We start from the raw sequence: 64,199 nt of genomic DNA, 5'->3' as shown, positions 1-64,199 counted from the left end.
AGTTCTTCTAGGTACACTTGCACAGTTTTCAAAGAAAGTCAGCATGGTGGCTGTACAGCTTGAAGAACATCTTGAATAACTTAGCATGGATTTTCTGTGGATATAGGCTTGCTCATATCCTTTTGTCTCTTCATGTAATCCAACACTTGATGAGGGTGAGATCTTTGGAGGTTATATCATCACTTCTAAGACTCCTTCTCCAAAGGGTGAATGACCAATCCACCATATAGGTCATCAGTATCAGAAACGTGGGGGTTCGATAACTGGACCCTGCATAGATCATCTATTTCGGCAGCCACTGGGTGTGCAGTGGATAGGGACCTGAAGCAGACTGCTACTATTCATATAATAGGAGCAGAGAGGCAATTAACGGGACCACTGCTGTATAGTGGACAGGGATACTGCTCTGTTCCTATTACTTGTATAAGAGCAGACTGTTCTGTGCATGGTCTGGGTTTGCAACTTCCACAGATCAGATACTGATGGATAGATGATCTGCATGTAAAATCCATTTGGGGCCAGAAAACCCCTTTAAGACTAAGGCTCCACAAGCTAAACACAGTTTTAAAAAAAACACTGCGGAAATGCACCTTTTTTTTTTCCAGCAGCATCTTTCATGTAATTTTTGCACAATTTTTCTCTGCAGATTTGTCTGCAATGTGTGAATGGGATTAGCCAGAATCCCATTCATTTTGCAAGTACTGTAAAACAGAGTTTTTTGCCATGGCATCTCCGCAGCAGCAAAAATACAGCGTTTTTGCAACATGGGGCTTTAGCTTCACACTACTATTTTTGAAAGCGTTCTTACTTTGCATAATGTTTTCCACATCTGTCTGCATACAATACTGTGAGTAATTTCAAGCTGTAGACCATTCATTAGAAATAATATAATACAATAACCATTGCTTGACAAGTTATCCATTTCTAAAAATAAGTTTTTTACATATTGGAGGACATTGATTTTGTTTTCAAAGAGAATTCTGAAAACTGATTTGTTTCTGTCATAAATTGCTCTTGTTTTCATTACTGTATTATCCATGTGGCTGTAACACACTGAATTTCCCCATGGTGGGACTACTAAAGGATTATCTAATCTTATCTTATTTTATAATACCCCTAGTGTCTTGTTTGAAGTATAAGGAAAACAGTGGTGGATGTTGACCAATCTGGGTTTGGTCAATATCGACCATTGTTTTCCTTATACTTCAAACAAGAGACTAGGGGTATTATAAAATAAGATAAGATAATCCTTTAGTAGTTCCATCATGGGGAAATTCAGTGTGTTACAGCCGCATGGATAATACAGTAATAAAATTCAAGAAAGAACACACACAGGCTTATAGCAGATAGAAAAGATACTAGGTATCATAGCAACTAAAAAGAAAAGAAAGACTTTAGGATCATTTACTTCTCTATGTGGAGAGATCTTCGCTTAGCCTAATGTTAATTATATAGCCTGACTGCAGTTGGGAGGAAGGATCTTCGATAACACTCCTTCTCACACTTAGGAACATGGGAAGAATATGCAAATCTGTCTCCCAAGATGTAAACAGGGAGACAGTGCCTCTGTTATGCTGCCCTCTATAGCAAGCACCCTGAACAACATGCCCGACTTCCCAGAAGCCTTTGCTGCATGATGCGAGGTTATAACCAAATCAATTTCTCAGCTACGGACGGCACCATTTCTGTCTCTTTGGACATCATCAGCGCAGCCTAGAGAGAATTGATTTGGTTTAAGTGAGAGGCTGAAAGACCAGATTGTGGGGATAACGTCTATCCTTAGGGAGAGACCACCTTCTCAGGTGTGTGGAGACTTATACAGCCATAGTTGCTCCACTGCAAAGGAACATGGGAAGAATATGCAAATCTGTCTCCCAAGATGTAAACAGGGAGACAGTGCCTCTGTCATGCTGCCCTCTATAGCTAGCACCCTGAACTCACACTTAGGGTGAAGCAGTCGGTCACTGACAGTGCTGCCCAGTGCTGTCACGGTCTCATACATGGGATGGGTTGTTCTCCAGCATGGAGCTCACTACAGACAGTGTCCTTCTATCACCAACCATCTGTACTGGGTCCACTCTGAAGAAGATGGCTGACTGTTGGGGACATTAAATTGTCCTCGTAAGAGTATGTTGCAGGGTTCCAAATTAAATAATTAATTAACAGGCCTAGATGGGCTACCACCCATTGGGCCTGGAGAACCACACACATACACACGCAGCTGATAGTGTATCAAGTGAGTTCTGATTTATTGTTACAGAGAGTCAATATTTATACAGACAAAAGCAGGTTGGACTTATGACATAACATAACATACCAGGATTGGATGTGGAATGGTAGCCTCTATCCATTGGCTAAAGCATTACATTCCACCAGGAAGCTAACCCCCTACAGTCACTGTATACAGTATGTGTATCTCAAGGCTCAGAAGACAATTACACATCAAAGACTTTTGTGTCACTTCTTGGATCTAACTTCCAGTGTTTCTATAGGCATCCTGTGTTACACACCCTATATTGACAAGACAGAGGTGCAGCCCTAAAGCTGATCAGATTCATGAGGATTCATTAGCATTCCATTTCCTTATTACCTAGAGAAGAAAAGGGTTTTCCTTCTTTGATCCCCATAGCATCTCCATGTTAATTAGTCTAACCACTTCCTTTTGAGACAAGACTTATCTTTGCTAGAGAAAGAGTTATGACAAAATACAAGATAGAAGATATGATCCTAACACTGACGATACCACATGAACAGATGGTTGGGTTCCCCAGGACAGAGCTGGCCCTTCTAACCAGCCTGTCAAGTCTATTTCTATCTAACCCCAGCAGGCCACTCTGAAGAATATGGCTGATGCTACTACAGAGTTGAAAAAGGCCCTAAGAAGTGCCCCCTGGACTCCAAAGGCCATCCGCCTCCTGAGCAGGTAAAGTCTGCTGTGACCCTTTATGTGCAGCACATTCAGGTGATCAGCCCAAGTCCACCACCATCTTCTTGGTCTTCCCAGCATTAATCCTGAGGTGGTTCCACTGACACCATTCCACAAAGCCCTGGTTTAATTTTCTGTACGTCCTGTCGTTTCTGTCTGTGACGAGATCTACTATAGCAGAGTCATCGGAGTACTTCTGTAAGTAACAGCTGGATGAGTTGTGCCTAAAGTCAGCAGTATACATTGTGAAGAGGAAAGGGGCAAGAACTGTACATTGTGGTGCCCCTGTACTACAGATCACGCCTCAGGCTCTCACATACTGAGGTTGGTTTGTGAGGTAGTCTAGGATACAGTTGGACAGGTGTTGGTCCACTCCAACAAGGTCCAGCTTGTCTCAAAGTAGCCCTGACTGAATGGTGTTAAAAACACAGTGTTCCCTGGTTTCTCCAGGTGAAAAAGAGCTCTGTGAGGAAGGAGAATGATGGCATCATGCACCGCAAGGCCCAGCCGATAGGCAAACTGGAGGGGGTCGATAGCACAGCTCAAAAGTGGTCAGAGATGTGTCAGGACCAATCTCTCTAGGACCTTCATAATGGTATATATATGTAATTTTGTCAAGGAACCTGTGGCAGAAATCTAAGGCAAAACCTCAGGCTTGTGCCATGGTTTGTAGGCTTGACTGGCATGGGTCTACAGAATCATTAGCCCCTTAATGTGGCTAATGTATGTGTGTGTCCACCTGCCCAGACCTCAGTGCTAATTTATTACAGAAGCTATGGCAAGATAGGTTATAAACAATCTGAAGAAGGATACTTTATTAAACCATTTCTGGCCAATCATAATCTTACGTGTAGCCAACTTAAAGTCTCTAGGGTGCAAAAGATTTCTGTTGCTTATGTAGCAAATTCCTCCTGCAAAGCATATTTGTATCTTTGTCAGATAATACTTAAACTTAAAGCATACCTGCTGTTTCTTTTGACTTTCCAAGATAAGTTGCCATGTGTGTACTTAAGGAGTAACATTTTTTCGGGTCAGCCAATAACTTATATTATGCATTATTTAACCATTAGCCCTCTGCAGGCTATATCTGTTAGGAAACTCAATGTGCTAAACTGCTATCTTCTGTTGCCTTAATGTTCCCATGCCAACATATGAAGCTTCTGCAATTTTTAGTGCTCTGCTATTCTGATCCAGTCAGCAGCTGAGGAAGGTTATTTAAACTCCATTCCTGCCCATGCAAGTGCCTGCTATTAATTTGTACTTTATTCAGGCTCTGGACTCAGATTGTTTGCGCTGGATTGCTGTATTACTGATCATTGGCCTGGCAATTCGCTTGTCTTCTGATTTTGTCTATGGGAATACCTCTTGGATTGACCTTTTGGCTTGGACACATTCACTCTTCTGATTCATCCCTTTGATTTAGATCTGACTTGTGAGTTTGTTGCAGGTTATGGTAAGACTTTAGTTTGTAGAGCGTTTATTTCTAAATTTGGTGCAAGTCCATTTGGTTTCATGGCTGGCACTGGTGAAGATATTTAGATGTCCAAGATCTATCGCTCAGCACTGTGTGAGATTTAGATAGCTTATTTACTACTTTTGTTCTCAGCCAGATCCTGCAATTTCAGGATGATATCTGTAGTTTTCATTATTCTCTGAGCTTGTGGGTGCAGACTAGCTGCGCACAGTATGGATGGAAAATCTGCCATATAACTCAGTCTCAGTTTCACTAAGAAATAGCCCCAGGGCCATGCAGGATACATATAGAAGTACTAACCTGTACTGATGTGAGTTCATTGCTTTAATACTAAAAGGGAGTTTCTATTGCACTCCAAAATCTGCATAAATCTGAGTTTATTCTCTTTATCGCCTGCATTTCTGCTCATTCCTCCACCTTGCCCTCTCCATAGATTTCTATACAGATAAATCAGCAATTGTCTCAACATGGACATAGCAGTGCTTTTCAGAGAGAAATAAAGCTTATCTGAGGAAGGGGAAGTGTGAAAACGGCCTGATAAGAGCAGAAAGAGGCATAACAAAGGTATATTACAAAGTTTCTTAGAATATAAATGGGATTTTAGGTTTCATCATGTTGAATATATCCTGAGTATAGGTCATCATTATCAAAAAAAGACCCCAGCGACTCTATGGTGCTGTGCGGAGACTCTTCTCTAATGATGACCCTATGAGCCCAATCTCAGGCAACCCAGACTTCCCTGCTGCTCTTCAACCCTCTTTCATCTTCCATTCCATGGGTCACCCATCCTTAGATTCCATCGGGTTCTGTTGACCTCCTCCTACACTCTTAGCTGCTCGCCCTGACCCCAAACTCTGACTCAATTGCCTCTCATTGTTGCTCTTAAAATGTCTAACAACCTCCATAGGATTCTATTACCTTTTGAACTCTTGTGCCTCTCATCTAGTGCTCCAACTCATACTGTCTCCCTCATTTACGGTATGCTCATGGAGGATTCCGCCAACAGTCTTCCAGAATTCACAAGTAGTTGGGAGAGGTAATCGGGGGTCTCGTTCCCGTCAGATGCATGGTCCTCAGCTTTCCAGGCGTGCCACAATTTCTCCTTATCCCGCAAAGCACAAAACTACAAGATCCTCTCTAGATGGTACAGAGTACCCTCTGCCCTTCATAAGAATTACTTCTCCATTTTGGACAGATGCTGGAGATGTAATATTGATATGACGACAGCACCAACCAGCGAAACACCGTGTGCCCCATACCACACAATCATGCTGTTGGTTGTGTGTGTATGCTGAAATACAAGCAATGTTTAAACACCTTCTAGACATTTGATGCACATGTATGTCATAATGTCGAACATGGAGAGATCTCAGAATTTGGCAGGTGTAGGATGAATTATACACCAGCTCCAATTGTACCTGTTAATCATTATGATTGCATGGTCAATTGTGATAGCCTTATCTAAGCCATTCTGACAAATGGTAACCATGATGGAAAGTATCCCCCATCCCATCATACTTACTTGCAGAATAAAGGTAATATGTCATTTTTACCAAAAATGGACACCATAAATATGAAACCTATAAGAAAATGGTGCAAAATCCCAATCCCACCCCTTTCCTAATTATATTGTAATGTCTATTATTGTAACTATTGTAATGTCTTAGCTGGTCCAAGTAAGGCCTGGTTCATATCTGCTTTGGGTATTCCGTTCGGGGAGTCTGCAAGGGGACTCCCCGAATGGAATAACGAACACATAGACAAGCAGTGAGCAGTGAAAGCACACGAACCCCTTAGACTATAATGGAGTCTGTGTGCTTTCTGCGCAGAGTCCGCACAGGTCATGTGGACAGGAAAGTAGTTTATGAAGTACTTTTCTGTCCACATGTTCCATGCAGACACCGCGCGGAAAGCACATGGACCCCATTATAGTGTATGGGGTCCATGTGCTTTCATAAGCTCACCGCTTTCCAATGCGTTTGGTAATTCCATTCGGGGGGTCCCTATGTCGATTCCCCGAATGGAATACCAAACGCAGATGTGAACCAGGCCTAAAATTATCTTTGTTTATTAAACTGGAAACAGTGGACACTAGCAATATTGAATCAGAAGATACTGGCTGACAAGGAGAGCATGCTTACTGGGATGCTAGCGGGGTATCATTTTATTTGCAGCTTATTAATAAAGTAAATTTTTATATAAATGTGACATTTTCTGTTTCCCTGTCTGTCTTTTTGACATACACTGCACTACCTCATGTTGCTTTATAACTACTCTTTGCCTTGACCACAGGCATCTGTCTAACCAAGATTGTTTATTTGTCCTGTAAACCACCACTGAGATATTTCCATTGGACTGCAAAAGATCACTTTTTACTGTTTTTCCTTTGTGTGCCCAGTTTTGTGTTTGAAGTCGTTTCATGGTGTAAGTGTATAAATTGAAACCAAGCTAAATTCTGTATGTAAAAAAAGAGGAAAGCTGGGTTGCCATTACTAAATTAGTCAACTGTGGAAAGTTTCCTTTTTACAATAACATTACCTCAACATGGAGCAAGAAATTCCTTATGTTACGCTACAACCAGCTGTTTATGCCTTAGCATAACAATGAATGGGCATGGCTGAAGAAAATATTGAAGCTCAAGGGATATCTGTTCTAGTATACAACCGAATAGAATGATAAAAGGGGAAGAAAGATAGGGACCTCCTCTTCCCATCCTCTGTTCTTTCCTTTTCCACATCCAGTATCCTTTTATACATTGAGAGAGACATACTGGGCGACAGATAGTATTTCACATTTTCATATCTAAGAAAAGCTTGGAGAATCCAATTGAGTGTAACAGCCCTATCTCAAACATCTTCTGACATTGAGTCAAAGGGACTATTGACTACAGTCCAAACCAAAAGACTTGATCAGTTATCGTACACTGTTATACCATGATTATCTGTATAAGGATAGATCAATTTCTGTATATTTCAAAGAAAGCTCCTTTAACCAGTTCCTACCTATTTACTATATATACAGTCCTATGAAAAAGTTTGGGCACCCCTATTAATCTTAATCATTTTTTGTTCTAAATATTTTGGTGTTTGCAACAGCCATTTCAGTTTGATATATCTAATAACTGATGGACACAGTAATATTTCAGGATTGAAATGAGGTTTATTGTACTAACAGAAAATGTGCAATATGCATTAAACCAAAATTTGACCGGTGCAAAAGTATGGGCACCCTTATCATTTTATTGATTTGAATTCCCCTAACTACTTTTTACTGACTTACTGAAGCACAAAATTGGTTTTGTAACCTCAGTGAGCTTTGAACTTCATAGCCAGATGTATCCAATCATAAGAAAAGGTATTTAAGGTGGCCAATTGCAAGTTGATCTCCTATTTGAATCTCCTCTGAAGAGTGGCATCATGGGCTACTCAAAACAACTCTCAAATGATCTGAAAACAAAGATTGTTCAACATAGTTGTTCAGGGGAAGGATACAAAAAGTTGTCTCAGAGATTTAACCTGTCAGTTTCCACTGTGAGGAACATAGTAAGGAAATGGAAGACCACAGGGACAGTTCTTGTTAAGCCCAGAAGTGGCAGGCCAAGAAAAATATCAGAAAGGCAGAGAAGAAGAATGGTGAGAACAGTCAAGGACAATCCACAGACCACCTCCAAAGAGCTGCAGCATCATCTTGCTGCAGATGGTGTCACTGTGCATCGGTCAACTATACAGCGCACTTTGCACAAATAGAAGCTGTATGGGAGAGTGATGAGAAAGAAGCCGTTTCTGCACGTACGCCACAAATAGAGTTGCCTGAGGTATGAAAAAGCACATTTGGACAAGGCAGCTTCATTTTGGATACAAAAATTGAGTTGTTTGGTTATAAAAAAAAGGCGTTATGCATGGAGTCCAAAAAGAAACAGCATTCCAAGAAAAACACATGCTACCCACTGTAAAATTTGGTGGAGGTTCCATCATGCTTTGGGGCTGTGTGGCCAATGCCGGCATCGGGAATCTTGTTAAAGTTGAGAGTCGCATGGATTCCACTCAGTATCAGCAGATTCTTGAGAATAATGTTCAAGAATCAGTGACGAAGTTGAAGTTACGCCGGGGATGGATATTTCAGCAAGACAATGATCCAAAACACCGCTCCAAATCCTCAGGCATTCATGCAGAGGAACAATTACAATGTTCTGGAATGGCCATCCCAGTCCCCAGACCTGAATATCATTGAACATCTGTGGGATGATTTGAAGCGGGCTGTCCATGCTCGGCGACCATCTAACTTAACTGAACTTGAATTGTTTGTCCAAAATACCTTTATCCAGGATCCAGGAACTGATTAAAAGCTACAGGAAGTGACTAGAGGCTGTTATCTTTGCAAAAGGAGGATCTACTAAATATTAATGTCACTTTTCTGTTGAGGTGCCCATACTTTTGCACCGGTCAAATTTTGGTTTAATGCATATTGCACATTTTCTGTTAGTACAATAAACCTCATTTCAATCCTGAAATATTACTGTGTCCATCAGTTATTAGATATATCAAACTGAAATGGCTGTTATAAACACCAAAATATTTAGAACTAAAAATGATTAAGATTAATAGGGGTGCCCAAACTTTTTCATAGGACTGTATGTGTAGGTGGTCCACTCTTAAGCAGCTCAATTAAATCGTGCAACAGAAGAACCCAGAAGCCGGCTCTAACTACAACCAGAGGTCCCCTAGAAAAGGCAGGGATAGTGTTATGGCTGTGATGCAAGGGCAAATAACAGCAAAAACAGAAACTGGATAATAACATCAAGCAGAGGAACAAGCTATTTAAACCAGTACATACACTGCAAGCAAGAGACAGATCCACAAACATCTTCACCAGAGCTAGCTGCAAGGCCAGTTGGATTTGCAGAATTTTACAGTCTGAATTGTCACCATCAGGAATTCTACAGATAAAAAATGCTTAACTAACTGACACCAAACCAGAACCCACAATTGACCTACAGGGCTGGTCAGGAACAGAAGAATGATTGTTCATGCAAAAGGGTCCAAAACCAGGAGTCAGAGGCAGAATCAGGAAATCCAATAGAAGGCCAAAGGTCAGCTCTGAACAGGGGACATCAAAGGCAGAATCAGCAGGCAAATGAATAACCAGAGAACATGTTGAGGGTCAGAATGAAGCAATCCAATACACACACAAACAGGTTTAGTGCCAGGTTATAAAACTAAATTAGCAGGCAAGCTGGGTCAGGAGGGATGGGGCTTATATATGCTTCCTCAGCTGCTAATTGGACAAGCCCAGATAACTTTTGTAACCGCAGAAGCCTGCCAGGTTGACACGGTAAGCAGCCTTTCCGATCACTATGTATACAACTATGGGATTTGTCATGATGCCACTTCCCTCTGACCTGGCAGTCATGTGATCCACAGAGAACCAGGAACTGTAAGAGCTGCTGGTGTGCAGTTCTGCACTTATGGTCAGGAGGCTGCATTATTCCATTAACTAGGGCTAAATGTATCAGCTATTATGATACATGTACAACATTAGGGCTCATTCACACTACGTATACGGCAGCTTATTCTGAACGTAAAACACGTTCAGAATAAGCGGCATATAAAGCAGTTCCATTCATTTCTATGGGAGCCGGCATACGAGCGCTCCCCGTAGAAATGAATGGGCTGCTTTTTTCACTACGAGCGCTCCCATTGAAGTGAATGGGAAGTACTGCGTGTATGGCTCGGCATGAGCCGTACACGCCAGCACTTGAATGGGAGGCTGCAAAAAATGTTAGCGTATTTTCTGCCTCCCATTCATTTTAATGGGGTTTTCAAGGCAGAATCTGCCTGAAGATAGATCATTATGCTTCTTTTTTCCTCTAGCTCAGCAGTTCTCCGACTTTGGGGGTTGAACAACTCTTTCACAGGGGTTACCTAAGACCATTGGAAAACAGATATTTGCAATTGTCTTAGGAATTGAGACACCACTCCAAAGCGGCCTCCGGGATCAGCCTGATGCTCCGGTTTCTGGGAGCACCCACAGCTGTATTGGCGAGATGTGAATGCCGATACTGTTTAATTCTATGACACAGCAGGGAGCTGAAAGGTATTTGCTCTGTCATAGAAGACCACCGGTAGCTGTACAGGATGTCGTGGTGCAGGTGGCATGATGACGACACTGCATTGCGCCACCTGTGCCACTACTACAGGGAGAGTCTCCAGCTGCTCCGCTCATCGTGGGAGCGCAGTAAGGTGAGTACAAGATTTATTGTTTTCTGGTAAGGGAAAGGGATCTTTTAGAGTGGCACACTATTATTTATAGGGAGGGATTAATATTTATATATAAGGGGGCTAGTAGTTATAATGGAAAAACTATTAGACATAAGGTGCACTATTATAAGAGGAATTATTATATATAAGAAGGGCTACTAAATATAAGGGGGCTATTATAAGGGGGAACAATTATATATGAGGGGCTGTTATAAGAGTTAGACATATATATGGGGCTATTACTTATAATGGAGGAAATGTTTTATATAAGAAGTGCTATAATAAGAGAGGAATTATTATATATAAGGAACACTATTATAAGGTGGGTTCAAGACCCCTATAGGGTCTAACAAATGCAAAAAATAAATAAATTTATCTATATATGGTCCTCAGATATATATATACACACACACACAAGTTCAAATTACTCCCCTTTCAACACATATAAAAGTACTTAAATACTGTGAAAAACATGCACGTTAGATATCCTTGTGTCCGAAAACGCTCGCTCTGCAAATCTATAACAATAAGCGGAAAAAAAATCAAAAGTGTCAAACTGTCGTTTTTTCACTGTTTTGCCTTTGATAAAAATTTGAATAAAAAGTGATCAAATCAATAACAATTTCCCACAATGGAATAACTAGAAAGCACACGTGGTCCCACAAAAAAAGGCGCTCTATGCATCCCCGTACACAGAAGTATAAAAAAAAGTTACGAGTGTCAGAATATGGCGACTTTTTTTTTTTTTTTTAACACAGTTTTGGATTTTTGTTAAGGGGTTAAAATGTAACTAAAACCATATAAATTTGGTATCCCCGGAAATCATACTGAAACATAGAATACAGGTGACATGCCATTTTGGCTGCACGGTGAAGATCGTAAAAATGAAGCTCGTAAGAAAGTCGCACAAATGCACTTTTTCTTCAAATTCACCCCATTCTGAATTTTTTTCCAGCTTCCCAGTACATTGTACAGAATAATTAATGGTGGCAACATGAAGAAAAATTTGTCCTGCAAACATTAAGACCTCATTTGGCTCTGAGAGTAGAAAAATAAAGAAGTTATGGGGTTTGGAAGGGGGAAGTCAAAAACGAAAATCGAAAAATGCGTGCGGCGGGAAGTGGTTAAGGATACTATTTTTTTCTGTTATTACATTTTAAAAGCTATAACAGTGGTTCTTAACCAGGGTTCAATCATCGTACCCTAGGCCATATGCACGGTTTATTTTGTGTACCAGTAAAAAAACATATACCTAGGTCTTGAATTTGGAAAAAAATCATATTTGATTTATCACTAAAGAAGGGTTCGGTGAATGTGCATATGAAACTGGTGGGTTCGGTACCTCAAACAAGGTTAAGAACCACTGAGCTATAAGTTTTAAATCTTTTTTTTTTTTTTTTTTTGCAATGAGTTGTACATTGATCTTGATCAAAATGTGATGTGGTCGGAGGATGAAAAAAGGCACAGAATGGAATGTACTCCTAATTGAAACTGTAATATAGAGTCACTTGCGGTTTACCAGTCAAATCTCCAAATTTGGCTGGGAGAAACCACTTCCCAAAGTCCTGGGAAAATGAAGGTGCAAAATGATGATGTGATATGTATGAGGGTTGCAGCAGTCATCCGATTCCTGACTGGCTATTGTTGCCCATAGGACATCAGTGGATGAAGATGGGTGTATACACTGATGAACAGTGAAACAAAGAGTGGGTGGCGCACTCCTCAGATGCAATGACACAGTTGATGAATAAAAGATCCGATTTTTGATAACGCGTTTCAGGGTTTTGTGAACAAACACGTACCCCTTTGTCAGATCTCAAATGTCTAGGATACAAATGTGCAGCAGGTTCCTCTCGAGGATTCCTGGGATGCACGAGAATTTTTACTCACCTGTCCATGCTCCTGTCTTAGCTGTCCTCGCTACATGATGCTGAAGAACATAAACTGTGTGGAGTCCATAAATAGGGGAGTCATATGTTGTGTGTCAGGGGGTTTAAAAAAAAGGAGGTCAATTCTGTGTGGGGGCCATAACATTGGGTCAGATACTGTGTGGGGGGAGCAAAAAAAGGTCATATACTGTGGGGGTGAAATAAGAAAGGGGTCATATACTGTGGGGGCCATAAAAATGCGATCATATACTGTGGGGACAAAAAAAGGGAGTCCTATATTGTGTAGGGAGCTTAAAAAAAAGGGCGTATACCATTTTGGAGAAAAAAAAGGGGTGATATACCATGTGGGGAGCAAAAAGAGGGGGTCATGTACCATATGGAGGGCCAGAAAGAAGGAATTATATACCATGTGGGGAGCCAGAAACGTCTCATAGTGGGCCCCATATGGTATAAATGTTCCTTTATGAACCTCATGTCCTCATTGCAATGGATGTTGGGATAAACAATACATGGCAACTCGCTCTGTGGGAATTTTATGACCTAGGTGTTTAGTTTCACAACAGGCAGGGCATTAAAAGGATAGTATTTATACGGTCAGGTTCCGGTTGAGGCCTTGGCGATTTAGGGCTCGTGCTCAGAAGTTAGGAAATTGAGGGCTAGATAGGCTTTGGTTAGAGTGATATTAGGATGTCCTGAAATCAGCCTGGCCCCTGACCTGCCCCTCAAGTAAACATGTTATCTTGGTAACGCTTGGTTTCTGCACTGATCAGCATGATATCCTACTGAGGTCTGTCTGCAGTTTCAGGTTTGGTAAGAACAGATTTCTTTAATTATTTGCAAGCTCCAGGATTGCTAGTTTATAACCAACTATCTGTTCTACTTTTGGTAGGAGCTACTATCATGGCTATGGTCGTCTGATACATGAGGCCTGGTTTTTATTGATTATACTTACTTACTTTGGTAGAGTTGGAAGGGACCTCAAGGGCCATCGGGTCCAACCCCCTGCGAGTGCAGGTTTTCCTAAATCATCCCAGCTATATATTTATCCAGATTCCGCTTGAAGATTTCCATTGATGGAGCGCCCACCACCTCCCGTGGCAGCCTATTCCACTCTCTCACTACCCTCACTGTCAGAAAGTTTTTCCTAATGTCTAATCTGTATCTCTTTCCCTTTAGTTTCATCCCATTGCTTCTTGTACTTCCTTGTGCTAATGAGAATAGGGTAGATCCCTCTGCACTGTGACTACCTTTCAAATATTTGTAGACTGCTATTAAATCTCCCCTCAGCCTTCTCTTCTGCAAACTAAACAATCCCAGTTCTTTTAGCCGCTCCTCATAGGACATGGTTTGCAGACCTTCTACCATTTTGGTTGCTCTTCTCTGGACTTGCTCCAATATATCGATGTCTTTCTTGAATTGAGGCGCCCAGAACTGTACACAGTATTCCAGGTGTGGTCTGACCAGGGAAGAGTACAGCGGAATAATGACCTCTCTTGATCTAGATTCAATGCTTGTCTTAATACATCCCAGAATTTTATTAGCCTTTTTTGCAGCAGCACCGCACTGTTGGCTCATGTTGAATTTGTGATCTACTATTATGCCCAAGTCCTTTTCCCCTATGCTATCACTTAGTTCTATTCCTCCCATACTATATATGTTTTTTACATTTCTGTTACCCAGATGTAGAACTTTGCATTTGTCCCTGTTAAATACCATTTTGTTCGCCTCAGCCCATTGTTCCAGTGTGTCTAAGTCCTTTTGAATACACTCTCTCTCCTCTCTAGTGTTGGCTATTCCTCCTATTTTTGTATCATCTGCAAATTTTATGAGTTCCCCAATAATTCCATCATCCAGATCATTTATAAAGATATTAAAAAGTACTGGGCCCAGAACAGAGCCCTGCGGCACCCCGCTTTTGACTTTCTTCCAGTTCGATGTGTAGCCATTTAGTATTACTCGTTGTGCCCGATCATTAAGCCAGTTGTGAATCCACCTAACTGATTTTTTGTCAAAGCCATACTTAATCATTTTTTCAATAAGAAGGTTATGTGATACTTTATCAAATGTCTTACTGAAGTCAAGATATACTATGTCCACGGCATTCCCTTGGTCCAACCATTCAGTGATTTTGTTGTAGAAGGAAATCAGGTTAGTCTGACAAGATTTATTGGTCATAAAGCCGTGCTGGCTCTGGTTAATTAATGCCTTCCCATCCAGGTACCGAAGTAAATGTTCCTTGACAATTTGCTCAAAGATTTTTCCTGCTATCGAGGTCAGACTTACCGGCTTGTAATTTCCTGGATCGTCCCTTTTCCCCTTTTTGTAGATGGGGACAACATTTGCCCTTTTCCAATCTAAAGGGACCACTCCTGTTTCCCATGACTTACCGAAGATTATAGCAAGGGGTTCTGTTATTTCCTCTGCTATCTCTTTTAGGACTCTAGGGTGTAAATCATCTGGTCCTGGGGACCTGGTTTCCTGTAACTTGGCTAAGTGCTCTCTTACCAGACCTTCGCTTATAGTCAGCTTGGAGTCCTCCTTCCCCTCATCTCCATCACCATTAATGTTGATATTTCCATTAGTTTCTTGGGAGAAGACGGATACAAAATATGAATTTAGTAGCTCCACCTGCTGTTCCACCATGTTAACTGTTTTAATTGAGTATTATTAAAAGCTACATTTTATTTATATTCAGCCTTTGGATATTGTGACATCAGTAACTGAGGAAGAGAAATAATCAGGAAAAACACCTCCAAACTAATGCAAAATTAAGGACAATGGGGAAATAGAAGAAGGCACTGTGTTACCATGAGGAGCCCTGCTATGTTCATGTTAAGGCTTATACAGTGAGTGCCTCAAGTCACAATAATAATTGGTTCCAAGAGAACCATTGTAAAATTAAACCATCATAACTTGAGCTCATAGATCTTTGGAAAAGTAGTGATTGGTTCTAAAGACCCCAAAAATAAGAAAAAAATATAGAATTAGAAAAAAGGTATCAGATAACTAATCTAGAAATAGCAAATCCTTCCTTACTGGAAGGTGTAAATGACTTTCTATGATGGGAATAGGAGCTTATTCAGGGTGCTGAAAAGTATACACAATACACCTGAAATAACAGTTAGGGAGGGTTCACACAATGTATTTTGGCTCGTAATGTGGCACGTAGACGGCGCCGGAGCTTTTACCGTATACGCTCCCATTGATTTCAATGGGAGCGTGGATCGTATACGCGGCGCTATTTTGCGTCCGCCGCAAAATCATGGCCACAAAATAGTGCCTGTGTATACGATCCACACTCCCATTGAAATCAATGGGAGCGTATACGGCCCGCAAAAGCTCCCGCGGCGTCTATGTGCCAAATTACGAGCCAAAAGACATCGTGTGAGCCCAGCCTTAAAGAGGACCTTTCACCGATTTGGGCACAGGCAGTTCCATATACTGCTGGAAAGTTGACAGTGCGCTGAATTCAATTCGTTCCTCCCCGCTCACACAGCACAGCGCGATAGGCACTGCTGTGAAGAAGGGCGTACCTGGCTAACTGTCAGAAACGCCCTTCTGACTGTAAAGCGCTACGGTACCAGGACCGATAGCGCTTTACCCGGGGCACAGATCAGGAAAGCCGATAGTGCACTGAATTCAGCGCACTGTCAGCTTTCCAGCAGTATATAGAACTGCCTTTGCCCAAATCGGTGAAAGGTCCTCTTTAAAGAGAAGTGCAGAACATGTAATCCTGCACTATACTGTAGAGGGGCGCTACTTGTCATTCTGTGAATGCACTTCACTAATATAGGGGCTTTACCAGTGACATAAACCATGCTGATTTGTTGGAACCTCCTGCTAAGCACTGTATGTTGAATTGAATTTTTAGTTAAAATGGTCCAGAGATCATTCTTTGATGAAAATATTGTATGTTGAGGGCTTTGTGACTTGAGGGAGTGCTCCGTAAAATGAGATATTGTCTTTCTACATTGGAAGGACTAATATACCATAGTATTAACATAACACATACCATAGCTTCACTCTTAGACCTGGTATTTCCTATATAAGTGCAGTTCTTTCAGACATCTGCTTGTGGTTAGTAGTAGAGAAATATCCTTTTTCACCAGCAGACTTTCAGAAATCCTCTTTTTATCTGTAAGTGCATGTAATAACATTGATATTTTTAAGTAAATGAAACATAAAACTTGTTTGTATAGTTTTGCTCACTTTATTTTATGTACTACACTAGGTATAAGCATCAAAATTAAACAAAATGCCACCTAGTGGCAGAATATTATATTATGCTGCAGTTTTGTTTGCCTGTTCTCCTATCCTAAATTCTGCTGCCCTACCTGTGGGTTGCATCTCATGAAGCAGGATGAAATGTGGAAAAAGATTCAATATTATATGGAACTGGATGTAAATCAATGCACAATGAGGCCAGAAGAAATGTAGTATAACATATTGACATTGTAATGTTTCATGTTCCATTTTTTCAGGTTCCACGTACATGTACGGATTACAGAAAAGAAGTTTCTTACCCCATAGGTACGTATGATTCTGATAGCTTTGATTCACAGCTTAATACTCAAAACTTGTAGTAAGACTTAATACAGTCACGAGGCATTCATGCTTGAATAAAGAAAAAAATATTATAAGTATGATATCTTTATTGACTAGCCAGAAAATTATATGTGCAAGAGAAAAGAGCACAACATTTAAGGAAGACCTTTCATCACCTCCAAAAGTTCAGCTCTTTGCATCATTTAATAGGAGCTGCTCCACTGATTCCAGCACAGTTAGAATTTTTTCTCTATCCCCTGCCATTCCTGGTGTCTGATATACTATTGAGGCTCTACTAGCGGAATATAAAATAAAATAAGATAATCCTTTAATAGTCCCACCGTGGGGAAATTTCAGTGTTACAGCAGCATAGTAATACAGATATAGGATAATAAACAGTAGTATATTATAGAAGTAGACACACATAAGCTGAGAAAAAATACTAGGAATCCATAGCAGCTAAGGAAGAAAAGAAAGAAGGAAGACTTCAGGATCATTTAGTTCTCTGTGCGGAGTGATCTTCGCTTGGTCTGATGTAGATTATGTAGCCTGATTATTATTATGTAGCGGTTGGGAGGAAGTACCTCCGATAGCGCTCCTTCTCACACTTGGGGTGACGCAGACGGTCACTTACAGTGCTGCCAAGTGCCTTCAAGGTCTCATACATGTGGTGGGATTTAATCTCCCGCATGGAGGTCACCACAGACATTATCCTTCTGTCACCCACCACTTGTACTGGGTCCAGTGGGCTCCCTAGGACAGAGCTGGCCTTCTGATCAGCCTGTCAAGTCTATTTCTGTTTCTGGTTGATATACTGCTCCCCCAGCAGGCCACACTGAAAAAGATGGCTGAAGAAACCACAGAGTTGAAAAAGGCCCTAAGAAGTGGCCCCCGAATTCCAAAGGCCCTCAGCCTCCAAAGCATTTAGAGCCTGCTGTGACCCTTTCTGTGCAGTGCATCCAGGTGATCAGCCCAGTATAGTTTATTATTGAGGTACTTATAGCTCTTAAATATCTGAATGCATGACCCTTGGATCTCTACCGTGGTCTAAGCACTTCTCTGCTTACTAAAGTCCACGACCATCTCCTTGATCTTCCCAGCATTAATACTGAGGTGGTTCTGCTGGCACAATTCAACAGAATCCCAGTTTAAGTCTTTGTATTCCCTATCGCCACCATCAGTGATGAGGCCTACTATAGCAGAGTCATCGGAGTACTTCTGTAAGTAACAGCTGGATGAGTTGTGCCTAAAGTCAGCAGTGTACAGTGTGAAGAGAAATGGGGCAAGAACTGTACCTTGTGGTGCCCCCGTACTACAGATCACAGTTACAGACACACACAGTCCCGAGCTCTCACATACTGAGGGCGGTTTGTCAGGTAGTCTAGGATCCAGTTGGACAGATGATGTTCCACTCCACCAAGGTTCAGCTTGTCCCTCAGTATCCCTGCTTGAATGGTGTTGAATGCAGTGGACAAATCAAAGAACATTATTCTCACAGCGCTCCCGGGTTTCTCCAGGTGAGAGAGAGCTCCGAGAAGAAGGTGGATGATGGCATCATCCACCCCAATGCCTGGCTGGTAGGCAAACTGGAGGGGCTCCAGAGCAGAACAGACTAGAGGGCGTAGGTGTGGCAGGACCAGTCTCTCTAGGACCTTCATCAGGTGCATTGACAGTGCTACAGGTCAGTAGCTGTTGTAGTCCATCGGGTTGGGTTTCTTTGGGACTGGTACCGCACATGAAAGGTCCTCTGTAAGTAGCACATCAGGCACCAAAAAAACACTGTCTTTGTTGCACTGGAACCATGGGGACTACAGAGAAAATTCCAAGTACACTGGAATCAGTGGAACAACACCTATAAACGATGCTAAGAAATGTAATCGGTGGAGGAGGTGAAAGGTCCTGTTTAAGAGATGCAACACCCAGTCATAGGATAAAATTTACTAAGACCAGCGACAGAGTAAGACATATCAAATTTATTTATTATTCTCAATTACAGAAGCACTGGTCAATCAGTATATCATAGCTAAGTGGACAAGATGTTAAAGGGGTTATCAACTTTCATAAAATGAATGGCTTACCCTTAAAGGGGTTGTGCCGCTATTGACACAATGACACATTATATCGCTATAGACACATTGTGCCGCTATGGACATATGACACTATGTTCGCACCCCATAGAAGTGAACGGAGTGCACAAGACAGGGAATAAATGTCTGTAGCTGCACAACCCCTTTAAGAATTAGCTATGAATTTTAGAACAGCCAGGTTCGACTGTGAGGAGATTCACTGATCAGCCCTTTTTACATGACTTCAGCTCTTGGCATTGCTTACATATCAGGATCTGCAGTGCTTATTTACCACCGTTCATAGTGGTGGTTATGAGTTACTGTAGCAGTGTCCCATTTCCATTTTGTTTTTACTTACAGGGTGAGGCAAGTGACCCACTCGGCCCTTATTATAAGTTTTGTGGTGTTGACATGTGTTGTAAGGAAACATTGTGAGGGTGCATTCACACTGAGTAAACGCTAGCTTATTTTGTAGAGTAAAATTACACTTGTAAATTTTGCTATCCCATTGACTTCAATGACATTTTACAGGCGTATTTTTACAGGCGTATTTTTTACAGGCGTATTTTTACACTTGTAAATAAATATCATTGAAGTCAATGGGATAGCAAAATTTACAAGTGTAATTTTACTCTACAAAATAAGCTAGCGTTTACTCAGTGTGAATGCACCCTGACACTTGTTTCACACCATGGTCCACCACAAGCTGTGTTGTAGAGTGGTTTTTGGTTTGTATGGATTAATTTTAGAAAATTTTAGTTCCCCATAGGCCTTTTTTCTAAGGAATTGTTTGTAGTAATCTCTTGACTTTATTTTAAACAATCTTGGCCGATCTCTATACAATTCAGTAAAGTTAGAAGAGCAAAACAACACTTGTACTTGTGCTTACTAGAGATGAGCGAGTAGTATTCGATCGAATACCTCCCCGCCATAGGTATTCGTGTAAGCGGCCAAACACCAAGGGGTTAAACGTATCGAATGGATTTCCATCCCATACTCCAAAGACATGCTATTAGGGAAAAATGTACATTGTGGATCCTATCTGGGGCTCACAATATACATAAAAAAGCCTATTCAGATGTTGCCTTTGCCAGTCGTGTGGAGCCCATGAACTATGACAACGTACAGCATGCAACATCATTGAGAAGAATGGGTCTGTGAAAATAGCAGATGCCGAAAGTACCTGTTAAACACACAGCCGAGTCTCAGCTCAAAGTACGTTGAAAAACATGCAATGGCACAGATACAGTGTGTGTATATATATATATATATATATATACTGTATCTATAATATACAGTCCTATGAAAAAGTTTGGGCACCCCTATTAATCTTAATCATTTTTAGTTCTAAATATTTTAGTGTTTGCAACAGCCATTTCAGTTTGATATATCTAATAACTGATGGACACAGTAATATTTCAGGATTGAAATGAGGTTTATTGTACTAACAGAAAATGTGCAATATGCAATAAACCAAAATTTGACCAGTGCAAAAATATGGGCACCTCAACAGAAAAGTGACATTAATATTTAGTAGATCTTCCTTTTGCAAAGATAACAGCCTCTAGTCGCTTCCTGTAGCTTTTAATCAGTTCCTGGATCCTGGATGAAGGTATTTTGGACCATTCCTCTTTACAAAACAATTCAAGTTCAGTTAAGTTTGATGGTGGCCGAGCATGGACAGTCCGCTTCAAATCATCCCACAGATGTTCAATGATATTCAGGTCTGGGGACTGGGATGGCCATTCCAGAACATTGTAATTGTTCCTCTGCATGAATGCCTGAGTCGATTTGGAGCGTTGTTTTGGATTATTGTCTTGCTGACATATCCATCTCCGGCGTAACTTCAACTTCGTCACTGATTCTTGAACATTATTCTCAAGAATCTGCTGATACTGAGTGGAATCCATGCGACCCTCAACTTTAACAAGATTCCCGGTGCCGGCATTGGCCACACAGCCCCAAAGCATGATGGAACCTCCACCAAATATTACAGTGGGTAGCAAGTGTTTTTCTTGGAATGCTGTTTTTTTTGGACTCCATGCATAACGCCTTTTTGTATGACCAAACAACTCAATCTTTCATCAGTCCACAGGACCTTCTTCCAGAATGAAGCTGGCTTATCCAAATGTGCTTTTGCATACCTCAGGCGGCTCTGTTTGTGGCATGCTTGCAGAAACAGCTTCTTTCTCATCACTCAACCATACAGCTTCTCCTTGTGCAAAGTGTGCTGTATTGTTGACCGATGCACAGTGACACCATGTGCAGCAAGATGATGCTGCAGCTCTTTGGAGGTGGTCTGTGGATTGTCCTTGACTGTTCTCACCATTCTCCTTCTCTGCCTTTCTGATATTTTTCTTGGCCTGCCACTTCTGGGCTTAACAAGAACTGTCCCTGTGGTCTTCCATTTCCTTACTATGTTCCTCACAGTGGAAACTGACAGGTTAAATCTCTGAGACAACTTTTTGTATCGTTCCCCTGAACAACTATGTTGAACAATCTTTGTTTTCAGATCATTTGAGAGTTGTTTTAAGTAGCTCATGATGCCACTCTTCAGAGGAGATTCAAATAGGAGAACAACTTGCAATTGGCCACCTTAAATACCTTTTCTCATGATTGGATAGATCTGGCTATGAAGTTCAAAGCTCAGTGAGGTTACAAAACCAATTTTGTGCTTCAGTAAGTCAGTAAAAAGTAGTTAGGAGTATTCAAATCAATAAAATGATAAGGGTGCCCATACTTTTGCACCGGTCAAATTTTGGTTTAATGCATGTTGCACATTTTCTGTTGGTACAATAAACCTCATTTCACTCCTGAAATATTACTGTGTTCATAAGTTATTAGATATATCAAACTGAAATGGCTGCTGCAAACACCAAAATATTTAGAACTAAAAATGATTAAGATTAATAGGGGTGCCCAAACTTTTTCATAGGACTGTATATTAAAGTAAAGCTATTAAATGGAAAATGCAGTCTAATCTACGGGCAGCATGTTATAGGGCAGCAGTAGCTCAGCCGAAACAGACAGATGAATATAAAGATTTGACAGAATAGGTTCAGCCTTCCCTTTATGACTGTGCATACAAAAACACTGTCAATCCCTGATCGGACCACTCCTCCCCTGAATGCAATGTATACAATACATGTATAACATCTACAGTTATTGACAAAAAAATAATGCATCAAGAAGTAGAATCAAATAAAATACTATATGTATTAATATAATGATGATATACGTAAGGGATTACAATATTAGTGTGAAGGAATAACTTTATTGGGTAATTAAAAGGAGGCTCTAGCACCCTATTGGGCCATACAATGAGATATGTTCGGTATTGTGAAGCTGGGCCTGTAGATCCTCTATACTTCTTGGTTGCTGAAGCTGGCATCCCAGCTGGTATCATAAATGCTTTATTGGCAATAAATCCGATAACCAGGCAGACCAAGCATATACAGCAATCTCACAAAGACATTTTTTGGAACCCCCTGCTGTGTGTGGGTGAACATGTGGCTGAAAAATTCCATTTGGAAGCTCTGCCATGAATGAAAACACATGTGGCTGCAGGATGTGCTGCACATATCGCTGAGACGTTAAGGTAAGTTCACACAGGAAAATGGCCAGTGAACATCTGCAGTCAGCGCTTTTGGACCAAGAGAAGAGGAGCGTGAGAGAAGACTTGGGAGTCTGAGAAGAAGACAGAGGCCATCGCTGGAGAGTTTTCAAGCCGCATTGGGACATCCCCGGTGCTGTTTGAGCGCTGCGGAACACTCCCAGTGCTGCAAGAAAACTCATTTGCATAAGTAAGTAAGAAGAAATTCCTCAGGAACGGCGGCACGGATCAGAATACTAAAGGTAGAGGAATAGCCTTTCTTAAAGGGGTATTCCCACGTCGCATACTCACCAGTCTTCGTTGCTGTAAAATCTTCTGTCTTCCTGCTTTGTAGCGTCATTGGTGGGCGGGGTTACATATGCAAAGCCAGGGGCGAGATGCCGCTGGCCCTGCGTGCACGCTCATAGATGGTGAGACCAGTCTAGCCTTCACAATGCGAATACAGACCCAGCATCCGCTGTAATAGAGAGGCGGATGCCGGGGAGGGTTAGACACCGGCACAGGTGCCTGCATCATCGCTATGCTCCTGCCCTGCATGAAGGCAGCAGCAGCAGGAGCGATGCTGCAGGCATCTGTGCCGGCGTCTAACCCTCCCCGGCATCCGCCTCTCTATTACAGTGGATGCCGGGTCTGTATTGGCGGCCCCTTCCCCCCAAAGGGTAAACTACCCCCCCCCTTCCAGGCTCGCTCCCGTGCACTTAGCCCCTCCCCCCCTCAGAGCAGAAGATCATACCTCCCAACCGTCCCGATTTCCGCGGGACAGTCATGATTTGGGTGACATGTCCCGCGGTCCCGGTTGGAGGGAGGTATGTCCCGATTTCAACTCAGATCGGCGTCCAGAGGACGCCGATCTGAGTTGAACACATACGCGGCTGAAGCAAGGAGCTGACACAGATCAGCTCCTCGCTTCGCCGCTGCCCGCCTCTCTCCCTGACACATGCGGCTGAAGCTGCTTGCGTGCTCGCTTCGCCGCTGCGTGTCTCTCTCTCGCTGACACATGCGGCTGAAGCGAGGAGCTGACCTGTGTCAGCTCCTCGCTTCGCCGCTGCCGCCGGCTCCTGGCTTGTAGACGCGATGTACAAGACAGGAGCCGGCGGCAGCAGCGCAGCGAGGAGCTGACACAGGTCAGCTCCTCGCTTCAGCCGCATGTGTCAGCGAGAGAGAGACGCAGCAGCGAAGCGAGCACGCGAGCAGCTTCAGCCGCATGTGTCAGGGAGAGGCGGGCAGAGAGCGGCGAGGGAGCGGAGGAGAAGGTAAGTTTAATGTGGAGGTGGAACGTGAATCTGGGGGCAGATGAAGGAGAGGACGGCATGACACTGGGGGCAGAGATGTGGGGACATGAATCTGGGGGCAGAGATGGAGGGACATGAATCTGGGGGCAGAGATGGAGTGGACATGAAACTGGGGGCAGAGATGGAGTGGACATGAAACTGGGGGCAGAGATGTGGGGACATGAATCTAGGGGCAGAGATGGAGGGACATGAATCTGGGGGCAGAGATAGAGTGGACATGAAACTGGGGACATGAATCTAGGGGCAGAGATGTGGGGACATGAATCTGGGGGCAGAGATGGGGGACATGAATCTGGGGGCAGAGATGGAGAGGACATGAATCTGGGGGCAGAGATGGAGGGACATGAATCTGGGGGCAGAGATGGAGGGACATGAATCTGGGGGCAGAGATGTGGGGACATGAATCTGGGGGCAGAGATGGAGGGACATGAATCTGGGGGCAGAGATGGAGTGGACATGAATCTGGGGGCAGAGATGGAGGGACATGAATCTGGGGGCAGAGATGGAGGGACATGAATCTGGGGGCAGAGATGGAGAGGACATAAATCTGGGGGCAGAGATGGAGGGACATGAATCTGGGGGCAGAGATGGAAGAAGGACATGAAACTGGGGGCAGATGAAGGGTGTATATGAAACTGGGGGAGAGATAGAGGGGGGACATATAATTTACGGGTGACTGTAAGAGGATTATACTGTGTGCGGGCACATGAAAAATTAATGAGTGGGCGGAGTCAACACAAAAGTGGGCGGGGCTAAATTTGCCGCCGCACATTTTGTCCCTCTTTCAGTTCTTCAAAAGTTGGGAGGTATGGAAGATACATCACTTGACTTATGACCAGATAAGTCAAGGGATGTGTCAACATTGATTTGAATAAAGTGAGATAGTGGACAAACAAAGCAGTTTTGCTGAAGCAATGTATTTAGGAAAAGTCTTACATTCACATTAACAAGCAGTATAGATAGGATCCTTGTGATGGGACAACCCCTTTAAGGCTATTTCTACGTGTATTTATTGTAAAAAGGGTATTCTAATGATAGAATCCCTTTAATCTGCTCAGCTACTCCTTTTCAATAACATGCTATTTGTAGATTGAATTAAACTCTCCATGTGATTTGACTCCTTTACATTTTGTTCCTATATTTGGATACGTTGACTATAGAAGGGAAGGATGCCACCACAAGTACACCTTTTGATGCATCTGAACTGACATGTGTTGGAAGAAAATGTCACTTCCTGTACACCAACGTCATTTGAGTCATCCTCTTCAAGCACATGACTGTACTTTGGGGGGGATTTATTAACCCAGTTTTATGGCATAAATGGCTGTGATTTTTGGCACATGGACCTTTCTTGCACCAACGATGCACCAATTCCCTTTTTCTGTGCTCTACTCAACACTTTTTGCAAAAGTGAGAAGAGTTGAGAGCAAGGCAGCCCAACAAATCATAACTCACCCCAGAAAAGTGATGTGAATTACATAGGAAAGCTATCCTAGTTCCTTACTGACATAGATTTCCATTTTAGTGCATGGAAGTAATTGGAGTTAAACCAGAGCCTGGTTGTCTTATTTGCACCACTTAAAGGGTAACTAAACTTTAGATTTTCTGGCAGTATTTGTGTCTTTAACCCTTTCCCGACATGCGCCGTAATAGTACAGCGCATGTCGGGTCTGTAACTATGACGACCGCCTGGGAGCCGGGCGGCTGCCATAGCCGCCGGGTGTCTACTGCTTTAAGCAGTAGACAACCGGCTCTAATGCCTCCGATCGGTCCCCGGTCCGATCTGAGGCATTAACCCCTCCGGCGCCGCGGTCAAAGGCGCCAGAGGCGCCATTTTCCCGGTGGCGCATTGGCGCCGCCATTTTGCCCGGGATCGCCGGCTCCTGGAGCATGCTCCAGGGCCGACGTCATGTTGCCATGACAGCTGGGAGCCTGTACAAGGCTCCCAGGCTTGTCTGCAAATTCTCTCTTTTGCAGGCTGGTCTATGCAGAGGATGATTTTTTGCAATGCATTAGCATTGTAATGCATTGCATTAGTGATCAGACCCCCTGGGGTTCAACACCCCTAGGGGGTCTAATAAATGCAAAAAAAAAAATATATATATATAAAAAGTATTAAAAGTTCAAATCACCCCCCTTTCCCTAGAACACATATAAAAGTAGTTAAAAACTGTGAAACATATACATGTTAGGTATCCCCGTGTCCGAAATCACCCGCTCTACAAATCTATAAAAATATTTTTCCTGTTCGGTAAACGCCGTAGCAGGAAAAATAGTCAAAAGTGCAAAACCGCCGTTTTTTCACTGTTTTGATTCTGATAAAAATTTGAATAAAAAGTGATCAAAGCAATAACATTTCCCAAAAATGGTAGAACTACAAAGTACACCTGGCCCCGCAAAAAAAGACGCCCTATGCATCCCCGTACACTTACGTATAAAAAAGTTACGGCTGTCGGAATATGGCGACTTTTAGAAACAAATTTTTTTAACACAGTTTTGGATTTTTTTTAAGGGGTCAAAATGTAAATAAAACCATATAAATTTGGTATCCCTGGAACTGTACCGAAACACAGAATACAGGGGACATGTCATTTTGGCTGCACAGTGAACGCCGTAAAACCAAAGCCCGTAAGAATGTCGCAGAAATGCATTTTTTCTTCAAATCCACCCCATTCTGAATTTTTTTCCTGCTTCCCAGTACATTATATAGAAAAATTAATGGTGGCATCATGAAGAAAAATTTGTCCCGCAAAAATTAAGACCTCATATGGCTCTGGGAGCGGAGAAATAAAAAAGTTATGGGGTTTAGAAGGAGGGGAGTCAAAAACGAAAATCAAAAAATGCCATCGGCAGGAAAAGGGTTAACAAATTTTGCTAAATACTTTAATTTTTTAATCCTTTCTGTGAAATCCTGAATTTCTTTTTTCTTTCCCTTGTTTCTCACTGTGTATGGTCTTGTGTGTGCAGTGAAGAGAAAAAGGTGACTGTCACCATCAGAAATATCTTGGGTATTGTAAACTGTAGATACATTTTGAGGTCTTATGTAAGAGGAGATTCTCATATTTGACACTCAGGTTGCATTTCGGCCTGTATGATTTCCAAAGATATCACCAGGAAACCCATGTGAACATGCGAATCGGGCCTTAGCGCCATAGGAAAGGGCAGGATCTCATATGACCCCAAATGTAAATCCCCAAACCCCCTATTTTTTCTTCATTACACATGAGTTAGTACAGAGTGAGATATGCCAATAGAGAAACAAGGGAAAGAGTGAAAAAATGCAGGATTTCACTAAAAGAAGACAAAGTGTGTTAATAAATATTAAAAAAAAACTTATCAATGACACAAATACGGACAGAAAACCTCAAGTTGTTCAGAAATGTAGATTTAACTTTTATCGAGTGCCTCAAAACATTAGGCCACATGGGACGTCCCACGGCTATAAAGCGCTGTGGGAAAAACTGTGGCATCATGGTTCTTCCTGCAGCGCTTTAGATAGAAAGTTTGCAGAATTTTCCTCCGGCAGACTTACTGTTACGAGGAAACTGCTGGCGTTTTCTTAGGTATCATTGACACACTACAATTTCCAAAACCGTGTCAGTTTTGGAAATCACGGAATGTCCGCAACAGTTTTTTCCACAAAGTGGGCACGGGATGGAATCCTATCCGCTTTGCTATTGCTGTAAAACGCCACCATTTTTCTTACGGCCTTTCCACCGCGGGCAAATTGTGGCGTTTCCATCACGTTCGTCCCCGGCCTAAATGTGTTTTCATTTTTTAGTTAGTTACTTTTTCTTTGTGGGGCTCAGTTTACACCACTAATTAGCCATGGCGTTACAGCAAGCACCAATACAAAGCATCTAGAGATAGAAGAAGGCAGAGGAATAGCGCTCCTCTGTGTCCTGCACTGTAGTCTAGGCGGTAATAATACAGCCAGGCAGGCGGCAATAACATAGCATAGCCCCGGGCACTGATACACATAAGGCCTGGCAGGGCCGGGGCTCCGGCTGCTGACACACGGGAAGAGGCGGTGGGTTGTGAGGTGTGTGCTGAGGAAGGGGCGGCGCGGAGTGTGCGCTCACAGGAAGAGGTGGCGCGCTGTGTCCGGATGAGCTGGGTGATGTGTGTGTGATCTGGGGAGCCGCCGGAGAGCCGGAAGGTAGCGCCAATACCCCGTCATCGAGCACACACTCCCCGGTACGGGCGCTGCACACACACCCGGGTGTCAGGCGGAGACTGTTCAGCTGCAGCTCCATGTAGCGGCGCAGCCTGAGGCACAAGATGGCGGGTGAGAGGCACGGCGCCGTGTGCGTGTCACAAAGTATCATGTGCTGTGTGAGTGTGGCACGTCTGGGCATGTGTGAGGGCAGTGGCGGGGCTCGGCTACTTTCTGCCTGTTGCATAGGCCATGTTTCTGGAGTGTGTGTGAGAGAGAGTGGGGGGGCTAAAAAAGTTGTTGTGTGGGCTGGGAGATCCCTGGGCATCATGGAGGGCACTTAGTTATTATTGGGCACTCTCCATCCATGCTGTGTATAGTCCTGTGACAAGGACGTGGGTCTCCTTAGGACTACACACTTACTAGGGCTATGGCACACATCACACTTCCTTCATCACATTCTCACTGCAACTCTCAAGTTACTTATGTCTGTCCTATCTCCGCCAGGGTCGCTGTGTAGCCACAGCCTTTATAGGGGTCCCATGAATAGTAGATTGGTGGGGGTCCAACTCCTAGTACCCCTGCAGATCAGCCAAGAATAGATCCGAAATGGTAAAGTTGTGGACAACCCCTTTAAGCTCTCAGATATGTATCCCTGCTGGACAAGTGTTGATGTGTAAAGATGGCCTGTGACCATGTCCAAATGCCATATGATAGTCATTGTTTTATTGATGCTCGGCCCTGAATGTTTTGTTGGGGGTTTCTTGTTTTAACCTGTTCACACTTTCCACAGATATTGCCCCTTGAAAGTTTATATGAAGTGTTGCTTATTCTCCAAGTGGGCGGTAACCATTTATTATTTTCAGGGTTGTCTCTGTGTGTTTTATGATAATATATGGTGACACACATTGAAGATTAAGCTAATTCAGCATATAACCTTCCAGGGGTCTTTATCTGTAGAAGGGGAAGAACAGTAAAGGGATCAGGGCTCAGTGTGGTACGTCTTATAAGTATTTTGTGCTTTGTGACTGGTCCTATTATTGGGGAGGGGGCGGGATAAGCTGTGTCCAGAAGTGCACAAGTGAGGCTTATCAATAGGAAATCTTAGGACCACCCTGATGACTCCAGTAACCACTCCTTGTGTCCCCCTAGATGTCAATGAGCAGACAGTTGGGTTGTGTGTTGGATAATACGCTGTTCCCACACACACGTTGTTGTCCAGTGATGCAGGTAGAGATGTATTGCTGCATAACTGATCAGTTACTTGATGTCATATTAGAAGGGCGATTTCTCTTTTGTCGTCTTTCATGGCAGACTTATTTGTTGACACAGAGTTTCTTAGGCCCGGTTCACATCTGCGCATGGATTAACGTTCGGGGAGTCTACTTGGGGACCCCCTGAATGGAAACCTAATTTGCTTAAAAAAGTAGTTACCTAAGGACCAGTTACCTAAATTACCATAGACTAAAATAGGGTCCGTGTGGTCTCCGCTTGGAGATGCGGAGAAAAAAGTGCTGCTTGCACTTGCATTTTTCATGTGGCGAGGGGAAGGGAATAGCCCGAACGCAGATGTGAACCGAGCCTTACAAACTCAAGTGCACAAGGATTGTCAGATTTAGGCAAGGTCTACTCCATCACAAGTGATACTGGTTGCCTATTAGGTATGTCATCAGAACAACGAGGGGCCCATTTATTGGACCTTTGACCCTGAGAATAAAGATGCTGCAGTATTCACCACTGTGTTCTGGTCAGTCTTTCTGTGCACTCTGGTTTTTAGGATTTGTGATCTAGTGTTATGCAGTCACTTTGAAGTGAACCTACCTCTTTAATACAGGGGGCAACCTTAAAATGAGTTTTCTGGACAAAAAAAGTTTTTTTGTTAAAAAGAAAAATGTTAGTGGTATTAATGGATTAATAAATGCACCCATATACCTTTAGCTGTGTTTTGAGTGATTTCTGGGCGTCTCTGGGAGCTCCTGGTATCTCCTGCATTTGTTCACATGGTTCAGCTTCCTGCTATGTAACTTCCTCATAAAACCTTTCACCTTACCCCCTCCTTCCTTCCTCACTCCCTCCCATACACACTCTCCCTGTTTCTGTAGCTGTCCCGCCCTTCCCTACCTACTCAGCCCGACCCATATTATGTACTTACCCTTCACGTTTCTTCCTGTGATATGGCTCCTCCTCCTGTACTGATTCTGCAGGGAGCGCCCTCTTCTCCATCGCTGCTACGATGTTCCACCTCTGCTTTGGATGTGAAGTAGAGGTGGATTATTGGCAGTAGTGTGCACAGTGTTTGGAGAAGAGACTGCACGTGCAGAATCAGCACAGGAAGAAGCATGGAGGGTAAGTATAATGGGGTGGGGAGTAGTAGTGATGATCCGTTTCCAGAAATGGATAGTCACCGGATAATCAGAAAATGTCCCTGCGTAGCTATACATTTTTGATTATGTTATTTAGAAAGGGGGAGGGTGTTTAGATTAGTGTAGGGATTTCCAGTGTTATGTTGGACACCCCCTTTAATATATGGGATTGATACAGTGTGCCTGTTGAGAGCTAACTCTCTTTGCCAGTAACAGTAAATTTAAGGAAGGGTCTCTTTTTAAAAAGAAAAGACTTTACAACTAGATGACCCCTTTAATAGTGCTGGTTTTAAGACTTGAGTTGCATTTTTGTAAATGTTGTCATCATCTCCCCTAGACTAGGTGCTGTGCAATGTCATACTTTAGACGTTATATACATATGCTAACCGTTTATTCAGAGGTTCATCTTTTCCCCGCACTCATCGGTCCACACCAGTAAGGTTTTTAATCATGAGTAATTCTGCATTTCTTTTTCTTTACCTTTTTTGATAATTTTCCAGTATCAGAGAACGACAGGATCATTGCACAGGAATGTATATTCAGACATTGCTCCTGAAAGTCATCAAGAGTGTATTACAGTAAATGTTTCTTTCTTGTAGATTTGTCTCTGCTGCAGGATGATGTTCAGGAAGAAATAGATGGATGTAAGTTTTATTTTCATACTTTTACACGTATATGATTTGACATGATACCGATACAGTGTACTGCTAAATGTCTTACTTTATGTTAGTCTACATTCACACAACTCAATTATACTTGCCATTTAACACTGTACAGATGCACAAGGTGATAGTCCTTATGGTATTGTCTTTTGGCTGGGTGTTTACTCTTTTACAGTTGTTTTTCCTCAGTAGTTTTGGGGAGAAAATCATAGGAGGGGGATACTGTGCCGTTTGCTCCATACATCCCTGTGAATTCACTTCTGTTGGCTGTATCTCTGGTGTCATGTGAAAGCTCAGATTCTCATCTTTCATATTCCACCATGATTGCAGTGCTAGCCCTCTTTGGCAAATGCTACATCTATAGATACTGCTTTAGGTACAGGCGTACAGAACAGTTTTTTCCTTGTAATACTCCATGCACACAGACATGTGCATTATCAGTGTGCTAGCCATGTCTTTCTAGGCTAGTTCATTGACCCGTTATATTATGATGACCCCATATATGCACTCGTTTATTATCATGGGGCTGTGAACTTGGAGCAAAACTCAGGACAGGTCCTGTACCTGCCCATTTTGCAGTCTCGGGTTCACTAAAGAATGGCTCCATGGAGGCTGGGGTGGCGCACAGATGTCATCCATGGATTGTGTATATGTATAGCCTTATGCTTAGAGCATTGCTAGTGGGAACATTGCAACCTCTTCTGTACTAAAAGGTTGTTGGAGAGGTAGGTTAATTGGGTTATCTGGGAATTTCTGAACTTGTGTGGAGGCGAGGGAAGGTGAAACATAAAAAAACAAACTCTCCTATCCCCAGTGCTCCAGTGCGCATTGTGCATTTGTTGGTGGAAGTTTTGTGCCGCACGTGACCACAAAGGCCAATCGGTGGCCACAGGAGAGGAACACATTCGAGTGACCCCCTCTAAGTATATTACAGAAAACACCAAACACCTCCCTACACACAAGCAAAAAAAAAAAAAAAAAGTCTCTTAAACTTCAAATTCACATAAGATTTCATGTCAAGATGTCTTGTTCACACTGTCTAATCTGGCTTACTGTTGTTTCTATAAAAATAAATATATATTCTCACCTACACATTTTGTATGGCAACACAACCTGCCATGAAGCCAAACTCTGATCTGATCACTAAGCGCTGCTTTGGCCAAACATGGATGTCATTATCTGAATTTTTGGGTTTCCCTTTCTCACATCAGCATCTATTGCACTGTACTGTGATAGCGGTGAGGAACGCCTCCCTCCCCTCCTGATAGTACTCGTCCATAGACCTCAGCGTCATTGCTGGGTTGTAAGCAATGCCCCCTCTCACAGTACAGCACTATGGACACTGATGTGAGGAAGGGCGTTCCTGAGACTGTCAGAAGCGCCCTTCTGACAGTGAAGAGCTAGGGTACCGGCACCTATACCTCTTCACAGGGGGCATAGAACAGGAAAGCTGAATTCAGCTCATTGTCTGGTTTCTAGCGGTGTATTAAACCGCATGTGCCCCAGATGGTGAAAGGTCCTCTTTAAAGGTTCTTTCGCAACAAGACAGCACAAAACTTGTAGCCTAACTTCTTTTTGATGTCTTGTTATCTTGCTAGCTTTTGTGGAGGAATCTTATCAGATTGTCTTCTGACTCATGACAGATTTTGCAGTAGATCTAGTTTGAAAAGTATACAGTGCTCTGATTTACCAGTGGTTTTATGTACATTTGTCATTCAGAATGCAAAATCTAGAATTATTCATTACTTCACATGATGGCCCTCAGCCAACCATGTGTATTTGGGTCAAGGGCTGTTAATGTGTATAAAATAAGAACCAATGCATTAACAAACTTGTGTGTTTTTGTTAAAATGTATTTTCTTGAACCTTTTAACTGATGGCCTATCCAAAGAATAATTTATCAATTACAGATCTGTATTCTTTATGGAGGATATCTGTGTGGATGGTTTCTTTCAGTCTTTCCAGCAGTTGGATAGGTTTGAACTTCTGACACGTTTCACCTGCTGTACCTCCAGCTCCGTCATGCCATACAGTCTCGGTTTCCTGGGACTAAATTTTGTGAGAATCCCTTTCTGCTCCCGTGCTAATTGTTGGAGCCCCGGTGGGTTGGGCCATTTCCGTTATATATATGGATCTTTTGTCCGCAAGCTCTAAGAGGTCTCCCATTCTGACTAGGTCTCACTGGGAGAGGGATGTGGGACGTTTAACAAATGAGGAGTGGGAGTTAGCGGTCGAGACTCCAAAGCTCGTATCTCCTAACCTGGGGGACCGGGTGTCCCAGATATATATTTTGCACCATGCTTATATGAGCACTGCTCGGGTCAGCAGGTTCCGGCCTGGTTTTCAGGACCTTTGCCCCAAGTGTGAGGCATCCCCAGGTATGTTTTATCATCTTCCTTGGTCTTGTCCGGTGGTACGGGGTTTCTGGGAGCAAGTCAGAAAGTTCTTGCACGACCTAATGGGGGTAACTGCCCCAGATGACCCCAAGCTATGCCTCCTCTATGTGGATCCAGAGCGTTTCTGTTCTACCGCAGAGAGAATGTTTCTTAATGAATCCCTCTATTGTGCTTGTAAGATTGTGGCCCACCATTGGATGTCCTCCCACCCTCCAGTGCTGTGTGAATGGATCAGATCTGTGAGTATCTCTTTGCCTCTTAAAAATGGGATATTTAAGCATAGGGATAATGAGACTAAATTCCACAGTGCCTGGGACAAATGGATAGCTTCCCCCATACCCTGTCTCAGCCTAGCCTGGACTATAATACTTTGTGTTTGTCGCATGGTCCTATTTGGATGGCTAGGAGGATATACGCATGTTGTTGGAGAGTTCCATTGATTGGTCCTGTGAGGAGAGGCAGAGCCGGTTGTTTATGGTTCATTGTGTATCCCTTTTTTTTGGTATAATTCGTCTTCTTTTTCATATTGAATTCTTATATGTTCTTTATTTAGTATATGGTTATTATCTGGGCTGGTTTTGTCCATTGCTTGTTACTTTATTTTGTTTGTTTTCTCTCCGTGTAGTCAGTTGGACTTGAGCCCAGACCCATTCTTTACGGACAGTTGACACCAGTTTCTCCTGCGGTCTGGCTTTTGTATTAGTTTCTAATCTGTGTTGTATTGGGCGGACCTTATCTATTTGGGGCCCTGCGAGGCCATCTATTTTTTGATGTCTTATGACCTTTTCATTTGGCTGAGGATCCAGCTGGGAGTCTCCATTTAGGTCCTCGGTCTTCTGAACACAACATGGCACAGTTTTTATGTTGTGTTCAATTGGAGTGTGAGCATTCGGCCACTGACGGGCTGACTCACTTGTGCTTAGGCAGGAGGTAAACAAAGACCGGGGACCTACATGGGGATTCCCTGCTGGATGTCTGGCCGAATGGACAGGTGAGTATATATTGTTTACCATTTCAAGCCTCTTTCAGAGTAAACCCCACACACACACAAAACTGGAACCCCCCTTTTAAAGTAGTGTTGTCATTAAAAGTGAGCCTTTGCATTGGCAGTGAAGCAAGGGGCAAATTTAAAGTTATAACGTTTATTAAGGGGGTTATCAACATGGCTGTTTTTGTAGAAAGCTCTCTGCTTCCTCTACTCAGGACGTGACATCATGTCCACTGGCCATATAACCATGCTGCATCTGTTCCTTTTATTTGAATAGGATTGAGCTGCAGCATGGTCATATGACCAGTGGACGTGATGTCACTTCCTGAGAAGAGGAATTGAAGCTCTTTTTTGAAGAAAAAAAAAAAAAAAAAAAGCAGCCATGTTTTCTAATCATGGAATAACCCTTTTAATGGCTAAGGGGGTTACCTTGAATTTTTTGGGAAAACATACAAATTAGTTCTCCTCGATGAAAAGGAAAACGGCCTTCAGCTCAGCTGTCTGAGGATTCATGTCTTTTCCTTTTGAATGAGATTTTTCTGGTTAGGCCTATATAGTTCTGTTGTGAGACCTCTTTTTACAGTCAAAGAGTAACTTATAGTGTTGCTACCTTCCTTCTGGTGGCGCTAGAGCACAGTTTTCCTTGGTTTGTTAATGAGACCTAATTTGCATGCATTTTCCCAAGGTTCCCTTTAAATGTAACAGATGAACTAATAGTCATGAAAATTCAGCCTATCTATTTACTTGGAGCAGTTCTTTGTGGAGACAGAACTGGACATGGATTATGTGAACTTGTAACTCAGCAGTTGGCTCCGCTCATAAGTGATGTGTGTGAATGAAGCTCCAAGCGCTCTATGGTTTGACCTACTGGCATCAACCTGGTCTTCTAGGAAAGTCAGAAGTAGACAACACGAGTACACATCATTTTCTCAGTGACCAGATCTATTTGCAGTAATGATCTGACTTATGTTGACCTTGTGGAGGGCGCTATAACCTGTGACAAATAAGCTTAGACTTAGCAGCATTTTGTATTATTTGGTGTAAGAACCTGTGTAAATGCTGTCTGTAGTCAGAATGAGCTAGTACGTCTTTTCTTTTTTCTCTCCTTGCCCTCGCATACTGAACATGTACAAAAGAAAAGCTGGAGAAAGCTATGTAGTTGCTCTTTCAGAAAAGTTTACACAATTTATTCTAAACACTGTATTGATTAATAAAAACCCAAAAGTTCAATACCAGTCATTGGGTTTCTCACATCTGATCTTAAAGGCTGTCTATCACTGTCCCCAGGTACTTTATACTGCTCCCATAGTGCTGTAGATGCTGTCAGCAGAATAAAAAAAAAAAAGTTACCTTTCTTAAGTTTCAGAGCCCCAGGGATCTGTAGAAAATGCCCTTTTATTCTTTACTCAAAACTGAAATGAATAAGATCTTGGAGCACGGGGGAGGGGGGGTTCTTCTATTACTGAGCACTGCTGCATTATCACTAAACATGCCCATCCTGCATTCAGCTCATCCCCCTGGGCAGTGTGAGGATCAAATGACACTGATGGGCATTAATTTTTAAAGATCTCTGACAACCCCTTTAATGATGGTCAGGACAATTCATGTTTTATAACCCTAGTTTCTAATCTGCATTGAACTGCCTCGAAACTAAACTTCCTAATTATATATTTTTTTTTATAATCATTGGCAAGTCACACAAAACCCTTGTAATACCCAGAGCTTTCAGATACCATCTTTAACAAAGAATTGTTGACGTACTGATCTGCACAGAAGTTCTTTGTACATGGGTACAATAATTTTCAGTGATTATAAATCAGCGTTTACAATAGATGGACCCCCACCAATGCCCCGTTCATTACACCCATTATCTATTTTTAGATAGATGATAGCACTAAAAGCACATTTTTCTTCCATATGGCCTGATGGTTTGTTTTACAAAAATTGGTATTTATTTAAAGAAGTATTCCTATCTAGTATTTATTCCGTATCTACAAAATATGCTACAAAAGTTTGTGTGACCTAGAGGGTGGGATCTGCACCTGTCCCACATGGAGCCCTCTGACCTCTGTCCCACATGGAATGGTGCCTTCCAGCTGTCACATCAGACAGAAAATAAATGGGGAGTTGTAGATTGCTTATCAGGTTGAAGTCGGGAACCTAGATGCAGGCTGCAGAGATGAGACATACATCTATTAGGCATTTATGGATTTACCATATACCAAATATGAGAGTTGGGAATATCGTTATAAAATTTTAACAATCCTCGCCATTTTACTAAGTATTGCCAATACAAAAAGAATTTGCATGTTGGTACCTTTTGCATGATATGAGGGTTGTCTAGTCCCATCGATTGGTCAGAGCAGTCCTCAGAAGTTTTCAAAATGTGTTGCTTTTCAGGTCATGGAGCCAAACATGGTCTTGATCTTTATGGAGAACAGACCACAGCAGTTTATCTGTACACAAGTGCAACACCAGTGTTTTGGTAGTTGAATGTATCTTGATTTTCAAGTCATGTTTCTGATGTTTCTGATAGTTGGTGTGGATGACTACAGCTCAGAGTCTGATGTCATTATTATACCTTCAGCCTTGGACTTTGTCTCACAAGATGAAATGTTGACACCAATTGGAAGACTGGACAAGTACGCTGCAAGTGAAAACATATTCAACAGGTGTGTACATAGACCTGCTGCTTTCCCCTTCATTTTGTAACATGCAGAAACCATCTTGGTCACCACAGGCATCTGATTTGCCCAGTTGACGTCTAACAGAATCCATTGTTTTGTATGTCTTGGCACAATAAAATAATAGCTAAATCTGTTACAAATTTGTTTTTCATTTACATGTAAGCCGTTCTTCAGGCTGGTTCAATAGTGTTTTCTTTTATGCTGTGTGTAAACACAGCCCAATATTGGCTATAACTACGCACAAGGTAAATGGCACTATGTGTTCTTGGTATCAACTGGGCAAGAAGTTTCATGTCTTTTAAGAATTTATTACTAATCTAAAACCATTTGGCTTTTACTCTCTAACCCACATTCTCACAGATTATGCGATACACCATATCCTCAATAGTAATAGTTGTTAGTTCACAGTGCGTTTACATATTCTGCTTTTCACCTTCTTCAATAAGTTACATACCATATATACTTGAGTATAAGCCGAGGTCCCTAATTTTACCACAAAAAACTGGTAAAAATTATTGACGTGAGTATAAGCCTAAGGGGGAAATGCAGCAGCTACTGGAAAATTTCAAAAATTAAAATGGTCAGAGTTTTTGGGTGTAGTAGGTGCTGGGTAAGAGGAGGGGGTGTTTTGGTTGTCTGTCTTCCCCTTCCCTGAGCTTGAGGACTGTTTTTTTTTTTTTGTTTTTTTTTTTCCCCACTTGGAATTCAGCCAGGCTGAATATAGGGGATCTGCAGTGCTCCTATTAACCGTTTCCCGACAGAACAGGAGCACTGCAGATACCCTATATTCAGTAGACCGGGCACTGTCAGACACAGGGATACCTAATGTGTTTGTGTTTCACAGTCATTTTCTACTTTTGTGTCTATTATAGGGAAAGGAGTGATTTAGAACTTTTAGAAAAAAAATTTAAAGCTTCTTCCCCCCGCCCCACCCCCAGCAGTATGACTTTTTGTTCTTCTAGCATAGGTTGCTGTGCAAATGGATTGTGTCTCTCTCTTGTACTTCAGATACTATTGAGCTCTACTATGTGACTTCAAACTTATGAAAGTAACCTCCTGTTTTTTTGCCTATTAAAATATCCCCTGCTCCTCCTCCTGCCTCTCACCTAATCTTCCCCTATGGCTTCCTCTTTCAAATACTGCACAAGACTCCCTAAACCACCCCCCACAGTCAGATCATAGTGCCCCCATTACCTTCCCTGGTGTTTTCCATAGCAGTTGGTTCATCTTCCGGGACCTTTATTGTCTTCATCCTCTCAGCCTAAGAACCCGGAAGGTCCGTTTTAGTATTGGCTCTACATGGGAACACATACTAGACATACATGGATGTCAGCATAAGCAATACCATTTTATTTATTTATATATATATTTTTTTTTATATTTACTTCAATGACTAGCTTACACAAAATTGCTGAAAAGTGTTTTTATAGCAGAAATTGAAATGTTTCCTTCCACATTAGGAATCTTGTTATATGCAATTAAAGACCAAAGACACTGGGAGATGTTAGAAGCTTATATAGTTGAAAAGGAAAATGTGCGTTTCCAGCCAGCTGATTCCCCCTCTTGTGCCAAGAATACAGGCATCCTATTCCCTTTCTGTCTGTATGATCCTCATTGTGGGTGTGCACTGAATTTGAATGGGAAGCTTCAGGCCTGTTAGTGGGAAGAATTGTAGTGATTCACAACATTCACTATTCATAACTTCATAGTTTTACAAATGATTTGATCTTTTTGTGTATTAAAATCTGACATTATTTTTTACTTTACCTTTCAATATATATATATATATATATATATATATATATATATATATATATATATATAAATTTTTAATTTTCCTTGTTTGTGATCCAGACAAATGGTTGCACGAAGTTTACTGGACACCTTAAAAGAAGTCAGCGATGACGAAAAGGATTGCATTGCCGTTCTAGAAAGGGTTACAAAACTTTCAGAAGACTCTGGTATGTGCCAATTTATAACGGGAACTAACATATTTAGATTCTGCAAAATATGTGTTGCTTGCATTGTGCATTTCACTTTCTGCCTTTCTATCTCTGCCCACTTACGTAACGCGACCAATAATGCTGAACATTAACTGTCTTATTTCTATGCAGAGCCCACAGTACGTGCTGAACTCATGGAACAAGTGCCTCACCTTGCAATGTTCTGCCAAGAAAACAGGCCATCAATTCCCCATGCTTTCTCCAAATATCTTTTGCCCATTGTAGTGAGGTATCTTGCTGACCAGAATAACCAGGTTGGTTTTCTTCATTACTACATATCTTTAGTTTTTGTGACACAGATACGTACTTTATATTTGAATGGTATTCTTTATTATCTCTCATGTAGTAGGCATGTCTTTTTTTAAAAGGGTAAATGTTAGCTTTAGTTTCAGGATTGATATACCTTTCAATCTGTCCTGACAGCCAGGTTTTCTTCATAGATGTAGTCAGACGCTGTTACTTTTAGCTGGGGGGAGGAAACTTTTTATTGTAGTTTAATTTGGGAGAGTCAGTCGTGGACCTCAGCAAAGCTGCAGGTAAATACATACTTTTTTTTTTTTTTAAATTTCAGTATAATTAAAACGCATTTACGGTATATACAGTGTCCTTTGGTTGCAGATCCAACTCTACTACAGAGCTACAATTGCTAAAATTTGTCTCTGCCTGTACAAAGTGGTATAATCTGTTTTTGGGTGTATAGACTAACAAGTGGAAATACAAGAATTATTTATGCAATTTATCTGTTTCAGGTCAGGAAGACAAGTCAAGCAGCATTGCTGGTGTTACTTGAACAGGAACTGATAGAAAGATCCGATGTGGAGAGTAAAGTGTGTCCAGTACTCATTGATCTCACTGCCCCAGACAGCAATGATGACGTCAAGACTGAGGCCGTAGCGGTGAGTTTTAGGAAGCCAGTGACTATGTGCTGCTTATGTCTTTATCACTCAATGTATAACACAGGATTTTCAAACAATATTCCAACAAATCGGGACCAAGTGTATGTACTGTAGAGGTCCCAACATTGTGATAAGTTTATGAGCTATTTATAAATGTCATGATCAGAAAAAACTATTGTTTTGTATTTTGTGAAAATATTCAGCTATACATTAGCAAATAAACTTGACTTGTAAATGTTTTACTTTTATTCTCTCGTAAAAGGGAACTGTCTTGTTCCTTTCACTATTTAGGTTTCGTTTTTAGACTCTCAATTTGCAAGATACAAGTCTTTTCACATATGGGTTGTGGTTGTTGTCATTGCCAATGGGCTATGACTTGTGATGAGGTATCATTGTTGGATAACCTCCAACACAGATGTGATCAGAGCCTATAGGTATGCTGAATGAAAGATTTGTCTCAACAAATCTGCTCCATTCATCTGAGAGGTTTTTGTTTTATCTTTTGCTTTCCCCATTCAGATGTATGAGACATACTTTTTAGGGATGTTTCTAATTCTTTATTATGTTTCATTTCCTTCATAGATAATGTGCAAGATGGCGTCAATGGTGGGTAAAGATATAACGGAGAGACTGATCCTTCCCCGGTTTTGTGAAATGTGTTGTGACTGCAGAATGTTTCATGTTCGTAAGGTATATGCTTGTTTTTTGTTTGTTTTTTTACTATTATTTTTTTCAATTTTAAGTATGTATTCTCTGTATAGTATGTGATTTGCACAGATGCTAGCTTTTCAAAAAACTTTGCATAAATCAGTAGTACATATAAGAAACCTCTACAGTCTCTCTTTCCTTCAATTTCACCAACACCCCCAACTAACATTCACTGTAATATCTGCTCAAACCATCTTGTTAAGCAAGATCGATCTTAATCTTGCAGGGGTGACAGATTACCGCACATAATGCATAATAAAAGTGTGTTCAGGGGGTGAGATAAGAGAAGAGACACAAGCACAGACAGCGCCTTCTCAAGATGGATGGGAAGTTTCTGTCTTTCATTATTAGTCCTGACCCTACTGCTTCTGAGTAACACATTAGTGAATGAGCTTGTCTTCACTTGACAGCCTAGGGAGAACTGAAAATTAGGGGGAACCTGCAGTGGGAAACTTCTAAATGCATAATGTATGTCATATAATAACCATAAATGTGCGTATGGCCACATACTGTACACCTTCCAGGCGTGTGGCCACATACTGTACACCTTCCAGCAAACTTTAGATACACTGTAAGCATTTGTTCAGGTCAGCACAGCTTCCTAGCAATATCTCACCAAACCTGTGACTTTATTTAATATATGAATATAGTAAATATGTTTAGAAACAGTAATGCATCATACAGGATGTCTGCCAGTACTAGATTTTGCAGCCTGGAATTCTGGTTGTAAAGTTTGGGCATTTCCATTGGTATTGGGCCCTGAGGTCTGACTGCAATATCTTGACACAGGCAGAGTGTGCTAAAGAAATATATTGAAGCGTGCTACATGTTCAATCAAAAATGAAATTTGGCATACTTGATGTTCTTAAAACCTTATAACAAAAAGTTGTTAAATTATTCATTTTTATTTTTATTTTTAAGGTTTGTGCAGCCAATTTTGGTGACATCTGTAGTGTCGTTGGTCAGGAAGCCACAGAGAAAATGTTGGTGAGTGTGACAGAAATGGTCAGAGTTGTAAGATTGTAAACCTAGATTCAGACCTATTCTTGTAGATAACACTAGTTACTGGCATAAAAGTGGCTCATCTTGTTTGGACTAAAGAATTTTGACTTGCGAGACATATGGGCGTGGTTTCTCCGGAAAATGGGTTGGAGCCCTTAGTCCCGTGTAAGCATTGTGTTGTAAACTTCTCGCTTAAATTAAGCCAACTAAAAGTTGTCATAAACTTAGATTCGACAGTCTAAAGAATTTTGAGGCTGCCTAAGTTTACACTGTCTAATGATTAGTAAATCTGGGCCATAGACTTTGTCTGTTCTGCACATCTTAATACTTTTTTCTCATTATTCTAGTTGCCTCGGTTTTTCCAGCTGTGTTCGGACAATGTGTGGGGTGTGCGGAAAGCCTGTGCAGAGTGTTTCATGGCTGTGTCATGTGCAACATCACAAGAGCTTCGTCGGACTAGGCTCTCTGCACTTTTCATTAACTTAATAAGTGATCCATCTAGATGGGTAAGTTTAATGGTTTACATGAAATTTAAACAACCAGAACTTTACTTTTTTGGCTATAAAATTGAAAAAGGTCAAACGCTGCAGTCACTTAGGCTGTAATGACATCCGCATTGGAGGCTCTGTCACAAAATTCTGTTTTTGAGTAGAAAAATGGACACCACAAAATACCCTGTTATATTTTACTGGCGTCCATCGGTCACTGCAACAATTATGCAACAGATTTGGCAGCGACAGGAACCAGAGACCAGATGCAAACAAAACTGAGCTCTTAAAATTATGACTCTTTGTAAAGAAATCATTTTTAAAAAGAAAACTTATACACGGATAAATTTTCCCACATTGCAGAAGTTCTGTATTTTTGGCAGCTTCAGAAATAAAGCATAAAAAAAAAAAATATCATCTTTTCAGTATCTACGGTGGAGATCAGGCGCTAATGTCCGCAATCCGAGTTCACTTGCATCGGATTGCATGGCAGGACCCCTCTCCACCCCACCAAAGTTAAAAAAAAAAAAAAGGCCCCTGTGGCCAGTCCCCACCAGCCCTGTACCTTTTAATGTTTATGAATATAGATGAGCGAATACTATTCGAAACTCCCGTTTCGATTAGCACGCAGCCATTCATTCCTATGTGTGCGTGCTATTGGAAACGGCCGTTTCGAATAGTACTCACTCATCTCTATTTATGAAGGCTCCCAGGTTTGTCATAGCAATAGTAACATCGTGAATTTATAAGATCGTGAACTGAAAAGTTAATCTGACCTTGCAAAAATCTGTACACGAAGATATAAAAAAAAATTCTGGCTGTCAGAATATGGTGACTTTTTAGGGGGAAAACAGTTTTATATTTTTTAGGGATTAAAATGTAAATTTGGTACCCCGGAATCATACTAAAACACAGAATGCAAGTGACAGGTCAATTTGGCTGCAGAGTGATTGCCATAAAAACCGAGCCTATCAGAAAATTGCACAAATGCACTTTTTTCTTCAAATCCACCCCATTCTGATTTTTTTTTTTCTCCATCTTCCCAGTACATTATAGAAAATAGTAAATGGTACCAATATGAAGAACATTTCGTCAAATATTAAGCCCTCATATGACTCTGTGAGTGGAAAAATAATGGGATTTGGAAGGTGTACAGTCAAAAACAAAAGTTAAAGTTCTTTTTACTGCGGAATTGCAAGTGTTTGCCTTTTATATTTAATAGGGAAAATAACAGTGCAATATCTCAATAAAAAACACTGCAGGAAATAATACAATGCATTCACACAGCATATTTTTAACAGTTTTTTGCTAGGTGAGGCCATAGCCTGAAAAGGATTATCAATTCTTTATTTATCTTATTAGTGTGTTCATAAGTTAAAAAAGTGTGTTTTGATAGTTATACTTGGGTTCTTTGAAGTATTAGAAATTTATAAACTATGGGCTCAAAACTGAAAAATAAAAACTGCAACATCTACTTTACCAGATAGTCTTTGGTACCCTTTCTTCAGTCTGTGGTCTTCCTCAGCACTTGTTTTGTCCCTACATGTGCACTGTGACAACACATTTGCTGGTTGGAGTTGTAATGGTCTATTCATAATGGTTTTATGGCTATTGACAAAATTTAGTTATTTAAATCCAAGAAAGTAAGAATATAAGGAGTATATAAATCAGTCTGCTTTATTTCATCATAGGTACGCCAAGCTGCCTTTCAATCTCTTGGGCCTTTTATATCTACTTTTGCAAATCCATCAAGTTCTGGCCAGTACTTTAAGGAAGAAGAATGTAAAACTGCAGAGGATGTAAAACTAAATGAAGCCACAGAGAGGTTTGTTCTGTTCTTTCTGTGCACCACTGATTCCAGCTCAGTTGGACTTCTTTTTCTGTGTGTACACACACACACACACACACACACACACACACACACACATATATATATATATATATATATATATTCAGTGCCTACAAGTAGTATTCAACCCCCTGCCGATTTAGCAGGTTTGATAAGATGCAAATAAGTTAGAGCCTTCAAACTTCAAACAAGAGCAGGATTTATTAACAGATGCATAAATCTTACAAACCAAAAAGTTATGTTGCTCAGTTTAATTTTAATAAACTTTAAACATAAAAGTGTGGGTCAATTATTATTCAACCCCTAGGTTTAATATTTTGTGGAATAACCCTTGTTTGCAATTACAGCTAATAATCATTTTTTATAAGACCTGATCAGGCCGGCACAGGTCTCTGGAGTTATCTTGGCCCACTCCTCCATGCAGATCTTCTCCAAGTTATCTAGGTTCTTTGGGTGTCTCATGTGGACTTTAATCTTGAGCTCCTTCCACAAGTTTTCAATTGGGTTAAGGTCAGGAGACTGACTAGGCCACTGCAACACCTTGATTTTTTCGCTCTTGAACCAGGCCTTGGTTTTCTTGGCTGTGTGCTTTGGGTCGTTGTCTTGTTGGAAGATGAAATGACGACCCATCTTAAGATCCTTGATGGAGGAGCGGAGGTTCTTGGCCAAAATCTCCAGGTAGGCCGTGCTATCCATCTTCCCATGGATGCGGACCAGATGGCCAGGCCCCTTGGCTGAGAAGCAGCCCCACAGCATGATGCTACCACCACCATGCTTGACTGTAGGGATGGTATTCTTGGGGTCGTATGCAGTGCCATCCAGTCTCCAAACGTCACGTGTGTGGTTGGCACCAAAGATCTCGATCTTGGTCTCATCAGACCAGAGAACCTTGAACCAGTCTGTCTCAGAGTCCTCCAAGTGATCATGAGCAAACTGTAGACGAGCCTTGACATGACGCTTTGAATGTAAAGGTACCTTACGGGCTCGTCTGGAACGGAGACCATTGCGGTGGAGTACGTTACTTATGGTATTGACTGAAACCAATGTCCCCACTGCCATGAGATCTTCCCGGAGCTCCTTCCTTGTCCTTGGGTTAGCCTTGATTCTTCGGACAAGCCTGGCCTCGACACGGGAGGAAACTTTCAAAAGCTGTCCAGGCCGTGGAAGGCTAACAGTAGTTCCATAAGCCTTCCACTTCCGGATGATGCTCCCAACAGTGGAGACAGGTAGGCCCAACTCCTTGGAAAGGGTTTTGTACCCCTTGCCAGCCTTGTGACCCTCCACGATCTTGTCTCTGATGGCCTTGGAATGCTCCTTTGTCTTTCCCATGTTGACCATGTATGAAGGCTGTTCACAAGTTTGGGGAGGGTCTTAAATAGTCAGAAAAGGCTGGAAAAAGAGATAATTAATCCAAACATGTGAAGCTCATTGTTCTTTGTGCCTGAACTACTTCTTAATACTTTAGGGGAACCAAACAGAATTCTGGTGGTTTGAGGGGTTGAATAATAAATGACCCTCTGAATAAACTTTTCACAATTGAAAAAAAAATTAAACAAAGAAATAACATTCTTTTTTGCTGCAGTGCATTTCACACTTCCAGGCTGATCTACAGTCCAAATGTCACAATGCCAAGTTAATTCCGAATGTGTAAACCTGCTAAATCTGCAGGGGGTTGAATACTACTTGTAGGCACTGTGTGTGTGTGTGTGTGTGTGTGTGTGTGTGTGTGTGTGTGTGTATATATATATATATATATATATATACATACATACATACACACACTCACACACACTCACACACATATATACATACGCACGCACACACGCATATACACACACAGCCACCATTCTCAGACATCTAGTGCAGTTATTGTAGGTTTGCTGCCTGATATGTTGCTCTGTCATGTGCAGGTAGGAGCAGGAAAGGGGGTGTGATTCAGAGCTCCAACCAAGGGTGGACATTATCAGACTTAACATCACACCCCTTGCCTGCTGCTGCCTGACACTGCTCACCTGACAGTACAGAGCCTACATGGCATATGAGAATCGCAGCCAACAGCACTTATTGCTCAGGAACAATGGAGGCCAGAGAAACTATTTCAGCTGTTTTGCGCCTACTAAATAATGCAAAGAGCTGGCACCAAATTTATTTGACTTTTAAACACTGATGCAAAGCACTGTCCAAAGCGGCCTAAGCATATTCAGGCGACCAATTTCCTCAGCCATGTGCTGTCTGGGATGTCCAGGTGAAACACATGGCTGAGCTTTATATTGGTCATGTGCGTAGAGCCCAACAGTGAATATTATGGTCTTTGGCCATTCTAGCAGTAATGTGGGCTGTTTTCAGTGTCATGTCATAGAATTTATTTTTTTTTTCTGATTATTTTCTATGCTACCAATACTGACTTTTAAATTGTATTTCTTTTAGCGGCTCATCAAAAGAGCAATTGCAGGAAAATACAGAGTGTGATACACAAGAAGATGCAGTCACTACAGATGAGTCTCAGACAGACAGCAGCCCTGTTACCTTCACTGTGAAGCTAGAAACCAACTTGGACGATGATCCAGCTTCAGATGAACTTTTTAGGGTCAGCAGTCAATCTGTTGACTTAATTTCACATTGCACTTTGCCTTTGGAGAATTCAGTTGACTCTATTGAACCAGAACAATGTTCTCCTAATGCGGAAGCATCTAAAGTTTTCGATTTGCAATCTCAGGAGAGCCCTGTTACTGAGCAAGAGCTATTCAATTCCTTCCATTACTGGAGGACTCCTATTCCTGAAATAGATATAGATCTGGAACTTCGGCATACGCAAGCTGAAGCACACAGTCCAGACAGAAGGTTAATAGTTCAGAAAGCATCATCCTCCGGCTCCCCTAATATAGCCATGGCTACAAGAAAAGAGCTGGAAGAGATGATTGAAAACCTGGAGCCACACACAGATGATCCTGATGTTAAAGGTAATTGGTGTTGGGTTTCGTTTTTTTTCTTTCCTTTTTAAGGCGATAATACTGTTTTAAGTCTGATACACTATCAGGAATTACTACAAATATAATTGTGATGCAGAGCTTTAACTTTTGGCCTAGTGCCCTATATTCTGGTGAAGGGAAAGAGGTTTTGAACAATTGGATTCTTGGGACAGTTTAGAAAAGGCCATTTTCTATTCCTGCATGATTTTGTCCCAGTGCACAAAGCAAGGTCCATAGAAGATCACGATTAGAGTAAGCATTCGCCTTGGAGTCAGAGAGCTCTGACCCCATCCAACACGCTAAAAGACACGCGTTATACGAACAAGCCATTGAACTCAATGGCTAACTACATTTTACATGTATATTTTTACACGTGTAAAATGGACAGCATACACGGGGCGTAAACTCTGTGTGAAGGGGCCCTTAGAATGAACTAGAATAGAGATTAGAGCCTGGCTCCCTCATCCAACATCAATGTCTGACCTGAAAATGCTCTTCTGGATGAACAGGCAAAACCAACAAAAATTTTGTAGAAAGGCTTCTCATATGAGTGTAATTTGTTTAGGTTTAAAGGAGGGTGTACTCCATATTAATACCTATGGACTTAGAATGGGTTATGAAAGTTCCTTAGGATGTAATGTAGGGATGGGCTCTTGTCTGAAAATCGCCCATAAGCAAAAATGTTATTTTTAGTTTTAAATCTCTAAATTTTTCTTTTATGAAACAAAAGTTCAGTGAGCTGGCACAGTGTAAATTGGTCTGATATATATGATACAGGCTTCCATGTCCTACCACCCAACTATAGACTACAGGGGAAAAAAGTGATGCTCATAACTTGCAGTGGGAGGATAAAGCCTGCATGGACTATATCAGACTCGGGGGAAGAATTGATTTGGCACTCAGATGAATTGCCCAGCTTTGATGTAATGTATCGCTGTCACTCTACTTTATTGTGAGTGTACTTCAGGTAGTTATGTATGAGATCTGTATCTGTAAGGGGCTTTGGTCAATCACTGTTGGTAAAAGGGTCCCTTGATAGTAAGGTTACATTCACATTTGTGTAACACAGAGTCTGTCTAAAATCCCAAATGAAAAAGTCTAGCATGCCAGACTTCTTCATCCAGTGAAATGATGGAGAACATATCAGATACCAGCGTCATTAGATCCATCTTTACTGTTCTTTCTTTCCCTCCCTAAGAGAACGTACTGTAAACGCAAATGTGGAGTTGAGTACTTGAGAGATTTGTGAAATCCATTTGCTTCTCTCCATAATGTCTAAAAGATGTTAACTCAGGATTCTGTAATGGGATGAGATTTGATTTCTAAACTTGCGTATCCCTGAAATATGAAGTAGTATAAATATATAGTAGGGGGAGGGGGAAGCAGTATGCAGAACTTCAGTCAAGAACAGTTGGAAGTTTTGTTTACTGAGTGCAAAACTTTTTTTTATTTGGTATGAACTCATCTGTTGACCACCTTTTTGCACTTTATTGCGTGATAAATATTCTTACTACAATTTCACAGGGTCTTATGAAGCACATCATGACCATGAAGTCTCGCCAGTGCTAGAATTAGTGTTGGCTTTCGTACAATACCACTCAATATTGTAGGTGCAGTTGCATAGGTGCATATTTAGGGTGCTGCACTTGTTTGTAATGTCTTACTTTTTGCTTTTATGTACCATATATACTCGAGTATAAGCCAAATTGTTCAGCACAGTTTTTGTGCTGAAAAAGCCCCCTTGGCTTATACTCGAGTCAGATTTTTTTTTTTTTTTTTTTTTTTTTTTGAGGGGGAGGGGGTCTATGACCAGCCGCAATATCAATGTATAGAATCTTCCATAAAATAGTGGGGAAAGAAAAAGAAGCTTTAAAAAAAAATTATAAATAAATAAAAGTTCTAAATCACTCCTTTCCCTAGAATACATACAAAAGTAGAAAATTACTGTGAGACACATACACATTAGGTATCCCTGTGTCTGACAGTGCCCGGTCTACTGAATATAGGGGATCTGCAGTGCTCCTGTTCTGTCGGGAAGGGGTTAATAGGAGCACTGCAGATACCCTATATTCAGCCAGGCTGAATTCCAAATGGGGGGAAAACCCCCAGTCCTCAAGCTCAGGGTAGGGGCAGACAGACAACCAAAACACCCCCTCCCCTTCCCCAGCGACTACCTCACCCATAAATTCCAACCAATTTAATTTTTAAAATTTTCCAGTAGCTGCTGCATTTCAGCCCCCCCCCCCCCCCCCTTTACTCGAGTCAATAAGTTTTCCCAGTTTTTTGTAGTAAAATTAGGGGCCTTGGCTTATATTCGGCTTATACTCGAGTATATACGGTATCTATAAGGGAAGTGTTTTTATGGGGAAAGCTAAAAGTAGCAACCTGGGAGATTACGGCCTGTTATCGTCACCCCCTGTACAGCCTCCACTGACTCCTTTGATTTGGAATCCAGGAAGTGTTCATGTTGTCACCTCTCCTACCATTGGCATAACATATGTTCTCTGGTTGTCAGATTTCTCCACTGCTCCACTCTGACTTCTGCTCTGACTGACTTCATAAATAATTGACAATCAGAATCCATAAATATGCTCTAATTTGTTTGTTTTTTTAAAAAGTGACTGAATTCCTGTGGACTTATGTCCAGGAGGTCCTCTCTTATCTTGCATTTCCTTGCATTGTTAAGCAGCTCCAGAACTGGGGAGTCGGCTGCAACTACAGTCAGGGCTCCTCTAGAGAAGGCTGGGATGATATATTACAATCCCTGCCGTTCCAATCACTGTATACACAGCACTCCATGAGTGCTGTGTATATAGCTATGGGAGACGCTGTGATGCGATTACATGCATCAGCCACCCCCCACCTTACCCACCAACGCCAACAAAAAAAAATTATGACTTTATGGGGACACAATTAATAGTAAATTAAGTTAAAAAAAAATAAAGTAATTTAAAAAAAGAAATATGCCAATACCACACCCACATCACAGGTTCTAGCCCCATGCAATACACAACACAATGCACAATAGAAGTTACCTTAATGGAGAGGGAAAACTATTGTTAATAACACTTTGTGAAAAAAGTGCATGTAAGAGTAGAACAAGAAATGTGTCTGGTCTAGGGCTAGAGATATTGGCCCGTTACTGAAGTGGTTAAAGTGTAACTCTGGTTTGTTTGTTTGTTTTTTGTTTTGTTTTTTAAATCTCTCCTCCCTCCTAATTCAGTTCATAAAAGAAAACAAATTGACTATCCTTTTCATCCAAAAAGCTAAGAACTATATTACATACAGTGTACACCATGAAGGAGAGATCAAAATAGCCGAATCTCCATTTTGCCTCCCCCCCCCAAACAAAAAAAAAAAAGAAATAAAAGTGATTCAAATGGAATAAAAGTGATTCAAATGTCTGAAGTTCCCCAAAATGGTATAAATATAAACTACACGTGTGCGGCAAAGACCCTTTACACACTGCTGTATATGGAAACCTTAAAAAGTTACTAATGTCAGAATATGGCAGCTGAAATAGCTTTGTTTTGTTTTTTTAAATTTTGGATTTTTGTAAGGATATTAAAACATAAGATAAACTCTATAAATTTAGTATTACAGTGATTTTGCTAAACCAAAGAAAATAAGACTCATCAATTTTACCACCGAGTGAACTCTGTAAAAACAAAGCTCTAAATGGATTTTTACATGGAAAACAGTTATGCTAATGGTTTACCTGCTTAAATAGTGATCTACCGTATTTTTCGGACTATAAGACGCACTGGACTATAAGACGCACAGGTTTTAGAGGAGGAAAATAGGGGAAAAAAAATTTTGAAGCAAAAAATGGTAAAATATTTAATATATGGGAGTTGTAGTTTTGCAACAGCTGCAAGGCCACATTGACAGGTGACCCTGCAGCTGTACGGGGACGCATAGTGTTTTTTTTTTTTTTTGCGGGGCCAGAAGTACTTTTTAGTTATACCATTTTGGGGAATATATATTGCTTAGATCACCTTGTATTGAAAAAAAAACCCGGTGGTTTATGATATATGATTTTCTACTTTTATATATATATTCTAGGGACAGGAGGTGATTTAGAACTTTTATTTATTTTACATTTTTATTATATATTTTTAAAGCTTTTTTTTTTTTTTTTTTTTTTTTTTACTATTTTATTCCCCCCCAGGGGCTTGAACCTCCAGTCGCTTGATTGCAAGTCCCATAGATGGCAATACAACTGTATTGCCGTCTATGGGACATTCTGTCTATTAGTATTACGGCTGGTCATAGACCCAGCCGCAATACTAATATATAGCAGTGACAGGCCCGGGAGCCTCATTAGGCTCCCGGCTGTCACCCGAACAGGTCGGCTCCTGCGATATCGCCGCGCAGGAGCCGGCCTGCAACTTTACAGGTACGGGGCCGGTGGGGACCGGCCCCAGGGGGAGAAGGGGCCGCTGATACTGACCCGGCATCCGCTGTACTAGAGAGGCGGATGCCGGGGAGGGATAGACGCCGGGGCCTGAGACATCGCTGCGCTCCTCTGCCGTGCATGAAGCCAGCGGCGGGGGGACGGAGGAGCGGAATAGCATCGCCGCTGCCGCTGCTGGCTTCATGTAGGGCAGAGGAACGCAGCGATGTCTCAGGCCCCGGCGTCTATCCCTTGCCGACATCCGCCTCTCTATTACGGCGGGTGCCAGGCGCTACATTCAGACTATAAGACGCACCCTTCTTTTCCCCAAAAATTTTGGGGAAAAAAAGTGCGTCTTATAGTCCGAAAAATACGGTATATATCATTTATTTTTATCTGTATGGATAACATGTACTGTGACCTCATGGAGAGGGTCCTAAAATCACTGTGACCTCCTGGGGAGGGTCCTAAAATAACTGTTCGTTAATCATCATCGAGATAAAATGTTAAATTAATTGATTTTCAGAAGAAATTGGGGAGGGGCTATTTAAAATGGTCCCTAAACGTCTATTATGATCGTACAGTAGGACACAATTTATTAAATAAAAAATTTTTTTTAAAAAAACCTAATGCAACTAGCATACCACAGGTTCTAACTCCACCCCGACATACACAATATAGTTCTATAACTGAGAGGGGAAAACTTATTTTTCTTTCTGAATGTGGTTAGAGTCTACACTTGGTGTATTTTGTAGAAATCTGCATCATGGCTGGTTGATAATTATTTTTCTTTTTCATTCTAGCACAAGTTGATGTCCTCACTGCTGCCCTTAAAGCCTCCAGCCTAGAAACTCAGGAAGATAAAAAATCCTCTCACTTGAATCAGGAGATCCTCTACCACAATGACACAATGGAGACGGGGAGGATAAACTGCAAACTCTCACAAGATGACACCATCCCTTTAATCAGTGATTCTGTAGAGGTAAGGAAATCTTTTTTGGCTTCATTCATGCATTCATTAGTCTGGGAAGTCTAAGGGGGGGATGACACATACAGAAGCTGTTAGACGGAAAATGTACACCTCCAAAACCCCCACTAAAGTTTGCGGCGGTTTTGCCTCAACATTGTGCTGCTGTTAGTCAGCGAGGGTGCGTGGGGGATAACTCTACCATTACCCATATGAAGTTATTAGAAGCCAAAACAAGGTAACATATCATCCGAAAGCCTGACCAAACCTTCATGCACCCATAAGCTGGGTGTCCATATAGTTGTTGCTCTACTATTTCACAAGTTACTGTATGCAGCCATCAAATTTAAAGGGTTTTCAGGTGCATTCATTTGGAAACTGCAAATCTCTCCATGTTGATTCATTCTTCAATCGCTTCCAGCCCACCCCTCTGCTGTTAGTACCATTGCTATATGGAAACCCAGCATTAGACCTAAAGGCCCCAACTGGCACAGAGAACGAGAAATTTATGAAGCGGCTGCAGCCCTTTCCATCCCTTGTCCGCCTTCCTTCCTCTTTTGTTGTATTTGCTAATGTTACTCTAGAATTCACTTTTCTCCTTTTAGCATGCTGCCATGTTTTTACCTTGATCCACATTACCTCATTTTGTGCGGGCTACGGGTCCTCTTCTTATGACCTTCCTATTAAATCTGTTCATATGAATGCAGCTTTCCCCTCCTCCCCTTGTTAAATTTTTGCCTCCCATTGAAGAGGTATTTTATTTATTTGTCATAATATGCAAATGAACAGTCTCTGGCATCAAGGTGGCTCCGTTGCGCCAAACTTTTATGCCTCACACAGCCCAGAAATCTTCCCTGGCACTGTCACTCAACAGAGGAAAGGAGGGTGTATTAGAGTAGGATGGGGCTTGGAGCAGTGGAGCTGAAATGAATATCTCTACAATAAGGGGGAGGGGGTTGAGTGTTGCATTGCGCTCAGCCTGACCTATCTCACTGGGGTGCTGGTGACAGACTACCTTTTAACATTCTACTGCTGTTTTATAGTCAAGGTTTTATTTTAAGTATTAAAAAGTCAGTAATAATTTTTAAAGAGCAACTTGGGGTTTTTCAACTGGTTCCTATCTTAAAGTAAGAGGATCTAGAGGATAAGGGTACCCACTAACTTTTTATGCTCGGTGTTGGATATCACTTTGACATCCTGCAAGATAGAATTAACACTACCAAAGTTAAACCAATTTTGTTTCCTTTCATGTCCTTCATATTTGATGATGCAGTGCATGCAGTCCACTCTTCGCTATATCCACAATGATTCCGACTTAAGCACTAGTAGCGGCTATAGCCCTGAAGAGGAAAAGAAGTCCAAAGTACAGGTGTGTGTGGTAAGAGGATATATCATGTGCATTCTTCATATCTGACATGTAGATATTAAGTATTGTGTGTTTTTGTTTCGTTGTGTGCCTAGGATGTTGTACCTCAGGCCTTACTGGATCAGTATCTATCAATGACTGACCCATCCCGTGCCCAGACTGTTGACACAGAGATTGCCAAGCATTGTGCCTATAGCATTCCAGGAGTGGCCCTCACGCTAGGTAGACAGAACTGGCACTGTCTACGGGACACCTATGAGACACTAGCAGCGGACATGCAGGTATATAAACCATTTCTTCCCTATCAAACCTTCCCTATCAAACTTGGTGTTCTTGATTCTTATCTATCGAATTATTTATTTATTTTTAATCAGTGGAAAGTACGAAGAACATTGGCGTTTTCCATCCATGAGTTGGCATTAATACTGGGTGATTCCCTTACTGCTGCAGACTTGCTGCCAATCTTCAATGGGTTTCTGAAGGATCTTGATGAAGTTAGGATAGGCGTCCTAAAACATCTTTATGACTTTTTGAAAGTGAGTATGTATATTTGTCCTGTAATATAAATAAATAATTTAGTAATTTTTTTTTTACAAATGTATTTTTTTTTCTTCATTTCAGTGTTTGAAACCCTAAAACCTCAGTTAAAAAAATAAATAAAAAAAAAATCACTTTTCTGTGCATATGTTAAAAATAAAGCCTTATCTGTCAAAAAATAGAAAAAACATCCACCTCATGGCACAACGGTAGTGTGACTCCAGATCAGAAGGTTTCGTATTCAAATTTTTTAAAAAAAATGCAGAAAATATTTTTATATAACCACTACCTGCCAAAAGAAACAACCTAAAATCACTAAAGTTGTCATTCACGTGTATGAGCCAGACATGATAGATGAAAAGTAGACATTACCTATGGAATGAAAATTCGGAGTCTCGTAGGGTTAACCATACCCACCATTAGTCACAATGCAAATCTGAGTCCTGATCATTATGAATACGTTTGTAACTTGTTCTGTTGTTTTTTTGTTTTTCTGTTTCTTTAGCTTCTTCAGCCTGACAAGAGACGAGAATACCTTTACCAGCTTCAAGAATTCTTGGTGACTGATAATTGTCGGAACTGGCGTTTCAGGGCAGAATTAGCAGAGTATGTGCAATTGTAGTCTGTTGTTTAACCCTTGACACACCAAAAGTGCCATCAGTAGGTTATATATGAAGCAGTTACAAGACATTTTTTAATGTTTGCAGTTTAGTTACACATTAGTTGCACAGGAAAATCCACTCTCATTCGTATAGTGAGAGTGAATTCTCCTGTTGCTATGACATCACCCAGCCTACTTGAACAGCAGGAGCATTGCTCCTAGGGCTGAAGGCCCAACCCCAGTTTACCCTCTGCATCATTTGCATAAGACGTCAAAAGGTTTTGGGGGTTTTTTTTGTCTTTTTCCTCTTCAAATCTACAGAAGTGAGATGCATAACAGAGGAATGCAGTTTATGGCTATAATGTGCTATAACTGGTGTGAGCAGTGTAATATGCTTGAGGGAGGTGGTAGACTCTTTTAAATGTCTTAACTATGCAAAACTAAAGTTGTATTGCAATAAAAAAAAAAAAAAACATTACTGCTAAATGACTTGTACATCATATATACCTTAATGCAGTGTGTTTATCGTACCTATAGACCTGTTTAGAGCTTGCATTACAGTAGTCCCTCTACATGAACTCTGACATGCCACCATTTGTAGTTTTTCCACAGGTTGGATGTTACTGCTGCCACAATTGTGTGTATTTAGCTAGACATTGATTTACATGAATGAAATAACTTTTCGTGTTATATATGCTTTTTGCTGCTATTTCTAGGCAATTGATTCTACTACTTGAACTGTATAGTCCCAGGGATGTTTATGACTATTTACTACCAATTGCTTTAACACTCTGTGGGGACAAAGTCTCATCTGTCCGCTGGATATCCTATAAACTGGTGAGTATCCTTTGTGCTCAGACCTCTTTTACTTGAATTTTTTGCTGTTCATCTTATTGTGGTTGTGGTGCAATAGTGAATAAATCCTTTCAGTCAGTTGTAAATGTTTGCTACATAGTCGCTTCCAGTAAAACAGCTAAAGGTACGTGTTTGGGGAGAATATTGCCTCATATATTTACATTTTACATTCCTAGTCTCCAGTCCTACAATAACTTGTATATCTTTCACTTATGGCACTCGTTACAGGTTAGCGAGATGGTTAAGAGGTTATACTTGGCTCCCACTCAGACCTTAGCCCTGGATCTCATGAACAAGCTTGTGGAGCAGTTCTGCAAGAGCCCAAAATGGTCAGGAAGACAAACATTTGTGTTTATATGCCAGGTTGGTTCTCTATATCCCCATGTTCTGGTAATACTATGTGACAGAGCTTGCATGATACAAGACCGTTTCTCTCCTGTTTTTGGGTGCATCTTTAAGGGGTATGTTCACATGGCACAATTTGGCGTGTTTTTTTATGTGGATTCCACCCTTCTACTTCCCATTGTTTTTAATTCTATCCCAAGGCTGGGCCCCAAGGGACAGAGATGCTGCGGGAAAAATCACAGCGTTTTACAGTACAGGCAAAGTGGATGGGATTCTAGCAAATCCTATGCCCACTTAATTACCACCGTGCACACACGCTGCGATTTTAAAAACTGGCGCGCAAATCGCAGCATGTCAGTTATACCTACAGAAGCGCCAGTGGTTTCCCCATAGCTATAAATGTAACAGTCCGCAGAGGATAAATTCTGCAAACTTTTTGTTTTAAAGCGTTGCCGCCACGGTTTTTCCCGCAGTGCTTTTTAGCTGTGGGACGTCCGATGGGGCCTTAGCCTAAAGGAGCTCATTGATGAGGCCCATTTCTTTGTGTCAAATCGGTGGCAGAAAAACTCAGATTCTGACACTGGGAGCTTCAAATTCATTTTCTGCTTTGTGAATTCTCCCTAATCCCTTCCCACTTCAGCTATTTTTCTGTGTCATTTTTGTCCCATTTTATTTATTTTATTCATTCTTTCATTTTTTTTCTTTCCAAAATTGCATTAAATAGTACCATTCAATATTCTGTATGATGTACTGGGAGGCAGGAATAATAATAATGGGTTGAATCAGAATGGGTGGAAAACTGTGGATAATACAAATATAATTTAGCACCTTTTACTAAATAAATTTAAAAAATTGTTCTGGTTTGGGTGTTTGTTTTTTAGTTGCCATATGCTGACATCGATAATTTTTATTTATTTATTTTTAATCTTCATTCTATTTATTTTAATGTAGTGCTATGGCAACTATTACACATGGCATGACTTCTGCAAAGTACAACTCCTAGAACCAGCATTACTGTGTATTACCATGTAGCATAAATTGGCTGGATTTCATATGAAATGTAACCTACTTTACCCATGTTTGCCTTGACAGGCTCTCATTGAGGATGACTGTCTTCCTATGGAGCAATTTGCTATGCATTTAATGCCTCATCTCCTGCAGCTTGCCTCTGATAGAGTACCAAATGTCAGAGTCCTTCTTGCAAAGACCTTAAAGCAAACACTGTTAGAAAAAGGTGAGCTAAGATATTAATATGCATAGTTACACTTTGTGAATAATGGCCTATAAAGATACTGTATTTATCCATGCCTCATCTAGTTCATTACACTTCATAGTCTGTTATCTGACAATATGGTCTTGTTTTTTAAAGTGGTTTCTTGCCTCCTTTTTGACTACTCCAAGTCACATAAGCCTGCCACACTTTGTTCTCTATATAGCCTTCATAGTATGACAGTTCATTAAAGGGGCTCTATCAATAGTCATTTTTAGCTCAGCACATACTTGCATAGCCTGTAGAAAGGCTAGTCCACACATACCATTTGTTTGTAAATCACCTCAGTAGTCTTTGAATAAGTCAGTTTTTATTCATATGTTAATTAGCCTTCTCGGTGCACCCAGAATTGTCTGTGTGCACCCTCTGCTATTCTCTATGTGTATAAGAGCAGGGAGATGAGTCAATAACTCAGCAGTCTCTGCTGTACATACACATAGAGAATAGCAGAGAGGAGTGCATGGTGAGACTTCCGGTGCACGGAGAAGCTAATTAGCATATGAATAAAAACAGACTTATTCAAAGACTACTGAGGCGATTTACATACAAAAGGTATATGTGGAGTAGCCTTTCTAAAGGCTATGCAAGGATGTGCTTAGCTAAAAATTACTTTTCCCAATGATGGAGCCCCTTTAATCATATGCTATATTTTAGGCTGTTACTATACTGACCTGCGGAGCCAAACAGTTAAGTTCCTTGCAGACGACCGTGTATTAGGTCGGTGTGCTATCCATGTTTTTCCCGGAGAGCACAATGACCCATTCATTTCTATGGGCCCGTGCACATGACCGTGAATTACACAGTCCCATGGCGGGCCCACAGTCCAGGCCACCAAATATGGAACAGGGCCAATTCCTGCCTGATTTTGCAGCCCTGTATAGGAGCTTCCATGGCTCCTGTTTATTGAATGGTGCCGTGCCTTACATTCACAGCCGGTAAGCACACAGTCGTGAACAACCAGCTTTAGACTTTCACTGCCTATTTCCACCGGCCATCATGTGATTTGCATTCATTATATATCTGAACTTACTAAATGAAGAGGAAGTGTTCACATAAAAAGAACGGAAAATGCAAAGCCTACATATTTAGTAGGATTTACTATATTTTAATCCACACTGGGGGCTCTAGTGATAATTATACTTAACCACCAAGAAATTCCTTTTTTTTTTTTTTTTTCTTTTATTGTATTATAAATTACAATGTTCTGTTGGTGGTTTCTTAATAAATCAGTCTTGGGTTATGGTGCCCTCTTTGCACTCTTCCAATGGCAAAGTCGGGGGAGGTAATGATCAGGCTTTTGGATGTCATGCGATATATCTGTTGTCCTTTCCATCTGTAGTGGTCTTATTTTTGTGGTCAGCTTTCTGAGATTTGTTTTCCACACCCCCCCCCCCACACACACACCCCCGGCTGGTTTTATATAGTTTGTAACTGTAACATGGTCTTGGTCAGCTGGGCCATCTATGGCTCTTTGTCTTTGTGATAATAATGCATGCATTTTCTTATTTTCTGTTCCCAGAGTATTTCTTAACTTCTGCCAACTCTCACCAAGAAGCTGTGGAGCAGACGATTGTGGCTTTACAGATGGATTTTGATAATGATGTCAAGTATTTTGCCAGTATACACCCTGCTAGCACCAAACTTGCAGATGATGCAATGAGCACTGCTTCTTCCACCTACTAATAGGCAAGGAAAGGTCAACCCGAACCCAAGACCCATATTATTGGCCTTTCGTGTCTTGTTATTCCTATTCTACTTTAGGAGGGAAGAGAAACCATAAACTCTCAGAGGATTGCCACCAAAGCCTTAAGTCTTCTGTCTTCCTGAGATGTCAAGAAACTTGAACTGACTGAGTAACTTTATATGTGTGAGGACATAAAGCTCTAGTCCACATTGTCACCAGTTCACTTCCTAAGTCCTTCACTGCTGGAGCTGGTACTAAAGTGCTTGCATATACGTACTGTGCCATAACACGCCATTCTACGTGCTGAATGGGTACTTCTGTGGCTCGCCATATGCAGAAGCACTGTTATGTATCTATGGGCCATAACCCGCAGTGACTTCTACTAATCAATCTGTTCCAAATCATTGTAGAGGATTTCCAGTATTAGGGGCAAATGGGGTTTTTATTCAATGTATTCCCCGTCACTTTCTTAATGTGTGAATAGTTTCCTTATTGGGATGTGTGTTAACTGAGAAATGAAGGGAGTGTATACCCTTTTTTTTTTTTCTTTCTTTCTTAAGGGCTCAGTGCTAACACTACATTAGATACTGATTTTAATCCTAAATGCAGCATATTGCTGTACTTATAGGCAGGCAACATTGCTGTTAAGTACCTCTGTTCTAATTTGTTTTCATGCTGGTCATGACCTGAAGGATATGTGTTGATTCATGTGCTTCAAGTCAAGTTTTTTTTTAACTTGATCATGATCAGCTCTGAGGTGCATCACTATTGGTCTTCATATAAATGTACATATCTGTTGTGCTCCTCGAGTACCACAGTCTTTAATCATGCTGTTAAAAGCTCAGTTGTAATACAAGTTTATCTGCTTGTCTGAATAAAATTTATTAATAAGTTTCAACAATTTCTTCCTTTATGACTTTTTTATGGAGGGGGGATGTTTTTAATTGGAAAATAAAAATTAAAAAAAACGCAGAAATGCTGACATCCAGTTTTGTAGAGGCAAAATACGCTGATGGACACCAGAATACAGAATGGGACAGGAATCAAGCTGTTACACAAAGAGTCCTTGTTTTGGAACAATGTATTGAGTATTTTCTTGTATTTCATAGTTTCATAGTTTTCTTAGAATTTAAAATGTCTACAATAAGCTATTTTCTGTACAGTATGAGGTGGCCATCTTTCCTAAGCCGTTTCTGAATAGCTCAGATGCTCAGGAACAACTGAAAAGAGTTGATGAGTGTGACAAGGGACTGTGGCATAGTGAGCCATTTTTTATAGTACAGTGAATGCACAATAAAATAAAATTCCATCCCCCACATAACACCTTTTATTGGTTGAATCATTTATTTTTATGAGAGGACTACTGACTGCTCATGGGACACAGATGGGTATCAGACTAATATTTTGTATGGGTTATATGACGTACATACAAAGCTCCATTTAAAGGGGTTGTCCCATCACAAGGATCCTATCTATACTGCTTGTTAATAAGATAATCCTTTAATAGTCCCACAATGGGGAAATTTCAGTGATACAGTTTCATAGATGGTACAGAGGTATATAACAAGAGAGAAACACATACAAGCTCATGGCAGATAGAGAAATCATAGCAACTAAAAAAGAAAGAAACAAAGACACACTGCAGGATCATTTAGTTGTCTGTGTGAAGTAATACAGCCTACTGGAGGACATGAGGAGGGGGGATCACAGCATATAGATATAACAGGTAGAAACGTTTTTTTGCAGAGGTGGGGGACATAGGCAGCTATCACGATAACATGTGGCAGTTCTTTGGTAGGTGGTGAGATCTCCTGCTCACAGCTGATAGTTTGGTATCTTGTATCAGCACTATTGTCCATTAACCACAAAAAATGCCCCAAATGTCCTTCATCACAGCCCTCCTCCTTTCTTCTTACCACTGTGTTCTACTGCCCAAAGACGTCTGAAGCCATCCCGGTAAACAGGGTGCTGCTATCTTGCCAAGCTTCCATAAACTCATGGAGTGGGTGGGGGTGATCGTAGGTTCCCAGGCTGTAACAGAGTCCCACGTGTCCACAGTAATAGAAATACCAGTCAGCTGTAGGTAGCTTCACACATCAGCAATAGATGCCAAAAATCATCTCCTTGAGAGAAGTCGTCCACACATCCATGCAGGTTTCTCCTCCATGCCGCATGCTGAAACATGCTGTCCTCAGCTCCTGAGGGGATGGTAACAGGCATACGTGCAAACAGGAAAACTCCAGCTGATTCAGGTCTTGAGTCTTGTCCATGCTTAACAATAAAAACAAAAGGAAAAATATACTCCACAGGGTCTTCCATTCGATTTATAGTTGCTAATTCATAGTGCTAGTTTGCTTGGTTAGAGGATTCTTGAAGATACACACAAAAAGAGTGAAAAAGATAGATAAAGGTTGCTCCCAGCTTGGAGCTCTGTATCAAGGCAGCCACTCAAGGCGGCGCCATGATAAGAATGTGGATGTAAGACTTTTCCTAAATACACTGCTTTGTTTGTCCACTATCTTATTTTATTCAATTCATTGTTGATACAGCCCTTGACTGATGTATCTGCCTGCTCTCAGGGGGGAGGAAGGAGGGGCTAAGTGCATGGGAGCAAGCCTGTGTTTCTAGCTATTCCTGTGTCTACACCTCGTGATCTAGCTTCCTGATCTCAGAGGAGGGGAGCTGCTTTCATTTCTGAACTCTTCTTCTGTTCTCCCAGTGAACAGGCTAGCTAATTCAATTGTGTTCATTATGGCAGAGACAGGCAGTCTCTGTATGTAACACAGAATGGAATTTCTCCTGCCTGTACTTCATAGTCCAATATTGTGCATATAGTGTTTGAGGACCTTTGATGACATCACAGGCCCTTCAGCCGCCCCATAGGATCACACTATGCGGTGGGTGGAGCTACACACAAATTTGGGGGCGGAGCTAAACGGCAGGTTGCATATGAAACCCCGCCCACTAAATGACGCAAGAAACCAGGAAGAAAGAAGATTTTACAGCAGTGAAGACTGGTGAGTATGCAACGTGGGAATACCCCTTTAAAGAGCTTGGCAGACACAATATATATATATATATATATATATATATATATATATATATACACACTCACCGGCCACTTTATTAGGTACACCTGTCCAACTGCTCGTTAACACTTAATTTCTAATCAGCCAATCACATGGCGGCAACTCAGTGCATTTAGGCATGTAGACATGGTCAAGACAATCTCCTGCAGTTCAAACCGAGCATCAGTATGGGGAAGAAAGGTGATTTGAGTGCCTTTGAACGTGGCATGGTTGTTGGTGCCAGAAGGGCTGGTCTGAGTATTTCAGAAACTGCTGATCTACTGGGATTTTCATGCACAACCATCTCTAGGGTTTACAGAGAATGGTCCGAAAAAGAAAAAACATCCAGTGAGCGGCAGTTCTGTGGGCGGAAATGCGTTGTTGATGCCAGAGGTCAGAGGAGAATGGCCAGACTGGTTCGAGCTGATAGAAAGGCAACAGTGACTCAAATAGCCACCCGTTACAACCAAGGTAGCCAGAAGAGCATCTCTGAACGCACAGTACGTCGAACTTTGAGGCAGATGGGCTACAGCAGCAGAAGACCACACCGGGTGCCACTCCTTTCAGCTAAGAACAGGAAACTGAGGCTACAATTTGCACAAGCTCATCGAAATTGGACAATTGAAGATTGGAAAAACGTTGCCTGGTCTGATGAGTCTCGATTTCTGCTGCGACATTCGGATGGTAGGGTCAGAATTTGGCGTCAACAACATGAAAGCATGGATCCATCCTGCCTTGTATCAACGGTTCAGGCTGGTGGTGGTGGTGTCATGGTGTGGGGAATATTTTCTTGGCACTCTTTGGGCCCCTTGGTAGCAAAGCCAAAGCCTACCTGAGTATTGTTGCTGACCATGTCCATCCCTGTATGACCACAATGTACCCAACATCTGATGGCTATTTTCAGCAGGATAATGCGCCATGTCATAAAGCTGGAATCATCTCAGACTGGTTTCTTGAACATGACAATGAGTTCACTGAACTCCAATGGCCTCCACAGTCACCAGATCTCAATCCAATAGAGCATCTTTGGGATGTGGTGGAACGGGAGAATCGCATCATGGATGTGCAGCCGACAAATCTGCGGCAACTGTGTGATGCCATCATGTCAATATGGACCAAAATCTCTGAGGAATGCTTCCAGCACCTTGTTGAATCTATGCCATGAAGAATTGAGGCAGTTCTGAAGGCAAAAGGGGGTCCAACCCGTTACTAGCATGGTGTACCTAATAAAGTGGCCGGTGAGTGTGTGTGTGTATATATATATATATATATATATATATATATATATATATAATATGGTCTAAGGGGCAACACGGTGGCTCAGGGGTTAGCACTGAAAGGTCTAAGGGGCAACACGGCTCAGGGTTTAGCACTGCAGCCTTGCAGCACTGGAGTCCTGGGTTTGAATCCTGCCAGGAACAATATCTACAAGGAGTTTATATGTTCTCCCTGTGTTTGCGTGGATTTCCTCCCATTCTACAAAGACATACTGATAGGAAAAAGAAGTCTGTTATGCTATTAATTGGTTAATAAGTGCACCCAAATACCTTTTTAGCAGTACTCTGAGATATTTCTAGGTGTTTCTGGGAGCTTCTGGTATCTTCAGAATTTGTTTATCTGGTGTAGCTTCCTGTTCTTTTATCCTACAACTACTATGATGCATTGTTCTTCACTCCTGCCCACCCCATCACACTTGCCTGTCTTCCTTCCAGCTCCTCGTCCTCCTATTTCCGTCCTCTGGCACCTGTGCAATACAGCCGGAGTGCCAGTTTAAGTGATGGGGAAACGAAACATCTCCTGAAAATTTGCTTGGGGTGGTCACATGACTGCCCCAACGATCTAGGGAAATATTTTTTTTTATTTTTTATTTTTTTTTATAAA

The 64,199-nt window shown here is 41.5% G+C and overlaps 1 protein-coding gene across 4 annotated transcripts; it reads left to right on the top strand.

The window, feature by feature from the left end:
* Nucleotides 1-28,147: 28,147 nt before the first annotated feature.
* PPP4R1 (protein phosphatase 4 regulatory subunit 1) lies at nt 28,148-60,153 on the top strand. 4 transcript variants are annotated; one of them, XM_075270686.1, is made up of 20 exons: nt 28,148-28,259; nt 31,181-31,225; nt 37,215-37,299; nt 39,169-39,275; nt 39,429-39,571; nt 40,067-40,213; nt 40,796-40,903; nt 41,843-41,908; nt 42,271-42,429; nt 44,103-44,236; nt 46,688-47,220; nt 52,429-52,607; nt 53,866-53,961; nt 54,054-54,239; nt 54,333-54,494; nt 55,001-55,101; nt 55,813-55,933; nt 56,180-56,314; nt 57,389-57,530; nt 59,086-60,153. In XM_075270686.1, the coding sequence occupies exons 3-20, from the start codon at nt 37,241-37,243 to the stop codon at nt 59,247-59,249; spliced, it is 2,742 nt and encodes a 913-aa protein (XP_075126787.1). In that variant the 5' UTR covers nt 28,148-28,259; nt 31,181-31,225; nt 37,215-37,240; the 3' UTR covers nt 59,250-60,153. The 4 variants fall into 4 exon arrangements, with proteins under 4 accessions (XP_075126787.1, XP_075126786.1, XP_075126785.1 ...); XM_075270685.1 differs by having other exon boundaries at nt 37,164-37,299; XM_075270684.1 differs by having other exon boundaries at nt 28,148-28,350.
* Nucleotides 60,154-64,199: the final 4,046 nt, after the last annotated feature.

The sequence above is a fragment of the Leptodactylus fuscus genome, chromosome 4, assembly GCF_031893055.1.
Source record: "Leptodactylus fuscus isolate aLepFus1 chromosome 4, aLepFus1.hap2, whole genome shotgun sequence".
In the NCBI taxonomy this organism is placed as follows: Eukaryota; Metazoa; Chordata; class Amphibia; order Anura; family Leptodactylidae; genus Leptodactylus; species Leptodactylus fuscus.
The sequence above is the reverse complement of the archived record's forward strand: the minus strand, read 5'-3'. Positions and strand labels throughout refer to the sequence as shown.

Coding starts and splice junctions, on each gene's coding strand:
- PPP4R1 (XM_075270683.1), top strand. Junction 44,237..46,687: donor CTAAATGAAGCCACAGAGAG/GTTTGTTCTGTT, acceptor TATTTCTTTTAG/CGGCTCATCAAAAGAGCAAT. Junction 56,315..57,388: donor CATTTGTGTTTATATGCCAG/GTTGGTTCTCTA, acceptor TTGCCTTGACAG/GCTCTCATTGAGGATGACTG.